Raw genomic sequence first — 72,089 nt, 5'->3', positions numbered from 1 at the left:
CTGAGTAATAGAATGGATGAAAAACCAGGTTTCCCAAGGCAAAGGTCTTTCTGCAAAACCATGGTTACCCTGTAAACTGGGCCACTAACATGATGACAAAATAGATTTATAATTCTACCCTACACATAAACACTATCAAGTATCTAGTTTGGTAAAAAGGTGGGTTTTTAGTGGGTCAGCAGGCAAGAACAGCCAAAAAGTCAGTTCTCTAAGTTTATAAACAAAGCTTATAACTGCCCCAGGAAAAATATGACCTGTGTTAATGGCAATAGACACAATAGAACTGACACAATAGAACATATAGTTGGCTCCTATCCAAAACACCCTTGGGTAGGATAATGCTAATAAGATATGACCCTAAGGTGAGATGATGAACTAGTGAAATTGGTGGAGCCAAGAGTATAATTAAAGATAGTTACTTTGGGATGTAGTTGAGGTCACTATAACAACAATGAACATATTTAAAACAATAAGCCAAATAGCCTGATAACTACATCATCTTTGGCAAGTCGCTTTTCTCTCTGGTTTTCTCACCTCTAAAAGTGAGGAAGTTGGACTAGATGTCCTCTAAGGCCATCTGTTAATCCATTCATTCAACAAATAGGAACTGAGTGATTTTTTTTTTTTTTTTTTTTAGTTCCAAGCACTGATGATACTAGTTGGGTAAAGATGGATGAGGTCGCCTCTCTCAAGGAGTGGTGGGCATTAGACAGCCAATAAGCAAACAAGTAAGAAAAATATTAGAGAGTAATAAGTGTTATCCATAGAATTAAAATAGGCTGATGGTAGAGAAAATGACTGAATAAGTACTCTAGGTGGGTACCCTGGGAAGGATTCTCTGAGGAGGTGACTTTTTAGATAAGATGAGAATATTGAATGTGCCCTGTGAGAATGAGAGAGAAGCTCATTCTAGGCAGAGGAAGAGCTGGTTCAAAGACTCTAGGGAAGGAATGAGCCTGGTGTTGTGAGGAACGAAAGGAAGGGTTGGTAGACAAGAGCCAGAACATGTATGGTTCTGTAAATCATAAAGACTTGGAGGATTTTAAGCAGTGGCGTGATCTGATTTATGCTTCTAAAAGTTTACTATGGTTGCTATGTGCAAGCTTGGAAGCAGGGATTCCAGGTAAGAAGCTACTGCAGTAGCCTAGAAGAAATATTATGATGTCTTTGTCTAAGGTAAGAGTCAAGAAAATGCAGAGAATTGGACAGATTCAAGGTATTTATGGGAGTAGAACCCATAGTGTTTGTTTGAAGATAAATAGCTTTTGTGGGTAAAGTGAAAGAAATGAATCAAGGGTAATTGTCAGATTTGGAGCTTGAGCAAGTAGCTGGATTTTGGTGCCATTTTCCAAAATGGGAAGAAAGAGGTATGTAAGGGGTAGTTAGGATGTTATCCAGACAGCAGTGACTCAAGAGTTCTGTATGGGTCATGCTAAGCACTAGATGTCTATTGAACATTTGTATGAAGATGTCAAGTACGCAACTAGAGTCAGGAGTCCTGGGGATACAACACAGTTAAAGATAAATGTCTGGGAGTCATGGACTAGATGGAATCACCTCAAGAGACCTGGTAGACAGAAGAGAAGAGGTGAGCACAGGATCCTGAAGCACTCTTACATTAGAGGTCAGGTTGAGGAGGTGGACCTAACACAGGAGGAGAGAAAAGAGTGGCCAACGTGATACGAGATAGCAACAATATTGGGAGAATGTGGTATCCAGGGAAACTTTAAGAAGCAGAAACCAATCCAGTGTATTAAATGCTGCTAGGAGTTCAAGTTACAATAATACCAGAAAAATCAAGTATTTGATTCCACATAAAGGAAATCATGTTTAAGGATCCAGCTCTGTCTACAACTAGTTTCTATAACCTTGAGGGCTTGGGGAGGAACTCTCAACAATAGGTTTGACGAGAGGTCTAGAGCATTAAATTGAAAGTCCCGGAGCAGGACATTCTAGTGTGACTGTCCCAATATGGAGAAAATCTCAAGCATCAAGAGGATAAAGAAACATGTGGTTTCAGCAGAGTCACTGAAACAAGGAGAAAAGGAGGTACATCAAGATAAATGTAATTATCTTGATGCATAGAATGGATCTACATGCATGCAGTAATTACAGAAATAAGGATTATGTGTAAATTGGCACCAGTCCAGAAGTCAAGCTTATTGATAGCTATCATGTAACTACTAGAGTTTTCACCTCTAACAGTTGGGTATGTGACACAAACTTAAGAATGATTCTTCTTTGGGCTAGAACTGTCTTCATGTAGGAAAAGAATTCATAAAGCTGATTAGGGATAGAAAGAGAATTCTGAGGACATAGGTCAGCATGAACCTAATAGCTCTACCTTAAAATGAGTAAGAATTTAATAGTGCGGAGAGGAGACCATGATAAGCAATATGGTGGGGAGATAGAGTCCAAGTTGCAGAAATAGCAGGAAGAACTTTAGGAACCCACATATCTCACAGTGAATTTTTTGTTGTTTGTGCTGCTGTAATAGAAATTATCTCAATCTTCTCAAGACTTCAATACAAATTTACACAAATAAATACCGCATGTGCTTAGAGAACACTCTGTAGGTCCTGACATGTAGGAATCTCCCAATTAAAAAGCCAACTCATGACCCAATTACTCTACAGTGCACTTTACAGTTGACAAGCCAAGTCTAAGCACACAGAGCTTCCAGCATTCTAACTTTTAAAATATGAACAGAAAACCAGTGATTGCTTGACAGTTGAAGAAAGCCTCTAACATAAAAGATAGAGACATCAAAACAGAAGCAAGGAGGAAAGAAAACTCAAAAAAAAAGAGAGAGAGAACGCACTAAAAAGAAGAAAATTTTAAAAAAATTATATTTAATGACCTCAGAAAGAGAAGATAAGCTATCGTTAAAACAAGGTCAGGATGCTATTAAGAAAAAGGAAAAGGAATAAGCAGACATTATTATTAGGATAAGAAAGCGTTCTTAGAAATTTAAATATGATAGCTAAAATTATATGGATAAATATATATTTATATGCATATTGTATATATATGGAAAACAGGAAAATAGCTCAAAACCTTTAAAAAATGGGACAGAAAAAAAAGATGAAACTAGAAGGCCAATCCAAGAGGCCCAACAGCCTACCCCTAAGGATCTATAAGAGAAAAATGTCAAGAGAAATCGTACAGGAACATTTTCTGGACCTGCAGAAAAGTCCTCCTGAGCACCCAGCACCATAAATAAAAAAAATACCAACCACTGCTGTAAAATTTCAGAATACCAGGAAGATAGTAAAAGTTTTGAGAAAGGGAAAAAGACAGGTCACATATAAACAATCAAGGATAAGAGGGCAGTGAACACTATACCCAGGGCTATCAAACTAGAATACAAACACTTTCTAACATTTAAGATCTAAAAGTTATTTGTCTCCCATTCACCTTTTCTCAAGAAGTCTTCTAAAGGATTGGCTTCCCCCTAAAGCAATAAGGTACACCAAAAAGAAGACGTGATATCCAGAAAATGAGGAATCAGTACAGAAAGGCGATATAGGAAATTCCCTTGACAATACTGAAAATAAATCCTACTATGACAGCAGGTACAGGTATAGTCAACAAGCAATCCAGATGAAAATGAGAGCGCAGGGACATGCAGGAGAAGAGAGTTCTAGTATAAAAAAAAAAAAATTAACCAATTGCTTATCGGGTAGATTTGCTTGTGTAGAAAGTTTTCTTAAAGGCTGTGCTGCTTGACTTTGGGAATGTGGATACAAAAGCCAGACGGGCCGGGTTCAAATGCTGCCTCTGCCACAATGATGTTACATGTCCATGAAGCACAGGCAGCCTCGCGGTGCTTCATGTTTCCCATCTATAAAATGTGGATCGTCATGTACCTACCGCACAGAGTTTCTTAAAAAATTAAATCCATTACTCTACTTAATGTGTTAAAATAGTGTTTTGAATATTACGGGCTCTCAGAGGGGCTGAGAAAACATTAACAACGTGTACAGAGAAAAGTAAGTACATTTTTAAAACATAAGTAATTTATCAGCTCTAGGGGAAAAAAATAACAACAGTTGAATAAGAAAGGAAACGTAATGATAATAGACTCCTTGGCTCAACAGTGAATATTCCATTGTCAGATAGATAATACAAATAGTAAAAACTGCAGTGTAAAAAATTAGAAGGATGGAGGAAGGGTAAAGGGATATGAGATAACTCTTTACCACAATAGGAAGTGAATTAGAGGTAGGCATTCTATGTAGAATGAGGAATTAAACATTAAAATGAATGAAGAAATATGTTTAACATAGTCCTGAAAGAACAGGACATGGGTAATGATGGCCCTTTGGGTACCATGATAAGTGACTGAGTGAGTGAGACAGACGCAGGGGGACCAGGGGCTGCTGCTGGGCTTCCAGAGCACCAGCTTCCACGAGGGACCTGAGGGTTAGGGGTCCACCATGGGGTTGGCACTGCTGGGAACAATGCTAGGAAGGGAAGAGTTCCCTCCTTAGCGTTCCATCGCACAAACCCCGAACATGGGTCTCGCCTATTCTGGGAAGGTTCTTTTCCGGTCTGGGATAGGGCCTGAAGGGCAACCTAATCCTGAAAATTCATCGGGGAGAGCTTCCCTTTTTGACCTCCACCGCCTAGGACATAGGATAAGCTTGGCTCGACACTACCACCATTCATTTAAAAAAAACAAAAAAATTACATTTTGGTTTGAAATCATAATTTCTAAAACAGCAAGTCATGACAAAATTGATATTTGAAGGCATCTGACCAACACATAAATAAAGCAATCAATATCCCTGTTGTGCTCTGAAATTAAACAGATGAAAAGGATTGTGTCCATGACAAGTAGAAGAATGAGAGAGACGGCGTAGAGGTTGAAGCTTAAGTGAGACCTGAGATTGCCTGGGCGCCAGCTGATGTTTCAAAGCCAAGCCAAGCGGTGAGTACCCTGACGACCGCCCCCAGGTATCAATGCTGGCTGGCACGCTTCCACCCCAGTGACCCATCACTGGGCTTTGCCTTCATCCCTGGTACTCAGGTATCCTTGTGGTACTCAGCTCCCACACTGTCTTTAAGGGCTGAATAAAACCACAAGACTAGCCAGCATGGAGGAAGTCACTTAATAAGCACTTTCCTATCTGGGGGGACAGATGTGTCTGGATTTCCGTGAAGGAACTGAAATTTCAACAGCTGAGTTCAAGAAAGCTGCTCCAGCAACCCAGAGGGAGATGTAGGGGTCTTGTGTTTTGTACCGTATCTTGGCAACCCTCCTGGCGGCTGCTGGCCCATGGCAGAGGCCCGGCTCCTTTTGCAATGGGCCTTGAGGTGCTCATATTTCCAGCTGTGTCAAGAAGAAAGAGTGTGGTAAAGTCACGGGACTCCTTGCTTGGGTCACAGAAACACCAAGACACCACCTGAGAATGAAATCCCACAGAAAATAGAAACCAATAGACATTTCACGGCACCCAGGGGAAGCGAGGATTCTTTAAGAAACAAAATAAGTGCAGATGAATTTTTTTAGAACATCTGAAATCCTGAGTAAATGGCCTTGGATTTACAATGCCCATGGATTTTTGGTGTTTTAACAATAAGCAGGAATTTCGGTTTTAATTCCTTTAAGCATTTTCCTATAAAAGGAATTCACCCCAGCCATTTTTTCTAGACAGTATTTCTCACTTTTTCCCCTCTAGGTTAGAGCTATGATAAAAAGAAGGGAGACTGAGGAAGGGAACAAATATTTATAAAGTGCCCATTCTATGCTGGCATTGGCCTAGAAGCTTTGCCTGTATGCCATGTTCCTTCTCACAAATCCAAACACAGACCTTTGCTTCCTCTTATGCACTGCCACTAACAAAGAGATTCCATTCATTCATGGAATTCATCGAGGACAATTACATTCCATTTATTCATGGAATTCATCTAGGACAATACCATCAATTCAAACTGTAAGTGAATGCGCTCATCTCTTGGTTATCAAGATTCTTGCTGCGACTCATTTCTCTATTTTGCCCAGTATTTAAAACCCTTCATCAGTCGTTGCTTCTTACCTTGCCCAGTGAAAGTGGGCAAGCACTGTTACCCTCACTTAATAACCCACGTTACCCAGGGAATAGCCTGGATTAGAAGCTATGATACTCAAAGCTCCTGGATAAGCGCTCTGAGTCTCCTGTCTAGACTTGATGAATAATTCACAGGTCTAGTTGGTGGATGTCCAGTTAGGAGTCTGGCCGAGCTGATTGCTTCAGAGCCAAGACATCCAGGGCCTTACTCTTGCCTCATTTTCCTCCTTTCTCTCTGATTGCTGCTTCTTAAGGGAAATCCTCTTATTTCCCTATTCTTTTAAGAGTTGGTACAGCACAAGGTTCTGGTGCCAGCCCTCTCCTTGGTTATTCTCTTCACTCATTCAGCCAAAAAGCATTTGAGCTCCTAGCACACGGGCATGTCAATTGCCTGTTGGCTTTCAGGTCTATTGCTGGCTCTTCCCCTGTTCTGCTGTGTATTATAGGCTCCCTTGCCCTCTAGCTTCTGGTGATTACTTACAACTTATGGGAGGTACGGTGTAAAATTGGAGGGAGGGAAAAAGAAAGAAGACCTCTCCCTCTTGCCCACCCTTCCTGTGAGCTTCAGGTCCTGGATCCCACTGGTCACCCCTCCAGGCAGCCCCTACATGGGTCTAGCTCCTGTCAGATGATGGGCTCGCTTCCTCCACTGCCCCTCCAGCCCTAGTGGTGGTAGCAGCTTCCAGCTACTACTGATCTGTGGGTTGCTTCATTTCTCCTTGTTTGGCTTGCCAGCTTTTCCATCACCCTTTTAACCAATTATCTGTATTAAATCCCATCTGCTTGCAAGATTTAGAGGACTGTTTTCCTGGCTCTATCCTGACTGACACAGACACCATTCTTAGTTACAAGCTACAGAAACCAACCTTGACATGTTGGTAGGAAAGGATTTTATCACGAAAGCTATTGGAGAGATCAAAGAATCTGCGAGAGGACCCCAGAACCCGGCTCAGAGACTACAAGGGAAGGAGCAGTGCTCGAAAATCTCCAAGCGACACTGTGTGGGGGAAGCCGTGCTCGATGTCTTGGGTCGTGCCATGTGTGCCACCAACACTGGATGCTGCAAGGGACCATTCAAACTGTTGTCTCTGCTACCATCTGTCAACAGAATCAAATCTGGGCCTCTCCTACTTCTTCATGACATTAGCTTCCAATTTAGAGAGTGTGGAGATGGGTACATCTGATGCTCAATGCCCAGGTCATGTGCCCAACCCTGGCCACAAGTGTATCTGACATTTTCCATTCCTGTCCTGGGAGATGGGCTCTTTATAGGCAGAATTCCCTAAATATACGATAGAGATTTGGATGCCTGAGTAGACCTTGAGACAAGGATTCAAGTGGAAGTGGTTTCTTTGGGAGTTGTGAAAAATCCCAGGAATCACTGGTAAGGAAGGGAGGGTAACTTATCGATCGAGTTATTGCTATGAGGTAACTAGATCTAAATCCTCTAAGGGGGACTTGGAGCCAGTGTAGAAGACATGTCTCAGAGTCACCCCAGCGCCTAGGAGCTGAGCTATTTATACACCAACTATACCCCAAGCTGCTGAGAGCAGCTGGGGTGGGCCTTAATTCTCCTGCACTCCCAGCTTCCCTCCCCTACTAGTGAGCTGAGTGGACCTCATCAGCCAGAGCAAACCTTCAGGCAAATAAAAGCAGTGGGGAGAGCAGTTGAAAGTTGGGCAGGTGTAAGCTGAAAAGGTAAGGGAGAGATGATGAGACAGGGAACCTACCACATCAGCCACGGTGGATAAGAAGAAGAGCAAAGGTCCACTAGGAACTGCTCAGCGTTGAAGATATGACAGTGGATAAGAGAGAAGCATTCCTGGCCTCACTAAGCTCATGGTCTCATACTCAGACATGAGAACAGGCAAGTACAATACACAGTGGGACAAGAGCAGTAATAGAGGCAGCCCTACGCAGCTAGAGGTAGACCTCAGGCCTCTAAGACCCAGGAGCAGAGAGCCAGCAGCCTACTCATTTTCACATCCCCATTGCCTAGGATGGTACCTATTCAATCAATACATGTTTTCTGGCCCAATACTGACCTGCCAGGCACAGTTCTGGTGTGTTATATTCATGGTTTCTATGTAGGTGTGTCCCCATTTTACAGGGAAGGAAGTTAAGGCACTCGTGATTATTCCTCACCACCTGACTACCCCTAGTGATTCTTCACATTTCAGCTTTGATGTAATTTCTCCAAAAGTTTTGCCTGCATTTCCAAGCCTGGGCTATCCCTACCGGAGAATTTACACTCTGGTTTGTCATTGGCAACTCATTCTCAAGTATCCTCCTGAGCTAAGCTCTTAGAGAGCAGGGACTATATGTCTGTTTTGTTTAGCAATGTACACTCAGCATCCAGGCTAGTGCTGGCACTTTCTAGATGTGCAAGCCTCATTTATACTGATGATTTCTTGAATGATGTGAATGAATGAATAAGGCTCAGAGAGGTTGAGTAACTTGACCAGTCACACATCTAAGACATGGCAGAATTGAGGCTTGAACTGCAGTCTGTCTGACCCCCAAATATCTCCTCTGCTTTGCTGAGCATTAAGCAACTTATCTGTCTATGGCAACTAGAAAATTTAACTTGGCTTAAAGGTTGCTACTCTAAGGTCAGAAGTAATGGGGCAGGAAGTGTCTAAGAACTTCCCACATTCATGAGGCTGAGGAATTATCAAGCAGAACTCTGGACCTAAAGCTGGAAGAAGGTTTCTAGAGGATATGGCAGGATGGGACAACCTTTAAAATTCCCTGAAATTAGAACATTCTTTAACACCATACACAAAAATAAACTCAAAATGGATTAAAGACCTAAATGGTAAGACCTGATACTCTAAAACTCTTAGAGGAAAACAGAGGCAGAGCACTGACATAAATCGCAGCAATATCGTTTTGGATCTGGCTCCTAGAGTAATGGAAATAAAAACAAAAATAAACAAATGGAACCTAATTAAACGCAAAAGCTTTTGCACAGCAAAGGAAACCATAAACAAAACGAAAAGACAACCTACAGAATGGGAGAAAATATTCACAAACAATGCAACCGACAAGGAATTAATCTCCAAAATTTACAAACAGCTTCATGCAGCTCGATATCAAAAAAAAACCCAATCAAAAAATGGGCTGAAGACCTAAATAGACATTTCTCCAAAGAAGACATACAGATGGCTAGAGTCTCCATATCACTAATCATTAGAGGAATGCAAATCAAAGTTACAATGAGGTATCACCTCACACTGGTCAGAATGGCCATCATCAAAAAATCTACAATAAATGCTGGAGAGGGTGTGGAGAAAAGGGAAACGTCCAACACTGTTGGTGGGAATGTAAATTGATACAGCCACTATGGAGAACAGTATGGAGGTTCCTTCAAAAACTAAAAATAGAACTACCATATAATCCAGCAACCCCACTCATGGGCATAGACCCTGAGAAAAGCATAATTCAAAAAGAGACATGTACCACAATGTTCATTGCAGCCCTATTTACAAGAGCCAGGACATGGAAACAACCTAAATGTCCATCAAGAGACGAATGGATAAAGAAGATGTGGCACATATATACAATGGAATATTACTCAGCCATAAAAAGAAACGAAATTGCGTTATTTGTAGTGAGGTGGATGGACCTAGAGACTATCATACAGAGTGAAGTAAGTCAGAGAGAGAAAAACCAATACTGTATGCTAACACATATATATGGAATCTAAAAAAAAAAAAAATGGTTCTGAAGAACTTAGGGGCAGGACAGGTATAAAGATGCAGATGTAGAGAATGGACTTGAGGACACGGAGTGGGGGAAGGGTAAGCTGGGACAAAGTGAGAGAGTGGCATGGACATATATACAGTACCAAATGTATAACATATGTATATACATATATACACAATGGAATATTACTCAGCCATAAAAAGGAACGAAATTGGGTCATTTGTAGAGACGTGGATGGACCTAGAGACTGTCATACAGAGTGAAGTAAGTCAGAAAGAGAAAAACAAATGTTGTATATTAACGCATATATGTGGAATCTGGAAAAATGGTACAGATGAACCAGTTTGCAAGGTAGAAATGGAGACACAGATGTGGAGAGAAAAACGTATGGACACCAAGGGGAGAAAGCGGGGGTGGTGGGATGAACTGGAAGATTAGGATTGACATATATATATACACTAAGATGTATAAAATAGATAAGTAATAAGAACCTGCTGTATAAAATAAATAAAATTCAAAAAAAAAGATACATGCATCCCAAATGTTCATTGAAGCACTATTTACAATAGCCAAGACATGGAAGCAACCTCAATGTCCATCAACAGATGAATGGAAGATGTGGTACATATACACAATGGAATACTACTCAGCCATAAAAAAGAATAAAATAATGCCATTTGTAGCAACATGGATGGACCTGGAGATTATCATACTACGTGAAGTAAGTCAGAGAAAGACAAATATCATATGATATCACTTATATGTGGAATCTAAAAAAATGGTACAAATGAACTTACTTATGAAACAGAAGCAGATTCACAGACTTAGAAAACAAATTTATGGTTACCAAAGAGGAAAAGTGGGGGGGAGGGATAAATTGGAGTTTGGGATTAAAATATACACACTACTATATATAAAATAGATAACAAACAAGGACCTACTGCATAGCACAGGGAACTATACTCAATATCTTGTAATAACCTATAATGGAAAAGAATCTAAAAATATATATATATAGCTATATCCCTATATACAACTGAATCACTTTTCTGTACACCTGAAACTAACACATCAGTATAAATCAACTATATTTAAATAAAAATTTAAAAAACATTTTTTTAAAGATCATACCTGTTTTTCTGAAAATTGGTGATCTCACCTGAATGGAGAACATTGGAGGAAGAACATTCTCTGCAGGATAGTGAATGAACACAGGCGTTACCTGAAGTGTCCTGGAGAAGGATGCAGGAAGTCTGGACAGTGGCAGTGGGTATGCAGGAGACGACAGAGGGGCAGAGCGTGTACACACTGCTATATATAATGTAGAAAACTAACAAGGACCTGCTGTACAGCACAGGGGACTCTGCTCAATCTTCTGTAATAACCTAAATGGGGAAAGAATTCGAAAAAGAGTGGATACATGTATATGTATAACTGAATCACTGTGCTGTACGCCTGAAACTAACACAACATTGTTAATCAACTGTACTCCAATATAAAAATTTTTAGAAAAGACTTAACTTTCTAAGGTTTTTAATCTCTAGGTAAAAATGTTCCCTCTAGCACCAGCAATGCCTGATGTCATTAGCTTACTAAACCAATTTTAAAATATTGGAAATAAAGTGATTGTAAGCAGTTGATCCATCATTTTTTGCTCCTTTAAGACACTGCAGAAAAAGTCGTGACCAACCTCCAGCTTTCAGATGTACACGGAGCCACATTCAAAATGCAGGGGAAGAGGGAGATACGGTTTCGAAATCTCCAGTCAAAGCAATTCTTCTTCTGCCTTATTTATCATGTTCTCATCTCTCCTTTCGGCAAAATCAAAGAAAGTCATCCATCCTCCACGCATGCACTTTCCACACTTCCTCGATTCTAAAATAGCCAAGAAGCAGCATAGATTTATTAACAGCTTTTTGGTATGGGGAGGTGGGAGAAGGAAAAGACAGGGAAAATGTGACATGAAATGTTCACAGAGATTACAATGCACATAGCCCGATTTTAGAGTGTTAAAATGTGGCCCCAAGAAAGTCTTAGAAGTGAAAACACATGCTAATTAAATATAAAGTCTTCAAGTAGTATTAATGAAGAGCCTATATATTTTGTCCAAATGAGACTGCTAGATATAACCAAAAGAAGTTGGAACAACAAAAAGAGCTTTCACAGAAATTAGTTTTGAAGAAGTAAATATGCATCTTAAAATTTCCTTGCAGCATGTAAGGTATTCAGATTTGTTTCTGAAAACTAGTAAATTGATTAGATCAATCAATATTTACATGTATAATACAGGTGCTTTGACAATCAGTGTAAACTTTCTTGGTAAAACTGAAGTAGGACCTAATTTCTATGTTAGCTCTTTTTCTTCTGGAGAAAAATATGTCTGTGCCCCATCGGCTTTTAAATAGAAATCCATAAATGCAGCCAATTAGCTTAACAGTCACCCTTTAACTCCATCACTGATTCAGAAATTCAGAAGCGAACACTGGGTTGTAGTCATCTAGTTCTCACCACTTCAATATGTTCCAGCAAAGTCCACTCACAGTGCCCACCCACAGGATTAGAAGGGCAGCCAAAGGCAAAACACCTTTCTCAAAGGATCAGTATTTCATGAACCCCTCAAAGATCAATACATAATCTAAGATACCACAGGGAGAATTAAAAGCAGGACAAAGACATTGAATGTATATACCAAATTAAGAGAAAGTGTGGAAGAAAACACTAAGATCAAGAGTACATGTCCAAAATTTACAGCACGTAGACTAGGAATAGAAAATACACTGATTTTCTGTTGCCTGGTCTTCTGGCCACAGCTGAGCCCTAATCAACCTCAGAGCCAGATGCATCCTCAGAATCCATCTTAACATACTTTTTCAAAAAGCCACTCGAGACAATTGGAAATAGAACTGAGATAGAATTCTTTGCCCCCACTGCTGAAGATTGAATATTTTAAGCCATGGATATCTCCCATTATCTTGTACCCTGGCTACACTTAGCTACATCCTTGAATGTGCCAGGCAACTTCAAGCATCTGTGCCTTTGTTTGTTCTGTTTCCTCCATCTGTAGAAATCTTAGGTATCCTTTGTGGCTCTATACAAAAATTTCCACTTTTATGAGGCATGTCCCATTCATATCCTCTAACCATAATTAATTGTTTGTAGTTCTTCATTTATTTCCTGAGCTCCAGCTAGAGGAGCCTAAAGGATGTAAAAGAAAAATTTTACCAGATAATGATAGTAATTACTATTATATGTAACATTATTTACATATAAAATATATTTCAGCCCAAATACAAAGCTAAAGAGGGAAATAATGATGAGAGTTATGAACTAAATCTCCCCCCCCCCTTTTTTTTTAATAAAGCTGTAGCTTCTACTATAAAGTCAATATATAAAAGTTTAGATAAAGCCTGGATTCCTATTGTAAAATGTAACAAGGATAGAAATTCAAACATAATATCACTTTGTTTTGAGCTGTAAAAACTCTATCAAGGCAAAACATCTTACTTCACAAAAGTTACTTTAAAAGTTAGCAAATTCTCATTCAGTCATTCCCACCATGGGCTGACACCCAGAATCATAAGAGGAACTTTTGTAGAGTATGGATTCCTTGGCCTCATACTTGGCCTGTGAGCCAGCATGTTTGGGGAGTGGAACAAAGAACCAGTATTTTATAAAGGCTCCCCTAGGTGAGCTGAAGAACAATCATGTTTATTGTCTTAACTGATGGTTCTCATAATTGTCTGAGCTGGACATATCAGTAAATGTTCTTTACAAGGATACATCAATGAACATAAGAATTTGGGCTCACAGTATTTGAATTCCATTTATGCTGTCAGTTTCAGGCAAGATACAGGCACTGACCTTGCTCCTTTTGTTACTTTGGCGTTGTAGTGATGGGAGAGAATGGACTGGAAAAAGTTTCAAGTCTTTAACAAATTTCTGAAGAACAAAATGTTGACTGAGCTAAAACGAAATGTCTCATGGTTGTCTTCAGTCTAAACAAGAAAATATTAGGAGGCAAAACTTTGTTAAAATTCAATTTGACTGATTTATCCAACCATGAATACAAGCTGGTTTTCACACTTTAAAAGGCAATGTGAAAGTCTGGTTTTTTTCTTTTTTCTTTTTTGTTTGTTTCACATGTCAATCGTCAAAAGAGCTTAGTTTTTAAGACTTTGGTTACATGATGACCACATCTTCTTAAATGAGGAAAGAACTTGGTTATGTTCAAAGAAATAAAAATTAACAGTAATAGAGTTTTTAAAAATTAGAATCCCTGCAGATCTAATTTACAGCTGATTTGGGGATAATTCATACCATAAAGTAAAAGGAGATTTGAACTTAGTGGACTCCATTAATTGGATGTTTTCTGACAATTCTCTAGGTGCCACTCTATGTAAATATGTTTTCTATGCACGCATGCCCCAGTGGGAACCAAGGACACTAGGGATACAAATGAGTAAGTTGACTCAAACCTTAACAAAAAATGAGAAATGCATCTGACTCTCAACATATTAAACTTAACATATTAAACTTAACATAGCCTTGGGACTTCCCTGGTGGTGCAGTGGTTAAGAATCTGCCTGCCAGACACGAGTTAGAGACCTGGTCCAGGAAGACCCCACATGCTGCAGAGCAACTAAGCCCGTGTGCCATGAGTACTGAAGCCCGCGCGCCTAGAGCCCGTGCTCCGCAACAAGAGAAGCCACCGCAATGAGAAGCCCGCGCACCTCAACAAAGAGTAGCCCCCGCTCGCCTCAACTAGAGAAAGCCTGTGCGCAGCAACGAAGACCCAACGCAGCCAAAAATAAATAAAATAAATTTTTAAAAATAAACTTAACAGTCTTGAATAGTGTGGCTGGTAGGTAATAACACCAATGTGCATTTAAGAAGAATATGTGAAATTCCACTGCAAACCATTCATTTTCATGAATCTCTCTTCTGTGTGCTATCTTTTGTTGTATTTGACAAGCTCAGAGACAAAAATAATACAAACCCACCAGCTTCCTGGGTCCAACCAATATAGGTAGACTTTCACCATCCCTGTAATGTGTCAATCTCCCTTTTAGGTTAAGACAAATTTGACAGTACACAGGGAAATTGTTTTAAAAACCATGGTTGTGCTAAGCGTGGGAAATATACTCTTATAATACTAAAATTCTTTTTGTTTCTCACATAAGAATTTACAGCTTTCACAATGCATGAATATGGTTTATTGGAGTAAAGGTGAAATTGTAATACTCACATTCAGCTGGGCAGCCAAGAGGATCTGGGCAATTTTCCGTATTTGCTCTGTAGATACGTAGTACAGACCACATCAGAAAGGAGAGGACTTACTGGGGCAGGTTGTATTTTCCAAAAATGGCCACATTAGTACTTCCAGTCCCAAGTGTTCTTGTAGAACTTGGTACTTACCCATCAAGAGATAGAGTCCATTTTTCCTCTCTTGTCACCTGGGCAATGCTTTGCGGCTACCTTGAGTAAGAGAATGTGAAGAAAGTGATGCTGTGTGACTTTCAAGGTTAGGTCATAAAAGCTGATACAGCTTCCACCCGGCTCTCTCCTGGGACACTCACCTTTGGAACCCAGCCACCATATTGTGGGGAAGATGAGCAGCCGAACGAAGGGCCACATGTAGGTGTTCCAGCCACAGCCCCATGTTGGTCCCAGCCAACAGTCAGCATCAACCACCAGACAAGCGAGTGAGTGCCCTTCAGATGATTCCACCTTCTGCTTTCCAGTCACCCCACCTGATGCCAAGTAGAGAAGAGACAAAATGTCCCCACCCACCCCACCCCACCCAAATTGCAAATCTGTGTGCGAAATAAACACTGTCATTATTTTAAGTTGCTGTTTTGGAATGGTTTGTTCTACAGCAACTGGAATACTTATCAAGTGTCTTGATTCTATTTCATCTTCTGTCAACAGCTGAAGTCACTTTTCACCAGGAAAACAACCTAACAATCATTTAACAATGACTCCATCTACAATGATTCATATATTATGGTATCTGACTCTCCCATAATAACCGCCCTTTATCTACTATGCATTTGGTCACTGTGGGACTGGCATCATGTGAGAGAGCTATGCTTGTTTAACTTGGACAGTGCAAATTTTCTTTCAAAATTATAAAATTAATTCATACTCATGAAAATTCAAACTGTACAGATTTTTAGTAAAAGAAAAGAAAAAAAGTCCCACTTTGTTAGTTAACTTCCACTCAATCCCACATCTTTTTGAGGTAACCATACCAAATCCAGTGTGTATCCTTTCAGACCCTTCTCTGCTTTTCTTTACCTTTATACACACACACTTACACACTCCTAAACACATGTCTTGGACATTTTCCTCCGGAGATCATGAGTTTCTTTTTAGTATGTTGTTAAAGCACAATCATAATACATAATATTGATGAGAATTACGATCGAGACAGAAAGATGACGATGATGGTTGCCATGTTTGAGTTCTGACTATGTGCCAGGTAATGCAGAACATGGAGACCTTGAAACTGGCAAATACTAAAAAACAGGGCTTTTGTTTCTGGAAAACCAGTTGCTAAATTTACCAGCAAGGACCATGTTTGTCTTTGCTTATTAATACACCTCCAGCACCTAGGACAGTGTCTAGCACATGGAAGGCTCTCAATAAATATTTGTTGAATGAACAAATGAATGAATGTTTTAATCACAGCCTCATACAGTATTCTAATTGATGTACTTCTGAAATGAATGTGACCTACCAGTTTTATGAATGAGCTTAATTCCAAAATATAAGTGCTATTTATTCTTTGTTTTCAGACATTCCTTTACATGGATAATTGGATTACCCTCTCTGTGGGTCACCAGAGCCAATGGCATGGCTGGAGCATGCAATTCACAGGAAGGCACAGTTCCCCAACGGTCAAGTGTTCATGCAAAAATAAGTTCATACCTCATAACCAAAAAGTACCATCCTTTCTTCCTTCATATCTTTTGACAGCTTTTGTTATATTAATGGTTTCTTAGGAGCGACCTGGTCAAGGACAAAAAACATACTGAAGTACACTTGTACTGTGGGTATATGTGTATTTGCACAAGCAAACCTGGGCATAGGTAGATCTTTCTGGAGGAATCTACATACATACATAATAAATAATATCTTCTTTAAACAGAACTGGTAGGAGGGTTGGTAGGAGATCAGGAAGAAAGCATGAATAATGAAACATAAAAAGGATAAGAATCCAGGCTTTGTTCTCTGTCAGTGGAAGAAAATCATACCTGCAAGGTGGTTATCTCCAAAATTAACCAACTACCCAGATAAATATAAGCAACTTATGTACTTTAGGCCTAAAAGACTCAAGGCAGTGTGGTAACGATCAGGTGGGGGACAAAAGCATTCCCGGAGAGCAAAACTATGGACATTATTTAACCCTCATTACATGCTCCAGGTTTCAGGTCACTGACAATAATTATGATTTGCAGAATGATAGACATCTACGTGGCACTTCCCCAATTCCATCTCTCCTTAAAATACAAATGCTTCCCAAAGCATATTTATCTTTTCAATTCATCTTCTTGTGGGCTCCAAGAAATTCTTTTGGGTCAGGCTGATCTGAAGGAGATGAAGGATAGTGGTATTGGTGTGGGTTTACTCACCAATTATTCTTTAAGGCTGTTCCCTTCCAATGCTGGGCTAACAAACGGGCATTTAGTTGAATTTTTTTTTTCTTTCCCTTTTCTTTGGGAAGTTCCAAGAAACATTAGGAATCTCTGTTCTGTTTCTATGAAAAAAACTCATTAGGGTGTTATAAATGATGGTGTGGCTTTCACTTATGAGAGTCATATATCACCGCTGGAAAGGAGATATCCTGTGATTCCTTGCTTCTGAGACATAGCAATAATTTCCACCACTGAAAATGCAGCCATCATTCTGGTAGTACTTTCAAAGTCAAAGGCACTGGAAAAATGCAAAGAAGTGAGGAGAAAGCCATGTATTCCCCCTGTAGAAATCAAAGAGAATGAAATTAAGGGAATGTCTAAGAAAATTTCTAGCGTGTCAAGGTTTTTTCAGATGAGCAAAATAAATTAACTTATCAAGAAACCTTGACTTACTTCACTTAGTATGATAATCTCTAGGTCAATCCATGTTGCAGAAAGTCAGACACAGAATGATGAATATCATATGATCTCACTCATATGTGGAATCTAATTTTTAAAAAAAGATACAAATGAACTTATTTACAAAACAGAAACAGACTTACAGATATTGAAAACTTACAGTTACCAAAAGCGAAATGTGGGAGGGATAAATCAGGAGTTTAGGATGAACGGACACACACTACTATGTATAAGATAGATAACCGACAAGGACCTACTATATAGCACAGGAAACTCTACTCAATATTCTGTGATAACCTATATAAGAAAAGAATCTAAAAAAGAATGAATATATGTATATGTATAACTGAATCACTTTGCTGTACACCTGAAACTAACACAACATGGCAAATCAACTATATTCCAATAAAATTAAAATGTTAAAAAAAAAACTTATCAAGAAATCTTAAAGAGTAGAAAAATCAAAGCAGGGCACGTTGTAAAAGTCCAAGGATGAGTCAATATTAGAAAAACCTATTAGTATAATTCACTACATTATAAGTCAAAAGAGAAAAACAGCTTTCTCCTCCTCCTCATCTTGTCCCCCTTCCCTTCCTGACCAATTCAATCCAAAAGCCAGTAGCTAGGGCCAAGAAGAAATGGGTGTGTGTTAGAACTTGAGTGTGGTTAGAAGGGCAAACACAGGGGAGAGAATAGTGGTGGTAAATGGAAGACTGGTTTTACACAGGGTTTCATCACATAGGTAACGCTCTTACTGATAACAGAAGTCAGATTTCTTACTCTCAGAGGAGGGAGCTACAAATGTGGAAACGCAGAAAACTCAAACTTATGGAGATGGATTGGGGTAAAAGTATCTCTATAAAGTCATGGTTTTTGACATATGGGTGGATGCATAAACACAGAAAATATAGAAAATCACATACATATAAGTGTGTGTGTAGGTACACAGAAACCTACATATATTCTCTAGCTCAGTCCACTGAGAGGGATTTGGAGCAGTGAAACCCCAAAAGCAGCAAGCATACCTTAGAGATCCACTCTGAGTCTCTAAATAACATTTTCTCCTAAGAGGAACCGGGGCTTCTTGGGAAAATGGCTGGTTCTAGGGCTGGGGAAGGCAAAGCACAAAATGAACTAGAGCATCTTCTTATACCAGAGAGTAAGGGATCATTCACGGAATGAAGGGGATACACTAAAAGGACACAGATACCAGATTGACGGGCTCCCGTGGGTCAAATCTGGGGTAATTTGACATCAAAAAATGAATTTGAGTAATGGATCATAACATGACAAATTAAATATGAAAGCATGGGTTCACACTAATATAATAAATGAATACACCTTTGATAAAGAATGGGATTTTTATACCCTTTCAAGGTATCTTTCCACAAAATAAAATTATTTAAAAGGGAAAGGAATAACTCCACAGGAGAGAAACCTGACAGATAACACCTTAATCAACTGATCAAATTGAACGTCATCAGTAATGGGACAAATCAAAATCATGTGCCACTTGATAAGATACAATGCGAAGAACACAACCTAAAATTGAGGAACAATCTACAAAAGAACTGGCCTATAATTTTCAAAAGTGTCAAGGTCAATAAAGTCCAGAAAAGACTGAACAACTGTTCCATATTGAAGGAGACCAAAGGGACTTGAGAAGTAAATGCAACATACAAGTCTTTTCTTTAATAACAGGTTTATGAAGATAAAATTCACAGCACATAAATTTCACCCTTTCAAAGTATACATTTCAATGTTTTTTACTACATTCACAGAGATGTGCAACCATCACCACCATTTAAGAACATTTTTATCACCCCAAAAGAAACCTTGCACCCATTAGTAGTCACCCTCATTCCCTCTCCCAACACCCCCCAATCCCTAGGTAATACTAATCTACTTTCAGTCTATGGATTTGCCTATTCTGGGCCTTTCATATAAATGGAATCATATCATATGTGATCTTTTCTAACTGGTTTCTTTTGCTTAGCATAATATTTTCAAGGTTCATCCATGAACCTTGTATCATGTATCAGCACTTCAATCCTTCTTTTCTGGCTGAATAATATTCCATTGCATGGAGATACCACATTTCGTTTACCTATTTATCAATTGATAAACATTTGAGTTGCTTCCATTTTTGGACTATCATGAATAATGCTGTTATAAACATTTGTGTATAATTTTTTCTATGGGCAGCATGTGATTCTGAACTGGGTGTCATTGCGAAGTGGCTGGGACATTTGGCAGAACTTGAATGGGATCTACAGATTAGATGATAGTAACGTTTCAGTGTTTAGTTTTGGTGGTTGTATTTTGGTAATGCAAGAGAATATTTCTCGTTTGTAGAAAATATACACAAAAGTATTTAGAGTTGATGGGTATTATGTCAGCAACAAACCCTCAAATGATTCCGGAAAAATAGTCATTTGTACTGTACTCACAAATTTTCTCCAAATTTGCAATTGTTTCAAGAGAGACAGAGAGCTCATGAGAGAGAGACCACATTCATATAAACAGATGCTAAAGAATATTTGATAAAATTCAGGAATTACTGTTAAATTTTAAAATTGTAAAAATATCTGAATAAATGGATATTTACTTAGCAAATACATATTTGTTTTGATACATATCTCAAACCAAAAGCCAGTATCATGTTTAATAATTAACCTTTAAGGTATTCCTAAAGTCAGGAACAAAGCAAGGATGCCCATTACCACCGCTATTATGTAGCATTGTTCTTGAATTTCTAGCTAGTACAATAAGACAAGAAAAAGATGTGAAATTCAAAATTAACTTAAAACACATTTCAAATGAATATGAATGTTTAGCAAGCTTACCAGTTAAATAACACATACACACACACAAAAAATATAACTTTTCTATAAGTCAAGAATAATCTGATAGAAGACATAATCCAGAACACATCCAGTTATAATGAAATACAAAACTAAAAAGCAAATAAAACTGAGAAAATTGTTTGGGATAAATATTCGTTGCACTAAAATAACTACTCCAAGCCATCAAGCCATTAAGAAAAATAAAAATGCCCTAATAGAAAAATGAGCAACAGATATGAATAGTTAATTCTCCAAATGATAAAGTTAAAATGGTAATACACAAGCAAAAAAATGTTTACTCTCACTAGTTATTAAAATGCTAATAAAACAATGGAATATCATTTGTTTTTCTTCTTCAAACCATGAAAGACTGTTTTTATGATTATGAGTGCAAGCGTGTAGAAAAATCGGTGTTCCTATTGTTGCTGGTAACACATCCATACTAGTACAATGTTTCTAGAAGACAATATGACATATACAAACAAACGAAACGACTTCAAATGTCATATCTTTTAGCTCAGTAATTTCACTTCTAGGAATTTACCTTAATAAAAAATGTATATATTTAGGTTCTTGACTCACAGACACAGAAAACAAACTTATGATTACCAAATGAGAAAGGGCGGGGAGGAGGGATATATTAGGCGCTTGAGATTATCAGATACACAGTACTATACATAAAATAGATAAGCAAGAAGGATTTACTGTATAGCATAAGGAACTATATTCAATATCTTGTAATAACCTATAATGGAAAAGACTCTGAAGAAGAACATATATATAAAAATGAATCACTTTGTTGTACACGTGAAACTAACACAATATTGTAAATCAACTGTAATTCAATAAAAAAATAAAAATAAAAAAATTTAGGTTCATGGATGTTTATTAAAGTGTTGATCACAATGACAAAAAAGAAAAAAATCAAAACCTAAATGTCCAACAGTAGGGGACCAGTTGAATAATCTACGAAGTTCTGATATGATTAAATATGTAGCTAATAAAAATGTTGTATGAAACATGTTCACAGAGGATGGTTCAGTGCCATTGCAAAATGCCACGGACAATACATATGCATCCCTGTGCGTAAAAACAATTGGCTTATATACATCAACATGTTAATAATGGTCATTTTGCTTGTTCACATTTTCCACGTTTCCAAATATTTATTTCATAACCAGAAAAGAAGTCATCACAGCTTCTTTTTTAAAAATAAAAATAAACTCCAGAAGTGCTAGGTGAGTCAATAGCAACGAGTGAGAAAAAACAGGGCTTTTTCTTATCAACCAAGTTCATTGTGAATCTAAAGTCTCACGTGGCTGCCAAGCAACCAAGACTGAAGACTCTGGCAGAAGTAGAGAACCAACAGCTAGGTAGCTAATAAGCCCATTTTACATTTTGATGTTTGGACAAAGTTTGGAACATTGTGTTCAGTTAGGAGAGGTACACTTAAAGAACACTGTTTCCTGGGAGAGTCCAGAGGGTTCTATGATTAATAGCTAAAGGAGATGAGGAGATTTAACCCATTGAAGAGTAGAGTTCAGGGGAAGATACAAATGCTCTTCAAATTTCCAAGTGGCTATCATGAGAAAGAGAGATTAGATTCATTATTGTAGTGGTTCCAAAAATAGATCAAGGACCAATGCACAGAAATTTCCCAGATAGCATCTAGGGACAAGGCAAAACTCTTCCAACAATCAGACTCACTCCACAAAGGAGCAGGAGGTGAGGCACACCAGAGGTCTTCCTGCAGAGGCTTCCAATTACTCATCAGGGCTGTTGCAGTGGAGATTCCAGCCCTGGGTAAAGGACTGTACTAAACAGACTCTAAGACCTTGCAGCTCAAAGTGAGGTCTGTGGGCCAGTGGCATTAACATCACCTGGGAGCTTGATAGAAAGTGCGGCTTGTTGCTTCCATCCCTAGACCTAATGAATCAGAACCTGTATTTTCACAAGATCCCATGTAATTCTTATGTGTATTAATGAGTGAGAAGCAGACCTGGAAGATACTCTCTAACTCTCCAGTTTCTCCATCTGCTTCGGTTTTCAGAGTCTTCTTTTGCTACTCCTCTTCCACGGGCTCTTTCATGATCTACTAAATAACCATGTAATAATTAGTAATGGCAGAAGACCTGAGGGTGATTTGTGATAGAATGGTATAATGCACTTCCAAATTAATATAATCTGATGAATGATTATATTTCTTATTGGTGGGCATTTATCGGGGGAGGAGTCCTACTGACATCCATTGACAGGTAAATGAGTGTGAATGCAGCCATGTATAAGCTCCTTGAACCCAATGAATGAGAGCAAATCAAAAGCTCTGCCTTCCTATATTGATTCTCATTCACTAGACCTACACTCTAGGCAGCAATTTTAGGCTGTCTTTCCACCTTTAGGACTATCTGCAGAGGGTACAATGGCATCCTGCCTTCCAAGTATCATATGCGCACTCATTAGTCCCGTCCTCTGGGACAGCCCTATTCTTGTACAGATATAACTTTCCAACTCTCCACGGCTGATAGTCTAAAACTTCAAACAACAGTAGAAACATAACCAGACCTCATGTATAAGACAAGAACCAGAGCATTTCATGACAACTAGATGTTAAATGATGGGAAAATTAGACCTCACTTCTCTGGTAGCTTTTCCTTCCAGGCCCCAACTCACCATACTTCATGCTGTGGGATAACCAACTGCCTCCAGTGCCTCATAAACACCATCCTTTCCACGCCTTCCTGTTACCTCCATCTGGAATGCCCTTTAGATTTGTCGTTGCCTGGATAACCTCTGCTCATCCTTTAAGATTCAGCTCAGGATTCATCTGCTCCTTCAGGCAGCCTTCCTTCAACCCCAGGCTGCATGACGTGCCTCCCTGCTACACCCCGTTTGAACTTCCATTGTATCATCTTAGACTAAGTGCTATCCAACAGAAATCTTTAACGGGAGCCACATAAATTTTCTAGTAGTACAGTTTTTAAAAATTAAAAAGAAACAGCTGAAATTAACTTTAATTATGTGTTTTATTTAGCCCAGCATATCCAGAATGTTATCATTTCAACAGGTAATCAATATCATATTAAAAATTATTAATTAGATATTTTACATTCTTTTACCATTTCAAGTCTCCAAAATCCACTGTGTATTTTACATGTAGAGCACATCTCAATTCGGACCAGCCACATTTCAAAAGCTTAATAGCCACTCGTGGCTAGTAGTGACTGCACTGGACAGCCAAGCCTTAAACTGAAATAATCTGCTTATGGGTTTGTCTTCCCTACTAAAAGGCAAGCTACTCAAGGGCAAGGTCAATTTCTTGCTTGTAGTTTCGTCAGTGTTGCATCAGTGCCTGAGATATATTGAGCACTCAGCAAATGTTTGCTCAACTAAACTGACCTGAAGGTATTTTGAGAGAAGGTGGAATTTTAGCAGCTGCTCAAATGTAGAGCAGCTTATGTGTACTTATAATAATAATGGTGATAGGAATAATGGCTAATATTTTTGTCTTGGACCTCGTTCTATGCTCTTTAAATGTATTATCTTGTTTAGTCCTCACAACAACCCCATATACTATGTAGCATTATAACCTCCGCTTTATGGATAAAGAAACTTGCCTCAAATCATACAGCTACTAAGTGGAAGAGCCAGGACTTACTGAAATAGCTATAGAAAAACAAAGTAAATGACAATTAGACACACACACACATTGTGTAATAAATAAAAAGTCAAAAATAAACTATATTCACAGATATTATAGGCCTACTTCGAAAGGGAGACCTACCCTTGAATTTCCTTTACCAACCTCACCAGCATCTTTTCTGGGGCTTCTTGATCTGTTGGGTTTTGCCTTATCCAGGGTGTACCTCTTTCCAAGTTTCTGAACCGACCCTTTCTGGCTTGAAATTTCATATCTTTCATACTTGCCTCCTAAGCTACTTGCATCCTGCCTGTCTCGTCAAAATGGCAGCGCTTTTCACAAACCACTCCAGTGAAAAGTCACCTTTCTCAGTGCCTAATCTTCTCCCAGGATATGGAGAGAGAGTGGGGCATAAAGTGTTTTCCTCCACACGCTGCCCCCAGAGGACCCCTCAGTCTTGCTCACGTGGCCTGGGGGAGGGGTAAGTGAGCCGTCACTGTTGATGTGCGCTTTGTGTAAGGGAACTGGGCTGAACTGTGCTTAAGAAAAATGATGCAGATTTCAATTTTTGTGTGTGAGTGTGTACAAAAATTCCATTATCTCTAAACCACAGGAACCAGAACCACATCTGGCAAAGGAAATAAAGCCGGAGGCGTGAGGAAAGAATAGATTAGGAGAAGCCTTGAAAACAGGCCGCCGCGTTTAGATTTGATGTGGTGGGAAATAAAAATCCCTGGAGGGTTTCTGAGCAAGGGAGTGATGTGATGAAAACAGTGATTAAGGAAGATGAAATGCAAGTGGGACAAACCAAAGGGAGGAACTAGGATCTGAGGGGAGGCAGTCTTCCGGGCGCTGGAAGGCAGGGAGAGCGAGAGAGAAAGCACGGGGATTAGTCACAGGAACCACGATTCTCTGTGAATTAACATATGCCACCCGGAAGTCACTTTACTACCAAGTCACCACCAGTTTTTTATGCTCTTACCCTATTTGGGAAGGCAAAAATAAACCCACAAGGAGCTGAATATTGTCATTAAAATGATAATAAAATTTCCTCTCTGTGAATATAATGGTTTAACTGTATGTGTGCCCTGCTGAGTAAATGAGCTTTACGGTGAGCCTGTAGAACGGTTTGCAGGGCAGAAATGGAGCTCAGAGAAATTTATATTAAGCCCTTATTCACCGAATAAACAAGCCAGTGAAAACAAAGCAATTTTTTTTTACAGAGAAAGACAAATATCATATGATATCACTTATATGTGGAAAAAAATTAGACAAACATTTACAAACCACAAACAGACTGACAGACATAGAAAAGAAACTTATGGTTACCAAAGGGGGAAGGGGGCGCGCATGAGCAGAAGGGATAAATCAGGAGTTTGGGAATAACAGATACACACTACTATGTATAAAATAGATAAACAACAAAGATATACTGTATAGCACAGGGAACTATATTCAATATCTTGCAATACCTATAATGGAAAAGAATCTGAAAAAGAATATATATATATAATATACAATGTTTATATTTTATATATATATAAAGCTGAATCACTTTGCTATACACCTGAAACTAACACAACACTTTAAATCAACTATACTGAAAAAAAAAAACAAAATTCTTTAAAGCAGCCTCATGTGCATGAAGCCCATAGGACAGAGTAGAAATGGCTGTCCCCAAGGTGGCAGACCCAGCCCAAGAGTGCCCCAAACTCACTGCCCCACAGGACTCTGAAAGCATCCTTTACAAGTCAGATTCTACAGTGGCAGAAATCCGCAAAGAACTTGGGTTAACCAACACTATTTGCCAACGCCTCATGCCCTAAGCCATCATGTTCTCTAATTCTGGCTGCAATTTTAAATGGTTCAGAGACTCAAAAGTTATTTTCATTCCAGTTTAGATCTGGAAAGAGCCCTGGAGAATATCTAAACCTATAGTTGAAGAATATTTTCAAGCTGCACACAATGGAAATACAATGGATAAATATCAAAATGAGCTCCTTGGGTAGGGACTGCTGCGAAAGGCCCAGAATTCCACCTTCTCATTCTCTTCCTTTCGCTACCCTAGCCCCACTCTCCCCCCAGCTTACACACGTTACGGCAGACCCTGAACCCCTCCCCAGGACCTTGGGGCTGAAAAGAAAGCAGTCTGCAAAACACTGAAGAGTCCAGTATTTTTGTTTTGTTTCCGCTTCTTGTGACAGATGAACAAATTGAAGCCCAGAAAGCTAAAATGGGACTTCCATTTCCAGCCACTAAATAACTCAAAAAGCCGCATCCTAGAAACCCCTACAATGCTGGCTAAATGCAAGTATCCATTTAAATGCATCAAATGAACTCACAAAGGCATAAACTCCTCAATTTGAAAACGGCTATAACATATGACCCAGCAATTCCATGCCCAAGTGTGGACCCCAGAACAGTGGAGACGCACCACTGGGTCATGCAATCACTTTAGTAAATTGCAAACAGCATATTTTTTGGTGTGTGAAATAGACCAGACAAAACTGGATTATAGCTGCATAGACAACAAGGGTGAGTAATTATTCTGAGAAATTTTATTACACATACACTGTGTATACACACAGACACACAGAAATGTAGCACAGGCATGTGCTGGGTTTCCATGTAAAGTGTATGTTTAACTGTGGGTGTAGACAAAACATTTTGAAAAAATGCTATTTTTGAGAAGCTTTTGTATGTTAGTACAGGAAATGAACAAGAACACTCATCGAAGCATTGTTTATCACGGTGCAAAATTAGAAACAATCTAATTATTCATCAGCAGGAGAATGGAGATAGATACAGATGGATAGATAGACAGACTGACGTCTCTTCACAAATCATTACAATATATAGTAGTTAAAATGAACGGATCAGAGCTTTGTTGCTGAAACCTAATGCTAAATTTAAAAAAAAACAAGTTGCAGAATGATATGCACATTGTATTTAAAGTTATTTAATGTTTTAAAACAGGCAAAACAAGAGTACCTATTGTTGAAAACATGTATGCAGAAGAAGTATGAAAGCATGCAAATTCAGGACAGTGTTAAGCTCTGGGGTCGGAGGAAGGGAAATGGGGTTAAGGAGGAATCCACAAAAAACTCAGCTAGGTCTGACGCGAACTCATCCAAGTGTCAGGATTGCCTAGAACTCGACGGTGGCACACAACGTTCTGTTATTATATTCTCCCTATTTTTTGTTGTTGATTAAAAAAAAATTTTTTTTTGGAAGTCACAGATACTTACCTGAGACCAGATGGCTGATTGGTGGGGTCATCTGGAAGAAACCCAAGCAGGACCCCGAATCTGATGTCCAATCCAGTCTTCTTTCCACATGGCTCCCAATTCAGGATCTGTCTGCAAATGAAGGATTTACATCATTTTGGTGTTTAATCTTAGTAACTTATTTTTACTTGAGAGATATTGTTCCTTACAAGTCCATCAAGGCCACATCTGCTCTGGCCAGAAATAGCACAAAGCACACTTGCTCTGTGAGGCTGAGCTGCTGCTTCACAGTTTGTCACTTGGCTCTGTTTTCCAGCTTCACTCATGCATTGCAACAAAATGCTGAGCCACGGAAAGGTCGGTAGAGAGATGGTCTAAACATGCAAAAAGTATACGCAAAAAAAGAGAGAGAGAGAAAAACAGAAAGAGGAGAGGGAGAATCATTTGCATGTGAGGAAATAGACAAAGTCATCAGTCACAAGCAAATTAAAGTCAGAATACTGCTCAGGAACCATAAAACACACAGGGGGGTTATTTTAGATGATGGGAAGAACTTGAAATAATGGCATTTCATAGCCTTTAAGTGCAAATACACAATCTAATGGGAAGGAGTTTGTTAGCATTTTTTTCTAGTCTATTTTAAGACAAAAACAAGAAGACAAATGATACCTTGGCAATGACTGGAGAGTCTTTTTTTTTTTTTTTATAAATTTATTTATTTATTTTTGGCTGTGTTGGGTCTTCGTTTCTGTACGAGGGCTTTCTCTAGTTGCGGTGAGCGGGGGCCACTCTTCATCGTGGTGCGCAGGTCTCTCACTATCGCGGCCTCTCTTGTTGCGGAGCACAGGCTCCAGACGCGCGGGCTCAGTAGTTGTGGCTCACGGGCCTAGTTGCTCCGCGGCATGTGGGATTTTCCCAGACAAGGGCTTGAACCCGTGTCCCCTGCATTGGCAGGCAGATTCTCAACCACTGCGCCACCAGGGAAGCCCGACTGGAGAGTCTTATGCAGAGAGATTTATTACACCTTGGAAAGTTCAGGGCAGTGTTTTTTGTTTTTTTCAGTGGCTTAAAACAATAAAAGTTTATTTTTCATAATGAGTCCGCCCCAGGCTCTTCTCAGTATCATCATCATCTTAGCTCCAAACCCATGCTGATTGAAGCATCCACTCTGGAGAATTTTCGGATGTGATGGCAGAGGGGAAAAAGAGAGATCTCGAGGGTGTCATGTCAGCAATTTAATCCTCAGCCCAGAAGTAGCACATGTCACTTCAGGGCAGTGGTTTTTATCATTGGATCCTTTATGCTCTTCAAGTTACCTAAGAGGCTCTTCCCTCTTTTTCTTCTCTAAGCATAACTTCCGGGTCAGCTTTAGCTTTTCAGGTGCGTGAACCAAAGCTTTCTGCTGTTGGAAAAGAAGAAAACTCTTGTAGTAGAGTGCCTGGAACAGATCTTCTCTGGAGTCAAGGAGTAAACTGTATATGATTATGTTCTTAGATACTTCTCACCCTGGAATGCCTACCTGTTATCATGAGCTAGAAAGTATTCTTTTCATACTGCTGGAGAAAACTCAGATCTGTGACAGAATTCCTCCTGCTGTCTCGAGAGCAAATAGAGCAACAACTAACATTTACTGAACACTTACTCTTCTCAGGAAGGCACTATTGCTAGCCCATTTTATAGATAAGAAAAGTGAGATACCAGAAGGTTAAGTAATATCCCTCGGGTCACCCAGAGGAAGTGGTAGAGCCAGGATTTGAACCTATGCAGTTGGTTCTAACAGCCTGGGCTTGTAATACATGCTACACTCTATCCAGGAGGTGGTATTTAAAATAAGTGAAGGCAGTTATTGAAATGACAGCACCAGGTTATGTTAGAAGCCATGGGGCCTCTACTTCAGATACAGGGGGTCTAAGAGGGAAGTATTCACACACCAGTGAAGGTGACAATGGTTTGATAAAAATCAGAATCCTTTCCTTAGGGCTCGTAGCAACCTAGAACATTAGCTTCAGGGCTCCTGTGTATTCTACCCTACCTAAGTTATGGCTAATTTCTGTTATGCCCCTCAGCCCCCAGAGAATGAAAATGGAGATGGACTTGGAAATGATATCAGATAAAAGTCACAAGTCTTAAGCTTGAGTTCAGTATTGCCACTTACTAACTACATGGATTCATTTTCCTCACCTTCCTCATCAGTGAAATGAGAAAAAGAATGCCTGCTACATAGGTCGTGAGAGTCGAATCAAACAGAGGCACAGAGAACTGTGATTGTACACATTCACATTGTTGACCCAGGAACTTGTTTTCCCTTTATTCCGTAAGTCAAAGCAAAACAACAAAATGCTGTAAACATATATGAAAGACTCATGTGAATGCCCAAAAGCCTTCTATTGTAGAATTAATATTAACCTTGGTTAAGTCATTTTCCCTTTTTTTCCCCCATCTATAAGAGGAGGGATATTAATCACTGAAGTCTCTTCCAACTCTGATACTGTGTGATTTGTTTCATCCCAGATCTAGGAGAAGTGAACCAGAGTTTTTAAATGGTAGTTTGGCTACTTGCAGACCACCTTACCCTCTTAAGGTGAACACATGCCTAGGGTCCCACCAATCACACAGGATCCATGGGAAAATCTAACAGCTCCAAGATATAATTAATTGCCCCCAAGTTTACGTGTTAAAGAGAACTGGATTCTGCACCGGAACCAGGTGGATATCTGGTTTAGCAGGCAACCTGCTAGAAACGGGGGTGGTGGCATTCCAGCACTTTTGTTCTGGGTAATGCCAGACACATGAGGAATGCAGGACAGGACAACCTTTGAGGGAGCTTCTAGCCCTGTGATCTCATGTGACTGCTTCACTGATAAGTATCACTTGAAAATGATGTTGGGTATGACCAGGCATAGCAGGCTGGGAGCCAGAGACAGGTCTTTCCACAGGGAGACACGTCACATGTGGCAAATGTAACTTGAGGGAGCGACTGGAGTGCGGTCCTGAAGCAGCTGTGTGCCAGCTGAATGCTCTGCCGGCCCCTCCAGAATAGGGTTGACCCATTCCAGGGGGAGCCAGCCCCCTGGGGAGCCTACGTGCTGTGGCCGAGAACGATGGGTCCATTCTCAAAGGGAAAGGGCATGACCAGTCACTCTATCAGATCACAGTCTATAACATGGACCCTCCCCCAGCCATCCCATCCCAGCCTGAAGCAGATGATAGGAACAGTCATCTATGCAGCATGGGGCCCTGTCAGCAGCCTGGAGAGCCATCACAACGCCCGCAAGCTGAGTGGCCAGTACGGTCACAATGAGATGAGCATGGGTGGCCTGCCGAATCACCACGCACTGGACACCCATTAATAATTCAGTCTGTGCCTCTAGCAGGCCGTGCTCATCCCTGCCTAAGGGCCTCTGCACTGGCCATTCCCTTCTGAAAAGCCTGGCCCCCGGGTCTCACACAGCTGGCTCCTTTCTGCAATTCAAGTTTTATTTCCAGTATCGCTTTCTTAAGCCTTCTATGCACACACCCTCCCAAACTCTCTATCGCAACACTCCATTTTATATTTCATATAGCACTTCTCATTATCTGGAATGATTCTGTTCATTTATTTTTCTGGTTTATTGTCTATTTCCCCTGTGAAATGTTCATGAGAACCAACATCTCCTCTGTCTTCTCCAATCTGCTGCTCTCAACACCTAGAAGAATATCTAGCAGATAATAAGGGATCAATAAAAAATTAGCAAAATTAATGCATTAGTTAATGAGTTAATTCTATCTAGCACAGGTGTGGACCGGCACAAAGAGGGCTCCCCTCTCTGTGCTGTGTAGCAGTGGTAAGATTTCACGGCTCCAGGGGAGCTTTCATAGACACCTCTCCCCATGTCATGAGCCATCCTCTGTCCTCTCCCCCATTAAAGATCTGAGAATCACTCTCTGATCCATAGGGATTGGCTCCCGACATCTATATTTTAGGAATGATTTTGGTTGCAAAGTAACAACAGTAACAACAACCTATTGTAGTGCACTGTAATTTCAACGAAGGGGTTATCATTTTTCTCAAGAACAAATCAGGAGGTGTTGGGTCCGGTGTCAGTGTGGCAGCCCCACTATAAAGACATCTTGGCTCTCCCTCCTTTAAAATCCCTGCTCCTAGCACACAACTTTCATCTGGTGCTTGTCACATCACAGTCACAAGACGACTGCGGCACCACCAGGCATCATGTCTGAACTCCAAAGAAGGGGAAAAGCAAAGGGAGAAAGAGCCGTGCCATGTGAATTTGTTGTTCCTTCTTATTGGGAAAACAAAAGCTTTTCCAGAATCCATATCCAACCCCCTTCTATTTACATCTCCTACCTTAGTACTGGGTCACAAGGCCACCCCCTAGACCAGTTCCTGACACAGGGCAATGAGATCACTGTGACTGGTTTATACTGTCACACTGCATCCCCTGGGGCTGGAGAAAAAGACCCATTTTCCATGAGATCAAGGTGTTGCCACACTCTGCCAAACAAACCGATATATCATAACTAAAAGGCCTAGAGTGGACATTTCACTCATTTCACTCAAATTAGAGCTGAGGCTCACATAAACTGAGAGTGAAAAGCAGATGCCTTGAGCCATCATGCTTCTGAAGTTTCTGAAGCTTTGGCTGTTCCAAGTGTTTAAATTCCATCAGATGCTGAAATATCTACCCAATATATTTTCTTTTTTTTTCTTAAGCTGGCTCAAAGACAGTGTCTGTTATTCAAAACCAGAGGGTCTTCGTTACAGGAGCATCTAACTACCAGCATCCTGCGTGGCCCGTCAGGCTGCGCTGCGCGGCTGCTGTAGGGTGTTAGACAACCCATTCCTATCTCCCTCGGGAACAACAGCCCTTTGGACCAAACACTCTGCCCCCCTGTGGTGACCCAAACGCTTAGACGTTACGTCATCAGCCTGACAACCTCCCCCTCTTCACCTTCAGACAGTATTTGCTGAGATCCCCAGTGTACAGGGAGGCCCGCTGGGTACTAAAGGCCTGCCTTGTGACAGAGGGATGGGGTTTGCGCAATAACACCCATACTAACTAGTGGAGGAGATGTCACATCTCACATCCATGACAAAGGCCGAAACGTATCAGGCCTTCTGACTGTGAGCCCAGTACTTTCTTTTCTTTTTAAAGCCATCTGATTCTCCGGGACACACACACACACTCTCTCTCTCTCTCCCCCTTTCGCTCACATACATATACACAAAAAACAGTCATCCACACCCTCGCAATTAAGAAAGATCCTAAGGAGTGAAAAGCCTGGACAGTCCAGCTTAGGATTCCACCCCTGCTAATCAGCCACAAGGAATATATGGTGGAGATTATAAGAATTGTCACACAAGTTATCTAGAGAGAGATCTCTGCAGGTCTCTTGCTCTATTTCCTATAAATTTATTCTAAATTCTTTCCCAATGTATATATCTCTTCAACTTATGCAAGTTTTAGACAGGATTTCTCAAAATGTGTTGCTTGCAACTTACAGGTTTACATGGACAAATGGTTCCCTAATCAGATGACTTTGGAAACACCTGATTAAAGGAAGTTCTTTAATTCTTGAAAGGCATTGCAAAGCCTTCTTCTTGAAAGACATTGCAAAGCCTTCAGTATTCCAGAATGCATGATGAGTAGCTACAAGAGGGATGCCGTGTGTGGCATCTTTCGAATTTCTTTAACCACTGAAATTTCTCCCTTGGTGTATGTTGAAAGGCTGGTGATGCAAGAGATAAGCTTTGGGAAACTGCTACGGGGAGGGGTACAGAGGGGAAATCCTAGAAACTACTACCTCTTTTAAGTACCAAGACACACAGTGTATGAGTTGGTTAAGAAGGCCCCGTGCCATTTTATGGGTACCCCTAGTGGATGTCAGCAGATAGTTGGAAATGCCACTTAGTCCACTGTTCCCAAGTTCTACATCGCAGCTGCTGTCCTGGGTGAAAAGCACATTAGTCTAGGGGAGCGTGCACTTGTGCTCTTGGGATGATCATGATATTTCTCTGATCATCAGGTTTCCCTCCTTCAAAATGAGCAACTAGACCACAGAAATGATACCTGCTCTAACACTGTTCACACCATCTAGAAAATGAAACCAGAGGGGTAGGAACCAAAACCCATTATTTTAGAATACTGATTAATAAATCAAAGATGGTGAATATGTAATCTGCTGTGATTTTTAAAGACTATTGTCTTTTTTTGGCTGCACTGTGCAGCTGGTGGGATCTTAGTTCCCCAATCCCCTCGGCAGTGAAATATGAGGTTCTAATCACATCCCTGTATCCTACCTCTGTGAAAAAGAAAATGGTCTTCTATGTGTCCAAGGCAACAAGAATATTAAAAGGCACATGGTGTAGTAGGGGAAAAAACCTAACAAGGGCATCAGAAGACCAAAATTCTAGTCAGTCTTCAGACAGCTATTGTTATGAGTTGAATTGTGTCCCTCCACCAAATTCATATGTTGGAGTCCTAACCCCCAGCACCTTAAAATGCGACTTTCTTTTGGAGATAGGGTCCTTATGGAGGTAATCAAGTTAAAAGGAGGTCATGAGGGTAGGCCCTAATCCAATATGACTAGTGGACTTCTAAGAAGAGGAAACTTGGACACAGACACACCTAAGTGGGAATATGATGAGAATAGACCATTGAAGATGGTCCATTGATAGACCAAGGAGAGAGGTGGCCTGGAACAGGTCCTTCCCTCACAGGCCTCAGATGGAACCAACCCTGCCAACACCTTGGTTTTGGACGTCTAGCCTCCAGAACTGGGAGACAATAAATTTCTGTTGTTTTAGCCACTCAGTCTGTGGTACTTTGTTACAGAGCCCTGGCAAACTAATACAGCTGTGTTCTGGGCTAAGTCTTCTAATATCTCTGGGTCTCAGTTTCCTCACCTATAGCATTAGGGGGTAGATGACCTTTGAAATTGCTTTTATCTCTAGTGGTTAATGGTTAAGGATGAATATAGCCTCTCACTAGTTCTTCTGAGATATAAACATGTACCATCTTCTGAGAAAAGCTTTCCCTCTTGTCTACAGAACAATGGATTACAGACAAACTGACACCATCTTTGATAATCCTGTCTGGCCATCCTAATTTATATTTCAGTAATGATTTTGGGAAGCAAAATAAGGAAGAAAGGAGGGTCAAAGTAACTCTGATGAAAGGCTACAAACGGATAAGTTCATCCCTTTCTACAAGAAATTCATCATTTGAAAAAAACTGGCTTATAACAGATTCAAAGGAGGTGCTGGGGTGGTTCAGATGGAAAGAGCAATAACAAATGTAAGTTTCATGACGTGGTTCCCCATGGCAGAACCTCTGTAAACAATAAAAGCACACATTTTGTGCTCTCTTCACAACTCATTTCTGGGTGTTCTCTCCCCCTCTTCCTCTCTCTCTCTTTCTTTCTAGTGTTTATCATGAAAGAAAATATGTTTCAGGCACAACTATTGAACTTCTGGGTGCTACTATCCTGTACCATCTCACCAAAAAACCAGTTAATAACAATGACTTTGTGCAACCTTTATTGACCTCACATCAGTATTATCATCTTGGTATAAATCCCAGGCTATTAATGCACCTTCAAAGCCTGGAATATAGTATTAATGCCAGAATCATAATTGGTAAGAAGAGCATTTTGGCAACTGAAATTGCAATTCTAAATGCTATAAAACAGAGCTGATGTGCTAGTTCCCCTTCTCTTTAACTCACTGAATGTATACTCTCCTGCCAAAGGAAATATGAAGATAAGCATTCTAGTCTATGATATGATTTTACCATCATTAAGAAGCAATGATAGGGTGACCTTCTTAAGAAGCAGCTGGCTGTATTACATTAATATCGTAGCATCAACTATATCAAAACAAAAATCAACATACTTGGCAAGCATCAATCCCACATTTAAATGGACAGAGCTTGTATTAGTCAGGGTCCGCATAAGATGGAATACTCTAATTAGATAATTCAAAGGCTTATTTACCAAGGAACTTCTTACAAAGGTGTACTCAGGTTGAAATAAAACCACAAGGAATTATGGGCAATAATCTGGGGCTGGGAGCTGAACCACTGTTACCAACCCTAGGTACAAGGAGGCAAGGAGGAGGGGTTGGCAGAACCTGGAGAAAGAAAGCCATATAGAGAAGACTGCCTTGAAAAGAGTAGTGGTGTTCCATCTAGGGACCTTGCCCAAGGTGTCCCCACAAGGACGGAGTAAGGAGAATAAGTACCCTGACCTCACTCACCCCCTCCCTTCAGTGTTCTGCCAGGGCTCTCCACTGATCAGATTCAACCAGAGACAGAACAGGGTGCCCTCTGCCGTGGTCCATAAGAGTCAGCCTCTAAAGACCAGGGTGAGTAGATCTGGAGGGGCAATTGGATGACATACAGCAGAGTGCTACATAACCCAACAAATGCATAGAAATATTCGTAAATTTTGTAAGAGCAGAAAATGTCTGCTCTTGTTCACCATTTTATCCCCAGCTATGTCATTCCAACACCAATTTTCCAATTCTCTGACACCGACTGGGTGCCCAATAATTTAATTCAATGTGGCATTAACTACCCAGAGTTAGCACAGACCCCAGAAGGTAAGGGCTCAGTCCCACTTCAGACACCAGATGCAAATGAGGTCCCCAGATGACCTTCACTTCTGCCCAGCCGACTATAAATCTGGAGGTACCCACAACCCCTACTCAGGTTCAGTAATTTGCTAGAACAACTCACAGCTCAGGGAAGCTCTCTACTTTCTATTACAGTTTTATTATCAAGAGTACAACTCAGGAACAGCCAAATGGAAGAGATGCACAGGACAAGGTACAGGAGTAAGGAGGGCACAGAGCTTCCACACTCTTTTCAAGTGCACCACCCTCCCAGCACATCAACGTGTTCACCAACCTGGAAGCTGCTAAATTTACTAAATCTTTGGCCATTAGTGCTTGAACTCAATCTCCAGTCCGTCTCTCCTTCCCAGAGGTTAGAGGTGGGACTGAAGTTCTACTCCTCTAGTCACATGGTTGGTTCCTCTGGGGACCAGCCCCCATCCTGAAGCTTTCTAAGTACCCCATCTATAGTCACCTCATTAGAATACAAAAGACACTCCTATCACTGGAAATTCCAAGGATTTTAGGCGCCAGGAACCAGGACAAAGACCAAATATATCTTTTGGTCATGTCACACCAGCACGTTGTACCACAGTGTCTGTCACGTAACAGACACTCTGTATTTGTTAATGAATGATACAGTCTCCAATGGGTCACTCTAAAGTTCTTTTCTCCTTTCCTTCTTTCCTTTTGAAAGATTGCTAAATTTTTTAAGCCAAAACTATACATGGCTTTAAGCTTCTCCTTCCCCTCTACTCAGATAATCTAGAGAAGACAAACCCTGACTGGCTTCCAGAATCCTAGGGCATTTCACACCTCTGATATCCAAAGCACAGGGAGACTCAAAGGAGAAACATTCACACAGATTTTTTAGAGATGGAACCTAAACTACTGACATACAACCTGCCCCAGTCTCCTCAGAGTCGCATCCCTTCTTGTCACCTTCACTACAAACAGATTCTGTCGTCCTAAACGGAAGTAGGAAGCTAGGGCTGGGCATTTGCTAGAGGTGGTAGGCTATTTTTGCTTATATAATATATTGTACAACATGCTACCAAAAGGACTTTATTATGTTTTGGATAGTTTCCCAATGATACGAATCCCACCTTATACTTTTAAAATTCCAAAGTAACCAGCATTTTACATGTCAGGGAAAACTGGATCTCTACCAGGAGAAAATCTGAAACCAGGGATGAAGAAAATGCAGAACAGGGCTTCCCTGGTGGCGCAGTGGTTGAGAATCTGCCTGCTAATGCAGGGGACACGGGTTCGAGCCCTGGGCTGGGAGGATCCCACATGCCGCGGAGCAACTGAGCCCGTGAGCCACAATTACTGAGCCTGTGCGTCTGGAGCCTGTGCTCCGCAACAAGAGAGGCCGTGACAGTGAGAGTCCCACGCACCGCGATGAAGAGTGGCCCCCACTCGCCGCAACTAGAGAAAGCCCTCGCACAGAAACGACGACCCAACACATCCAAGAATAAATAAATAAATAAATAATTAAAAAAAAAAAAAAAAGAAAATGCAGAACATAGTAGAGATATTCTAAATCCATTAACAGGGAAAAAAAACCCCAAAACCCACAAAACTGAAAAACAAACAAATCCATTCAAGGCTGATATGCCTTGAAAATAGAGTATGAAATTCTAGTTTATGTAGCCCATCAAGTTCTCAGGGCAGCACCCTCTCGCCCGCCTGCCTGTAAGCCTCACAAGCGTGCTATTCTAATAAATCACTTCTTATCTATCAAAAAAAAAAAATGAGGGTTAGGGGAAGAGCACTGAAGTTTTCCATCCCTCAGCAGACCTAGCTGTCAATGTGAAGGACTGTCGTGAGGCTTCTCTACAGCAATAGCCTCCTAATATTAACAAAATGAGCCAAGCTCTATGACCAAAATCTGAAGCCTCAACCTAAACAGTTATCCAAAGGCTTGATCAGGTCCCTTTGGAGAATATTTTTAGGCTGTTCATACACCCATGACCCATCTTTCTGGGGAAAGGGGCTCCTGAATTTCCTCAGCTGAGTGTCCTCTCTGGCCAGTGCATCCTCTGTGCACGGGACACCTCCTTTGATCAACAGCGTCATTTCAGGCACTGATCAGAAAAGGCGTCCAAGAACAGATTGTGATCACTTGCAAAAGCTTGCTAGACACACCTGATAGTGGAAAGAAATGCCTAAGGTAGTTGTCCTAAACCGAGTTGATCATTCTAAATGACCTAGGGGGAAGGGAAGACGGGCATGGCCAGAGGTCGGTGGAAAGAAAGACAGTGAGAGAGAACTGAGTGGATATCTAGGCCCACCCAAGTGTACGGAATCATATCTGGAGGTGGGGACCAGGTGTCTTTTTTAAGTCACACCGACCTACCCCCACTACCACCCCATCATACAATGGAAGAGACACAAAATTTTCCTTTTCATATCTCTAAACAATACACTGGATTGGTTAGACTGGCATTACATGGGGAACTTTTTCAAAATATACATGTGCAAGACCCTCCTTACCCACTACCCAGCTCATCATTCTGAGAAACCTTATGTGGTGGCATCCTATGAATTTTGCAAGAAAGAGCTCCCTAGGTCATTTTGACCCTCCCCCTCCTCCCTTCATCCTGCCCCATCGCCAGTTGAGATCCACTAAACACTAGTTCCCTATTACACTCAATTACTAGAAAGAAATATATTTGGGTCACATATCTTAATTCCCTGCTGACATACCTTAATGGAATTAATATTTAACAGTACACACTTGACTTAGATCAGAAATGCCTGATAAAGTTTATCTACTTGAATTTTACATTGTTATACCTTCTGGAAAATCATTTTCAATCATCTGATACATTACTCAACATCCATTACATAAACCTTCACAAAACGCCATGTCTAACAAGAGATGGTCCCCCCCAGCAGAACATGTCTGTGTCTTTCTAACAGACAGTGATAATGAGATATTGCAAAGCATTTGCCCTGATGCCTCAGCTGCTAGAAAACAAGACTTTAAAAAAGAAAAAAAAACGCAATAACTAATACTGGTGAGGATCCTTGGAAATGGCTTGTAAGACAGTGCTATCGATAGAACTTTCTGTGATGCTAGAAATGTACTATATCTACACTGTCCAATTCAACGGCCAATAGGCACATGTGGCTCGTGAGCACTGTAAATGTGAATAGTGTGACGGAGGAGCGAATTTTAAATATTATTTAATTTCAACTAATGTAAATTTAAATAGCCACATGTGGCTAGTGGCTATATGGAACGGCACGGTTCTAAGGCCACTTTTTATATTTAAACTTAGAGTTAATACATACGCATAAGTAATACATACGCATAAGTAAGGTGACACAAACATTTTATAGTAGTTTCAACTTAGGTACAAATGTTATGTGTAAATTGTAAGAGTGTCCTCGGCTTTTAGTAATATTATTCAAAAGGATTTGTGCATTTCCAGGGTTGACTATAGAAACTTGGCTGCTCTCAATAAAAAGCAAGCTCAGGTCATCTCTCTGATGCAGTCTGATTTAACCTGACGTGCCTTTTGGCCTGGGCTGTTGCTGCTGGAACTGCTGGGACCTGATGGCAGAATAGCTGACCTTCCTCTGAGCAGGGCCACCATAACCCCTCTGAATGGCAGGGCAGTGACATTTACTCTCCCCTCAGCTAGGGACCCTCCCCTGTTCCAACCTCACCTGGTAAAGGGAGGGCAGGAGGTGGCTTTAAGGCTTTGTTAATTCACACCTGGAGAGTGCGTTCTCTTTCCAGTGAAGGGTCCAGTGGGTTTGCGGGGTTTCTCAACCTCGGCACAGTGACACTTTGGGCCCTGTAATTCTGTTATGGGGACTGTCCTGTGCATTGGAAGATGTTTAGCAACATCCCTGGCCTCTACCCATTAGATGCCAGTAGCATGCCCCCAACTCTCCCAGTAGTGCCAACAAAATATTTCTGCAGACATTGTCAGATATTCACTGGGGGACACAAAATCACACCTGGTTGAGAGCCACTGATCTAGACAGTAAGTTCCTGGACTATGGGTTTCTTAATAAAGCAGACCAATCTTAGTTTTTTGTTTACTTTTTAAAATCTCTAGTACCTAGCAGATGCCTGGTATGTGATACACACTCAATTAAGCATTGCTTGGATGCATGAATAAAAAGCCAACATTATTTTTTAACTTTTTAAATATCTCCCCCAGTGCCTAGAATAGTGTAAGACTCAATCAACAAATGTTTTCTGGTTTGTTAATATTATTATAGGTTTAAAAAAAGTAGGAATTCCTATTAATGACTATTTCTGAGGAAGAAAAATGATGGGAAAAATACATCTTTTTTTCATCCCTTAATGTACATGAAGCAATTTCCTGGCCTGTTAGGGTTTTTAGGAAACAGAGTAAGTCCAAAAACATAGTCTCACCAGTTCCAAATTAAGTACCATAATTGTCTGTGCATGAGGAACCAGGCCTCCATCACCTCTTAGTCTCTGTCTCTTCACTGAAGTTGGTCCGGGGGCTGGGGTCAGTAGGATCCCTTCCTCACTGATTGGTGGAGCCAATCATCACCAGTGCCAGATATGATCCCCAGGAACCCCTGCTGCCAGGTTCCCTGCATGAGAAACATTGATGGCTCAGGTCAGTTGTAAGTTCCTGAACATTTAAGCTGTGTTTGCCAGCACGTGATGCTTTTACCTCATTTGTCACAATCAAACACCAGAAAATAAGCCTCCTGTCTAATTAAAGCCAAACCTTTGCACCTAAAACTTCGCAGATCTTTTACCTCCATGTACATATGGCATATGGCATAGCATTGCAGAGAGAAATTAAAGGCATTGCCACTATGTACAGATTTAAACCAATGATACATTCAGCATAGTCTAGCCTACCCTGTTTACCTAAACAGTTGATGGTATTTTGAGCTTCTTGGACAAGATTCTTTTATTTAATGGGAAATATCACTCTCTAAGTTCCATCTTGCTGGCTGTACATTTAAAGAACTGCTTTATTCAAACAACCGAAATCATTAAGTCACACTGCTATTTTACTAGGGACAAGGTCAGAGCATTTATTATAAGTAGAAAGGAAAAAAGAAGTGCAGCTGGTTGTAAAAACCCTCACTTCCCTCAGAGCAGTGACTTGCTGGAGACATATTAGAATCACCTGGGCAGCTTTTTAAAATCCCAAGGGTCAGGCTACAAACCAGACAAGTTAAATCAGAATCTCAGGGTAGTACTCGGCATTGCAAATTCTTTTATGTAAATGTTTTATTTTAGAACAGCTTTAGATTTATGGAAAATTGCTAACATAGTAGAGCGATTTCCCATATTCCACGCACCAGTTTCCCCAGTTATTAACATCTTGCATTAGTATGGTATATTTGTTACTATGAAGGAGCCAATATTGACACATTATTATTATTATTAACTAAAGTCCACACTTTTTTCATATTTCCTCAGTTTTTTCCTAATTTCCTTTTTGTATTCCAGGATCCCATCTAGGATTTACATTTAGTTGTCATGTCTCCTTAGGCTTTTCTTGGTTGTCACTGTTTCACAGACTTTCCTTGTTTTTGATGCCCTTGACGGTTTTGAGGAGTACTGGTCAGATATTTTGTAGAATGTCCCTCAATTGGGATTTGTCAGCTGTTTTTCTCATGATTGGACTGGGGTTACATGCTTGGGGAAGAAGACCACAGAGGTAGAGCCATTCTCATGACATGACATCAAACGTACATACATCAATATGACATCACTATGGACGCTGATCCTCATCATTTGGCTGAGAGAGTGTCGTCAGGTTTCTCTGGTATAAAGTAGCTCTTTGCTCCCCTTTCTCATACTGTACTCTTTTGAAATAAGTCACTATGTTCAACTCCAACTTAACACATGGGGAATTCTATTCCACCTCCCTGAGGGTATAAGATCTACATAAAATTTTTAGAATTCTTTGGTACAGAAAATGTGTCTATTTTCCTTCATTTATTTATTCAATAATTGATTCATATGAGTATGGACTCTTAAATTTACTTTCTACTTTGGGTTTCAACCCTACACTACTTCATTTATTTTGTTGCTTACCATTTCCAGCCTTGGCCGTTGGGAGCTCTTTCAGGTGGCTGTGTCCCTCTGACACATCCCCATCACTGCGTTGTTGTTGTTTTTCTGAGCACTTTCTTTTTGGCGCTATAAGACGCTCCAGGCTCATCTTGTTTATTTTCTACCCTAGTCCTAAAATCAGCCATTTATCCAAGTTCCAGTTCCTTTTGTTGGAGAATAATATTAGAAACCAAGATCTGGGTGCTAGGTATGCTCATTGCTACTGGGGTGTCATTGCCTCTAGGTCCTCTCAGGTGACAGAACAAGGAAGTACAAATGTATGTACACTAACCCATGTATATACACATATCTATAAGTATTTCTATATATAACCATATGTGTCTATATTAAGCTAACATGAGTCCGTATTGATGTCTCCAACTCTAATCTGTTATCACATGGATGATTCCAGCCTCCTCCTTTTACTTATCTGTAACCTCCAACCAAACTTGGCTCCCACCATTGTGCATGCATTTACTTAATTGTTGAGTTTCAGTATGCATATATAGTGGCATTAAAATCATTGATTTCTACTCCCCTGGGACATAGCATTATCAACTAGGGTAGAGTGCTTACATACAGTTCATTTTGCCTTTAGTCTTACAGACTCCACTCATTTCTGAGATTACTTAGGTCAGCCCCTTTTTTTCTCCACACCCTTCAGTGAGGTTGTTTAACACATTTAAACAAATTTTAAAATGTGTTGTAGCACAGTTATATTGTTTTATCACAATTATGCATTTCATCCTGGCATACCCAACATACTAAATGATTTTTTAAATTTGCATACATTAAGGTTCACTCTTTATTCTATAAAGTTCTATGGGTTTCTGACAAATGCATAATATCATGTGCCCACCATCACAGTTATCATATTTCACTCTCTTAAATAATCACCTGTGCTTCACTTATTTCAACCCTTTCCCATTTTCCCTAAGCTGCCATAGAACTAGAACAAATAATCTTAAAATTTGCATGGAAACATAAAAGACCCCTAATATCCGAAACAATCTTGAGAAAGAAGAACAGAGCTGGAGAAATCATCCCCTCCCCGACTTCAGACTATACTACAAAGTTATAGTAATCAAAACAGTATGGTACTGGCATAAAAACAGACACATATATCAAAGGAACAGAGAGCCCAGAAACAAACAAACAAACAAACCCACGCACTTATGGTCAATTAATCACGACAAAAGATGCAAGAATATACAATGGAGAAAAGACGGTCTCTTCAATAAATGGTGCTGGGAAAACTGGACAGCTACATGTAAAGGAAATTAGAACATTTTCTCACACCATGAATAAAAATAAACTCAAAATGGATTAAAGCCCTAAATATAAGACCTGAAACCATAAAACTCCTAGAAGAAAACATAGGCAGAACACTCTTTGACATAAATAGTAGCAGTATTTTTTTAAATCTGTCTCCTAAGGCAAAGGAAACAAAAGCAAAAATAAACAAATGGGACCTAATTGAAAAGCTTTTGCACAGCAAAGGAAACCATCAACAAAACAAAAAGACAGCTTACTGAATGGGAGAAAATATTTGCAAATGATATGACCAATGAGGGGTTAGTATCCAAAATATATAAACAGCTCATACAACTCCATATCAAAAAATAACCTTATTACAAAATGGGCAGAAGACCTGAATAGACATTTTTCCAAAGAAGACATACAGAAAACCACAAATAACAAATACTGCTGAGGATGTGGAGAAAAGGGAACCCTAGTAAACTGTTGGTGGGAATGTAAATTGTTGCAGCCACTGTGGAAAACAACATGAAGATTCCACAAACAACTAAAAACAGAGTTGCCATATGATCCAGCAATTCCACTCCTGGATATATATCTGAAGAAAATGAAAACACTAATTTGAAAAGATACACGCACCCCAATGTTCATAGCACCATTATTTACAATAGCCAAGATATGGAAGCTATCTAAGTATCCATCAACGGATGAATGGATAAAGAAGATGTAATATATATAAAAACAATGGAATACTACTCAGCCATAAAAAAGAATAAATTTTGTCATTTGCAACAACAGGGATGGACCTAGATGGTATTATGCTTAGTGAAAAAAGTCAGAGAAAGACAAATATTGTGTGTTATCACTTACATGTGGAATCTAAAAAATAAAACGAACTAGTGAATGTAACAACAAAGAAACAGACTCACAGATATAGAGAACTAGTGGTTACCAGTGCAGAGAGTGGGGCAGGGGCAATACAGGGGTATGGGATTAAGAGGTACAAACTGTGTATAAATTAAATAAGCTACAAGGATATGTAGCACAGGGAATATAGTCAACATCTTATAATAACTATAAATAGAGTATAACCTATAAAAATTTTGAATCACTATGTTGTATACCTGAAACTAATATAATACTGTAAATCAACTATACCTCGATAAAAAATAAAATAAAGTAAAATTAAAAACTCACTGGCAGGGTTTTGGTAAAAGCAACAGTTTGGAATACCCCAGCATAAGGATGAGCATGTAGCAATTGACCAATCAAAATGAGTTCCCTTTTCTCCATTTTAAATGCTTTCTTGACTGTTTTCATGGTATACTCTGACCATTTTATTCCAAACATTATGAAGGACTGGCATAGTTATTATTATGAAATATCTCCCAATAGATGCATAAACATGCAAGATGGGTTACAATCTAGAGTTTTGCTTCACTTGGAAACTGGCTACCTAGAATAAAGAAGTAAGCCTATTTGAGAATCTTTTTTAGAAGGGAGTGATTCATGTTGAATCCACAGGAAGTTAATACTGGTCTATTTTTTAACTATTAGGGGAAGGGATGAGAATTTACTAACTTCATGGAAACAATAAGTAGCAAATAGCACATATGATAAAAAAAAAAAGGGGGGGTGAAAAAAGTGATGTGTTCTTTTTTTTTTTTTTTTTTAACAAGGCAAACAGGAAAATGACCAGGAAGAACTTTTTTTTGAAGCAACAATGGATCTTTTTATGACGACACCTTTGTACTTTTAAATTTCTGGACCCTTGTTTCACTACACTTTTACATAAGTGAGATTATTAGGTAAAAATATAAGCAGTTTAAAGATTTTGGTATAAATCTTGTTTTCCAAAAACCCATCCTTCATTCTTCACAGTAAAAAATACATACACGGGCAAGCAAGCAAGCGACAACAGAACCAAAAGCCAGAAAAGGTGAAAAGAGGGAAAAATGAAAGAACTGCATTTATCAGGTCTTTATGCTCCAGGCATGCTAGGAATTACACACGTTTAAATTATTTAATCCTCGTGACATATTTATACCATTCTCACTTTATAGATGAGAACTGAGGACTCAGAAAACCTAAGTAACTTGCCACATATGGTTCACATGGCAGAGACAGGAAGCCAAGTGTGCCTCAAATCCAAGCCGTCTAGTCCCATCTCAAAATCATTGTACCATAATGCTCTAGCTCTTTAATTTCTGAAAAGGGGAAAGAGCGTGGAAAATTTTTTAATTTCCCAAAAATACTGCCAACGTTCCTAGATATTTTATAAACTCAATCCTAAATTCTGCTTATTTTCTTGTATGGATAGCCTAAGAATTCCTTTAGCAGTTCTGAAAGGAAAGAAATCACATTTCATTTCTTGTAAGATACAGACAGGTGCATTTTCACAATGACCTCCCTAAGACAGCAACCCTCCTCTTGCATCTCCCCAGTAGTCATTAGTGAATCCCAGAGCCCTCCATTCCTGCTTTCAAAAGATCTGCCAGCCCAGCAGTAGTGGCACTAATGAGACCTGGCCATGGCGTAACAGATGCCAGTGACTCACGGGAGACAGGGGCCAGGTCTAGCGATGTCTCTCCCTCTTGTTGCAAACATTAAGCCCAACCAAATTCTTCACAGTAAAACTGATGATGAAACTCACAGAAGGGAAAAGGTCAGGGGGTCAGAAGTGGTCACAGAAACCACTGTAGAACCCAATTAAAAGTGGGGATTTTCCAGCTTCCCTGTGACAGGTATTTGTGTGTACTTTCCCCTCTCGTTTCCCCAAGGAGAGGTGGTGAAATATAAACCAAGAGTAGGAAACACTGCTCTAAGAAAGGAACTTACAGAATTTACAGTAGTGGGTGCAAAGCAAATTAATTAGGAGTAATTAAAGATACTCTAAGAGAAAACAACCCTCTGTCATGTCAACTAGGCTGAGATGGGGAAATGGTAACTGTTAAATTTTAGAGATTTTATTCCCAAGAGAGAAATAGGGCTGTCTCCCCACACTCATGCTGAGAATCTCAGGTGGGAGTGTTTTGAAAGCCACTTGTCTAGGGTCTGATCTTCCATTTTGCAAGTCCAGAAATTCAATTTTGTCCACATATTCAAAGCTACTCAGGTTCTCAGGGACTTTCATGCTCACTGACTTATAAGATCCTGAAACACAAAACAGAATGCCAAAGGTGTGAGGGTTTTTTTCACTTATAATATTTTTGTTTGTATTTTTTAAATTAAAAATAGTGGACAAAATTTATATTAGTTATAATACTAATATCAGGGAACCCTCTTGTACCAGCTAGCTACCGCTGTATAACAACCATGTCAAAACTTAGAGACGTAAAACAACAAGCATTTGTTTTTTCTCACACATCTAAATTCAGCAGTGCAGTTCTGGGCCAGGCTCAGCTGATCTCTCCTGGTCTCACACAGGCACTTGTGGTCAGCTGGTGGTTGGGCCATAGGCGGCTGATCTAAGATGGCCTCACACACATGTCTAGCGTTACGTGGCAATCAGCCACTGCAATATGAGTGAATGGGCCTTGTTTCTCATCACTGAGCAAGTTGGCCTGGGCGTGTTCCCGTGATGGCTGTGCAAGGTTCAGAGATGTGGAGGAGTATTCAAGACCTCATGAGACCTAGGCTTAGAACTGGCACACCATCACTTCCACCAAATTGTACTGGCCGAAACAAGTCATAAAGCCAGCCTAGATTCAAGGGGTGAAGAAATAGTCTCTACCTATTAATGGGGTGAGTCACAAAGTCACATACATGATATAGGAAAGGAAATCATTACAGCTATTTTAGCACCAATCTTCCATACCTCCCTTTCTCAGGTTCTTAGAATCTGAATTAATAAGCAGAGGTCACTTGATAAATACAAAATCAAATCTAGCTGGATAGTGCTCCGGGGTTATTTCAACCAAGCTTCAAAACAACTTGATCAACTATACTTGCTTCAAACCCAAAATGTACCGAAACGCCAGATTGTCCCTTTCCCTCTCCTGCCACACCCACACACCCCAAATGTCTACTTGGAGATTATCTCTCAGACTGGACTCTTTCTGCAGATGCCTGCCACTAAACCCTTCCATTCTGCATTGTTCTTTGTTGGTTTCACTCTTCTGGTGACACCTGTTTTCACATAATAGATTTACTTTCTGTAGTCTCTACAATAATTACTATTTTAGGCTTTCAGTCAATAAAAATTTAATTGCTGCTAAAGTTGATGCAGGAAAAGATAGAGGAAAACATTCTTCATCTCCCACCCCCTCCTCAGGGGTATCAAGGCAACAGCACTCCGGAATCTGGAAGGAGAATCCTTTTCTTTTTGCTTTCATTAGCTATTGCTGTAACGACTGGGAATTTCTGGCCCTATGGTTCATAATTCAGTGGAAGAGCCCAAACATCTGTGGACCACAGGTTTCCTGCATACACAGGGACATTTTCTCAGCTCTACCGGAACTGAAACCAAGTTATTTTGCAGAAATTCAAGGAGCTCAAACCTTGTGAGAGTAAATTAGCATTTAGGTATTCGACATGGCTTTGGGATGAGTCTTTCAGTCGAAATTAGTTTTCTAGGCCGCTATTCCATTACACGGTGCCCTCCTTAGGAGAGCCCAAGGGAGAAATTTCTCTCTGATCTCAGAATGGGAAATAGTTGGGCTGCTTCTTAGTACTTGGAGTGGTTTTGTGGTGGTTGTTACTACAGATAATGTAGATCATGCATATGAGGGCATCTCCTTGGTGTAGCGCCTAATCTGAGACCCATTTCTAGTAAATCTATAGGACTTTGGGTGTGAATTTTAGATATTAACCTCACACCTGACCTTGCCTTATCTTTTCTAGTTCTTTATACTCTCTATTCTGCTTCCCTCATTCAATTACTTTTATTTTTTATTTTTTTGGTCCTACTTAAGATACTTACATAAACAGACTTAAATGCCCTTCAGAGCTTCAGAGAATAAACAAGCAAACAAACAAACAAGTGCCAATTTCTCAAGAAATGTATAATATTTTAAACACTTTAAAAAATTCTTCAATTTAATCTATTTTGACAGAACTCTCCTTTTTCAATTTCAGATACTACGGCTAAGTTAATCATCTTCTCAATGGTTCATTATCATCTTTGGCTTAAGAAGACCCTTCACATTTTTTTTCTTTTTTTCCCCTATATCCCACTGCTATTCCTCACCTAGCCCAAGGCAATCATTTCAAGGTGCTCAACGCAAGCCCTTTTGTTAATATGTGTTCTTATAAAACGTATAGTTTTATATGCATGGATCTTAACAGTGTGTAAACCTGAATCTCTCTTCTTTCTTCATCCAGCACTATGTTTTAAAGATCCATATATTTTAGTATGGGTATATCTAGTCTGTTACTTCTTTCTGCTGAATAGCATGAAACTAACACATTCTGCCTCCCCACTCCCCAAAGGGCCTCCAATCCCCTACCACCACAGAAACACTGTGAAGACAACCCTTACACACAGGGTGAGCACTTTTGAGAAACAAAAGGGTGCTATTCATAATTCCACCGAGACAGCATATGTACACTATAACTGTCCCAGACAAGCTAAAATGCCTTGTCACCTTACTCATACAGGACCTTAATAAACTCTGTGAGAATTCCTTCCGGATATGTACCCAGGGGTGGATTTGCTGGGTCAAGTAGACCTAGACCTAATTGGCTATTACCACCAGAATCCTCTGCAGAACTTCTACACCAGTTGGCCTTCCCATGAGCAGTGCATAAGGGTTCCCGTGGTCGCACATCCCTGCCAACACTTGGCATTATCCTAATCTTGCCAGTCTAGTACATGCAAAGTGATATCTCAATTTATCTTGTATTTTTCTGTCAACTAATGAGTTTGAGCATTTCTTCATATTCTTAACTTTTTGTATTTTTTCTTTCTGTGCATTTTGACTCTATATCTTTGCCCATTTTCCATTGATGTATCTGTTTTGTTGATTTGCAACAGACAGAAATTTTTCTGAAGTGAGCACACACTTCTTTGTCTCCGTAGTGTGTAACTAGCATGACTATTTTTTCTGGCAGAACTAGAGTCACATGATGATGAGTATAAGTAACAATGCTGGGGTTATAAGATGCTGTAGAATCTAGAGTTATTTGGGTATACACCAATTGTTATGGATTGAATCATGCCCCCCCCCAAATGCATATGCTGAAGCCCTAACCTCCCATATGACTATATTTGGAGCTGTGGCCTTTAAGAAGGTAATTAAAGTTAAATGAGGTCACAAGGGTATGGGGGTCCTACTCCAATGTGGCTTGTGACCCTGTAAGTCGAGAGAGAGACACCAAGCAGGTGGGGCACACACAGAAAAAGGCCATGTGAGGACACAGCAAGAAGGCAGCCATTTGCACACTGAGGAGAGAGGCCTCGGGAGAAACCAAACCTGAAAACACCTTGATCTCAGACTTCTAGCTTCCAGAACTGAAAGAAAATAAAGTTCTGTTATCTAAGCCACCCAGTCTGTGGTGTTTTGTTATGGCAGCCCTAGCAGACAAATACACCAATCAACATATAGGAAACATCTTTACATTTAGTCATTTGCATCTTCCTCTTAAGATAAGATGAAAGATGCCCAGCTGCGTGCTATACCTGGCTGTCTTTCCGGAAAATTATTTACCAAGTCAAGGGCAAAAGTAGCCATATTCCAAATGATTTCCTCAGACCCCAGCAAATCTTTTTTTTTAATTGCAGGTATCAGTGTCATCTGTCCTAGCAGCATCTTCCAACACAGCACAAACAATAGATCGTGGGTACTGCCAGCTCTCTTTTATATAACTCACTCTGCTTACTCAAGGGTTTGAAGGAGGATTATCTCTCATCATTTAAGAATTTGAATGGAATTTCAGTGGAAGGAGTTTGCTTGAAAACTTATCAATTCTTCGTCCTCTGGGGAAAATAACAGTTCTGAAGACATAATACCAGAACAAGGATGGAAAACAAGTTTGACTTCACATAACACCAATCAAATTGACAATGGTTGTGCAGAGTGTCCCGCTGAGAAAAATGCAAAGGTGAATACGAACTCAGTAGGTAAAAGTGCCGTAACGGATTAGTAATGTCTGTCATGGCCCTGGGTGTCAGGTGGGGTAGGCCATATGTTTGCCATCTCTGTCTGTGTAGACCTTCACTTTGTTTTTAATGTTTGGCTACGAAAAAATTCCTGATGTAGGCATCCTTCAAAATTTCATCTTGAATATTATGAGGCGGGAAGTTCAGTATGTTACTTACAAGTTGAAGAAAACCATTTGGGGGTATCACCTATCAACTCCATTTTCTTTTCTGGAAAATGCTTGGTTAATAGCAGCCTTGAGCACTTTTATGTACTTGGCACTGATGTGAGCACTTTGTATCTATTAACTCAAACTACACAGGCTCCCCTTTTTACAACTAAGGCCATGGAGGCCCAAAGAGGTTAAGCAACTTTTCAAAGTCTTGGAGCCAAGAAGTGGAGATTCAAACCCAGAAGTGTGATCACTTTTAAATATTACATCATTTTGAGGCCTGCAAAAAAGATGGTGAACACCTTAATAGGAATTAACGCTATTTTTCACAATGAGCTGACAATAAAAATGGTCTCTTATCTTTAGGTAAACTCATGGTACTGATGTAAAAATTAAAAGGAAAAAATCATGGAACTAATCAGAAAAAAAATGTTGTTTATCCATCCATGTGTTTCTGGAGTGTCCGGGATGTGCCGTGCCCTGTGTTGAGCTTCACGTAGATTATTTCATTTAATCCTCTAAACCATCCTATGAAGTGGTTATCCCCACTTTATGGATGAGGAAGTGAAGGCAGAGAAGTGAAGCAACTTGCTCCCAAATCACACAACTGACAAATGATGAAGTTGGGATCCCAAACTGCGTGGTCTGACTCCAGAGCTCAGTCTTTAAAACCACTCTTTACCCTGAACCCAAAATTTGCAGTTTCACTAGGTGGGCCTCCAAGTTAGATACAGGTAAAAATCTTAAACTCCTTTAAACTGCTTACCTCTTTGGGCACTTGGAAGCATCCAAACTTCCTGTGTGACACTTGGAGTGCTTTATAAAAATTAATCAGTTCCGTCATTTCTAGAAAACTGTTCAGGATATAGACTGTGTTCAGAAATCAGGTATTTCTTCCCCTGGAAAAGTCAGTGAATTCTTTTTCAGCTACATGATTTCCTTTTTTTTTTTAAAACTTGTTTTCCAACATGATATCCTCCTCTGATTCATCAAGATCCCCTAGAGAAAATACACATGGCTCCAACACCTGTGTTGTTCTTAAAAACCTTTTGCTTCTGCAATTTACAGTGGTCCAAAGATGCTGGAAGGATCTATACTTTTTCCAGCTGGAGAAAGTTTGTCATAGGTCCTGTACGATGGTTTAGGGGACACTGCTAATTATTTTGCTGCTATTATTATGCTATTGGCAACGTGTATAATCTCAAAGATTACGATCAGGGAACTGACTGCAAGCTGCCATCATAAACTGCACCAGAAATTATTTACAAAACCTTATTTAACACCATGTTTCAGCATTCTCCAGAGCTGACCTTATCTTGCTGGACTGTTCCCTATCAGACTTCAAATCTCCAAGTCACCAGACCCTTCTGGAGAGCACCCTTGAACTTCTAATGAATGTCCTGTGACTCCACAGAAGTTAACAGCACTTGGTCCAACTTTTCACTAACTGGCACCCTCCATCACCGCCTTTGCCACCCGCAGACCCCGCTGGAGAGCGACTTCCGACCCTTTAGAGTAGCATCTTCCCTTAAACCTAAAAGACTTTCTCTTTTCCCCACTGTGGTATTGCTTTATCCTTTTCCCCCCCTCTCTTCACCACTGTATTTTTTTTTTTTACTGTTAGTATCATATCTGCTACTTACAACCTTCATGGCCCCTCTGTTCTCTCTTCCTTCCCCTCCCACTCACATATTTTCACTTTCTCTTTTGACTTCTGTCTTCTCCCCCTATTGCTTCTCTCGTGCTCCCTGGCTTTGGGCTGAGCTGAGAATCCATTTGAGCGGCTCTCTCTTAGTTTGGCCCTATAGAGGGGCTCCCCTCCCACCCCCACTTAGAGAAACCCCCTGGAACTGCCTGGCGAAGTTGGATGTGCGTGTACATGTGTGTGCATTTTTCTGGGAAGAGGACTGTGGCAGACCCTATGGACCGTTTACCCCCGCACAATTCACCATTTCCTATGCCCTTGACTTCCTTTGTCAAAGAGGCCAAAAAGCCAAAAATTTCAATTTCTCAACTCTTCTCATTTGGCCAATGAGAAGAAAAACATGCCTTTCTGAATAAAAAGCAAAGCTTCACTAGGAGAAAAGCCCTTCCCCTTTACTTTTTCCCGTTAGTCCTGTCTGGAATGTGGATGTAAAGGTTAGATGTGCAGCAGCCATCTTGCAAACACGAGGCTGCCAGCCTGACGGTGAAGGCCTGTATGTAGGTAGAAGGGCAGAAAGTTGCAAAGAGCTTCAGTCCCTGGTGGCATCCTCGAGCCACCATCCCAGCTCTGGATTACCTACCTCCAGACACATTTTTACATGTTATGAAATACACACAAGCACACACACACACCCACACAATTTTTAAAAGGAGAGGTGAAAGTATAAACAGGAGTTCTAAAATTTTCTTCCTGCTTCCTGATAGATTATCTTGCATGTGCCCAAGGGGCAAGCATCCCATTTTGGAGACCTCTGCTAAACAACCAAGGCACTATTATATTAACAGAAATCAGCAAAACTTAAAACAGCAGTGATGAGGAAGGGGGAAATATACCCAGAAAAGCATACTATAAGACAGGGTGGGCTTCCCTGGTGGCAGCAGTGGTTGGGAATCTGCCTGCCAACGCAGGGGACATGGGTTCGAGCCCTGGTCCGGGAAGATCCCACATGTCGCGGAGCAGCTGGGCCCGTGCGCCACAACTATTGAGCCTGTGCTCTAGAGCCCACGAGCCACAACTGCTGAGCCCATGCACCACAACTACTGAGGCCTGTGCGCCTGGAGCCTGTGCTCTACAACAAAGAGAAGCCACTGCAATGAGAAGCCCGTGCACCGCAATGAAGAGTAGCCCACGCGCAGCAACGAAGACCCAACGCAGCCAAAAATAAATAAATAAATAAATAGATAGATAGATTTATAAAAAAAGAAAAAAAACACAGGGTGATACTGTGAGGTCATTTGTGTCTTGTATATAAATGACTAGAAGGACATACATAGAATGCTAATGGTAGTTGTTTTAAACTACTGTATATTCATAGTTTTCAGCATCAACCATGTACTGGTTTTCTTATTTGCAATAAGAAAAAAAAAAGGAAAAAGAAATGTTATTTTAAATACCCCCGTAGTTCAAGACAGGCCTTCCCCACTTTATAAAATCACTTCTTCCTTCGAGGTGCCCTTGTCGTGGCTGAGTGTCTCTTGTCCTGCACAGACATGCACTACCGTGAGTTCCAGCCAGGCAGGTGTGGTGCTAAGGACCCGAGATGAGATGACAGCTCATTTCAAGTGGCCTCCAGCCTGCTCTGGGGGGAAGGAGGTGATCGGAGTTGGGAACATGAAGGCCCCGTGGGACGTCACCCTTGGTGACCAGACCACCCTCCCATGTATCAGTGCACTTTCCCCATGGCTCACTCTACTTGTCGCAAAATTGCCCTAATTTCCATCCCTGTCACAGAATGATGGGCTTTTATCCTTGGAACACTGTCTAGTCCACTTCTACCTCTTCAGAGCTGGAGGAGAGCAAGCTCTAAGAAGCTGAGGGTATGTCCAAGGTCAAAGTGGAGACCTCAGCAGCAGAGCGGGGACCAGAAATCATTTAGTCGTTAACAAGCACCATATAGAATCCTCCCTGCAAGCTGGGCACTGCCATCTTTCTTACCCATACAAAAGTCCTACAGGATAGGTGTTGTCAGCTCCATTTTAAAAGCTGAAGAAACTAAGGCTGAGATAGATCATGTGATTTCTCCAAGGCTAAAAAAAGAAGCAGAACCAGGAGTTGAACCCAGCCCTATCTGGCTTCCAAATCTGGGCTGTTTCCACCATTTCAGCTGACTCAACACAGTGCTTGTGTGATCTTGTGTTACAGATGTACCCACAAAGCAGTTTACCAGCATCCCTCTACAGGTGTCCTTAGCTATTGGAGCCTCAGAAAATCCATTTCAGTGCCACCTCCCTCTCCCCCTTGGTATAGGAAATGCTTCCTGAAAGCCTGTTCTCTCAGCAGCTGGTGATATTTGATTTGATTAACACCCTGGGACCTATCACCAGACTTAAAGCTGATGCTTAATTAATTGCTTACATTAAAGAGCTGGCACTTTCTGCATTCGGGTCACACTTCCAGCCTCAATCATGTTTCATTTCAGCAATAATATTTACATGATTAGCAAATAGTCAATTCATACTCTGGTGTGGACTTAAGCTGTGTGTGGGACTTCCCAAAGCAGATGTCCTTGACAGGTGTAAAGAAATAGGCTTTTTTTTCACAGCAAGAGCCATGAACAGGATCTTCTGCTTATTTCTCAATGAAAAATTGTGCCTGGATCAACAAATATTCATGGAGCACTGACCTCGTCTATGTGTCAGTCAACATTTCCAAGGTCCCATGGGAGCTAAAAAGAAGTGCACTCACTGAGAAGTCACATTAGATTTAACTCTGTTTTTGTTTTCCCATTTTCTGGTCCAAGACCTAGATGCATAGATTAGAAAAGACATTTTTATATTAGACATGCATAGTTAGAAAAGACATTTTATATTAGACATCTGAAGTCTAATATAAAATAGATATTCGCATTCGCTAAGGTTTCCCAAAATATTATCATGCAAATGGAAGAAATACATGGCCTGCATGACACTACAATTAAGTGAGTTTGTGATGTTAAATGACCCTAGGATGTGAATAAAGGTCAAACTGGAAAGAGGTGATGTGCCACAAGATTATCCTATGCGATATTTTTAATCAAGAACCTAGATAATGACACAGAAAAGCATGATTACATCTTTCAATAGCTACACGTTGGAAGGAATAAGACAGCATTTTGGACAACAAAGTTCTTGACAGACTGGACAACGGGCTGAACTCAAACACCATGAAATTTTGTAGAAACAAATGCCATAGAACCACCAGAACCAGTACTGTACAGGGAGGGCATGGCTCTGAGGGGTGCCATCAGCCACAAGCTTCACATGAGGCAATGGCAGGATGTATGACTCAAGTCACTAATGCCTCTGCTTGACTGCACATGTCAACTACCGAGACGGAGGACAGTGAAAGCCCTGCTCTCATTTTTACTTCTCAGCCCACCCTTAGATAGTGCAGTCGGTTGTAGGTAGGTTGACCACATATGATAATATTCTAATCAGGACAGTTTTTAGAATAAAAGGGTTTGCAGGTGATAATTTAGCCTGGAAAATACGCATAAACTAAGACTCCTGGACAAACTGGGACCAATGTTACCTAGTTATAAGGGATATAGGCAGACTGGAGGGGATTCAGAGGAGAAACTGGAGGATGGAGAGGCCTCAAAAAAAGAGATGATGGGGACTTCCCTGGTGGTCTGGTGGCTAAGACTCCATGCTCCCAATGCAGGGGGCCTGGGTTCAATCCCTGGTCAGGGAACTAGTTTGTGCATGCCGCAACTAAAGATCCCACATGTGGCAACAAAGATCCCGCGAGCTGCAACTAAGACCCGGTGCAGCCAAACAAATAAAAATTAATTAATTAATTAAAAAAAGAGATTATGGTACATCTTTGAAGAGAACTGTTTCGCCTGAGGAAGAGCCAAGAGAGATTTATATGAAAGCTATTTTGGGATATTCAAAGGGCAGCATGTGGAAGAGGTGTGGGACTTATGATTATGGGTCTTGAGGGATTCTGCTATGAGGTACCCACTATAGAGAAAATGACTGCTTCTCAGGGGTACTCCCGCCCAAGAAGGGGTAATGAACAACTGACCTCCAGCTATAAAAAAAAAAAAACATTTTGGAAGCCTACCTGGGTACATCCATCAGTTCCTGTTCATGTGCTTACTTAGTTCTCCAAACAAATTCCAATAAAATAGGAATAATTCCCTCTTAATGAAATCCAGCTTCTTTTCTTTTAAAATATTATTATTGTTTAAATATATGGTGGTTCTTCTCTCTTTTTTTCAAAGAGAACATCCTTTATGGAAATTAGACACACACAGGTCTGTGATTCCCTGGCCCTCCTCTATAGTTTTATATATGCTTCCTCAGGAGATAATTTAGAGGAGAATTTTCTTCAATATTCTTAGTGTAAAGACCAACACAAACACCATATTACACTGAATCTAAGACACCACTGATTATAAGATGCATAACTACTGTGGAGTATTTAAGAGAGAAAAAAATGCTGCCAATGAACTATACCCCGAACTTCTTCACATTTAGATTCGAACTTTCCTGGGCCAACTCAAAATTGTCATATTTGTTTCGGTTTTTCACGTGACGTTAGTATCTGTGTCATCGAGACCATTAAAAATGCAGTATTTCTTTTAAAAGCATTCCACTATTATCTCCAGAATTTTCTCCCAAGCAACTAACACTTGATCTAAAGGTTTTGATGTTGTTGCTTTTTTGATCTAACAAGTAAAGGACAAGAGTAAGTTTTCAGACAACAACCAGGATTTTATTCTTTCTTCAAACAGTCCTTAAATTGTTTGCTGACTGAAACATTGAGGAAGTTGTCCAGTTATGCCACCAAGAATAACAATAGAATTAGCTCTACATGGACAATGACAGCTCCATCCCAACTGGCACCCAGCAAACACATGCCTGGGATGTTAAAATGTGAAACATGGATGTTTGAGAATTGATAACAGACAGTAACTCCATCTCCCTATCTGCTCTGTGGTCCTAGGTTATGCCCTTTGCCTGCTAATCCCCTGCCTGCTTTCCTTATTGGCTGGGATAACCTCTAATAGCTCCTCTTTCTTTAGCTGAGAGTCTCCTCAAGTGCTCTCCTGGGTTGTCATTTCTATTTTATGCCTAACTTTGTCTACTTTGGAAGTATTTCCAATCTTCCCATTTTAGCTAGTTTTCCATTATATGCCCATCAACTGGCAGAACACAAAGCAAAAATGAAAAGGTCAAGCAAGATTCTGTATCTCAAAAGAAGACACGCTTCATCTCTCACTGTTTTTAATAAGAAGCACTATACAGCTTTACGGTAAAGGAGTAATTCTTAGCTCTGGCTGTGAAGTAAAATAATTTGTAGAGATTTTTAAAATGTAGATTCCAGTGGGCTATCCCAAGACCTACTGATTCAGACTCTCAGGGTTGGGAGTAGAATCGGGGGGAAGCAGGCACTTGTATTTTTTAACAGAGTAACGTGGTACGTCACCCTGTTGTAAACAATTACGAGGACATTAGGCATTTTCCCGTTCATGCAGGGATAATTCTACTGGCAAACACCAACACAAATTTGAAACCAAGAGCCCCAACTCTACGTGTGCAGCAAAAAAACAATTCATATGGACAGGCCACAATTTTATTCATTCAAACCATAATATTCATACCATCCTGTTTTCAACGTGTTTAAATTAAGGGGTACGAAGGCAATTGTAATGATTGGGCATGGGAGTGGGCATGGTGAGAGCACATGCTGGAAACAAAGAATGAGATTTCCTTTTTCCAGTCTTGCAACAATCCCCAATGTTGACTGGTCTGAGGCCATGGGGAAGGAAATCTCATCCTCCACACTCTTGCTACAGCTTTCCAGGGCCATTTCAGGAACAAAATGATCTGGGCATAATTCTGATTCCCTGATCTGAGGATCTTCTATCACCTGAGAGTGGAAGGCTGTACTAGTGAGGGCCTACGCTCAGGAAATATACAAATCCCTGCACCAAAGGGCTCAGGAAGTGGTGTTTAGGGCTGCAGGAGAGTCCCGATATTCTCTACTAATCATCTCCATTTTTAGAAAAGGTTCTTCTGAATTTCAGGCAAGCATGAAGATCCCCCACCTTGTGTGGGTGAAAGTAGATAATTGGTGATTCTACTGTTGGCCTTTTAATTGTGCCGGGGAATTCAGAATGCAGTTTCCACACCAAAGCCCAGATTCCTCTTGCTTACCTCTTGGATCCAGGGACCTCCTGCTCATAACCAAGGAAGAGTCTGAGATTCACTGTCTCCTGCGAATTTCTTTTCCTTTTGGGACTAAAGCAGAGCCTGCAAGCAAGAACACAAGAAGCACAAATCATTGCAAATCCAGTGCGGATGGCTGAAATAAATATTTACATTGTACTTTGTCTCTTGCTACTATGTAGTGAACACACAGTCTGTGCCTGGCCCTTTATCTACATTATCTCCTTTACTCCTCACCACAACCTGTGAAATAGGTTTCAGTGGCCTCCTGTTCTACAGAGCGGGAAGTAGATGCAGGTTAAGCAACACCCCCAAAGCCATGCATTGAGTAAGGGCCGAATCCAGGAATGAATCCTGGATCCGATTCCAGAGTCGAAGGTCTGTCAAACATCGGTTGTATGTGAAAAGCAGTGAGGAAAACCTAATTTGGATTGATGGAGGGATGGCTAGATGGACAGATAAACAAGTAATACTACATAAATATATAGATACATACATATAATAGAACATACATTATCGAAGCTAGGTGGTAGTTATATAGGTGTTCTCTGAAAGATTCTTTGAAGTGAAAGAGTAGCATTGACATATATACACTACCAAATGTAAAATAGCTAGCTAGTGGGAAGCAGCTGCATAGCACAGGGAGATCAGCTCGGCGCTTTGTGACCACCTAGAGGGGTGGGATAGGGAGGGTAGGAGGGAGACGCAAGAGGGAGGGGGTATGGGGATATATGCATGCGTATAGCTGATTCACTTTGTTATACAGCAGAAACTAACACAACATTGTAAAGCAATTATACTCCAATAAAGATGTTAAAAAAAAAGTTTTGTATGTTGGAAAAAATTTGAAATCAAGTGTTGGGGAAAAGAAAGAAAGGGAGTGAGGGAATCAAAGATACAGCCAATGAAACATTCTTTCAAGGATCTGTCTCATGTTTCACTAAGTATTTTAGAATTTTAAATTCAACTTAGTTTGACAACTATGTATTGAGGCTTTATTGTGTACCAGGCACCAAAACACCTGCCAGCCTAGGATGCTAAATTCATGGCAGGTGCTGTAAGGACACACGACAGAACGCTTCTGGGGTTCAAACCCAGCAGCTCACCCTAACTTAACCTGCAGTACGAGGCTGACTTTGATAAAGGGCTGTAATGAATGGGTGAAGAGCTACAGAAACACGAGGACAGATAAAATAATAACTGACAGGTCTGGGAAGATGCCTGGGAACAGGTGAAATGTGAATTGTGCCTTGGAAAATAGGGAAGACGTCAAAAGGTCTGAACTGTTTTTACTCAAAACTCTTCTAACCCAGACACGTGGGGTTTTTCCCCACACCAACCAATCCTCCGATACCACCTGAGTGTCCTACGATGCAATTCAATTTTGACACTACCTGCTGGAGGCAGAGTCAGATCTCACAAGTTAAGGAAGGGCTCAGTCCCCCCAAGACTGTCCCCAGTTTACTTATTTATTTATTTTTGGCTGCGTTGGGTCTTCGTTGCTGTGCACAGGCTTTCTCTAGTTATGGTGAGCAGGGGCTACTCTTCGTTGTGGCACGCGGGCTTCTCATTGCGGTGGCTTCTCTTGTTGTGGAGCACGGGCTCTAGGTGTGTGGGCTTCAGTAGTTGTGGCACGCGGGCTCAGTAGTTGTGGCGCACAGGCTTAGTTGCTCCACAGCATGTGGGATCTTCCCGGACCAGGGCTTGAACCCGTGTGCCCTGCATTGGCAGGCAGATTCTTAACCACTGTGCCACCGGGGAAGTCCCTGTCCCCAGTTTAGATGCCAATCGAAGGTTGTGGGTCCTTTGTCATAACTCTGGTGGCACTTCTGAACACAGAGGACTCAGAGCCGTGTGCTATGTGCACTCAACTCCATGGAGCTGGCTCAGACTCTCTGTACCTTAGACACCACTCAGCCATTTCTGTCCTGAGGTTTTGCAGTCTCCTTGGGCTCTACTTGGGAAGTCATGACACCCCAAGCCATGTGGGGTTTCTGCATTTACCACCTTTCCCCCTGAGAAGGAGGAGGGCCAAAGCCTCTTTCTCAGAAGGGCGAGGGGCCACCAGCTTCTGGGAGCTCTCTCTGCTCCCCTCTCCCCACCTTCCACCTACGCTTCCCTCCTCCTCCCCTCTTCACCAGCACACCTGGAAAACTGCATGTTTTCTCAGAGGTAAGAAGCCTTGGTCCAACTCATAATTTCTATGCCAAGTGCCTTTAGAGTCTTGACTTTTGAAAATCAAGAGCTTTTGTTTTTTTCCTGTGCTTTGGTGAAAACTCCTTTTTTCCCTGATACAATAAATGCGGCCTGAATGAGGTTAGGGGGAGAGGTCAAGGCAACAGGAGCTGCCAGAGGGGGAAATCTGTTCATATATTAAAAATATCACTCTGCCAGTGTCCTCACCACCCTTAAAATTTGGTTCATCCCTTGAGCAGAGGGCAAAGTGCACCGTGCATCCTCCCTGACAATAATTACTCTCCCCTGTTCCTGTGTCTCAGAAGCATTTCAGTTCCAGGTGACCTGCTCTAGACTGGCTGCAGACTGAATCCCAAGGGAAGCCTAAAACCTAAAAATGACGCATCTCACACCTCGAAAGCGGCCTCAGGTTTAGAGTAATTTCTGACTCTCTGGAGGTTTTCTCAAGAAATTCAGCAGACAGGTCCCCAAGCTGCTCATCACCAAGGTGTGTCATCGACTCGAAATATAACTACCTTAGCTGTATGGCTGGTGTGCCTGCTATACAGTCTCTGAAAAATTATTATAACACAAGATCCTTAAGTTGGGGCGATGTGCTTCCCGAGCTTTCTGTGCCAGCACAGCAAATTAAATATTTCTCATCCTCCTACCTGGCCACGCACAGCTGGTCTCGTGCCCTGTTCGCTGAGACGTCGGCTCCTTCTCACCCCTTGTGGCATGTCTTTGGCAAGACACTAGGGTCCTTTCTTCGGTTTCAGTTACCCTTTCAGGTTCATATGACAGTCTTTTGCATCAACTATGGGGCCTGAAAGAGAAGTAACTTGTCAGTTTAAAAAAAATCAAGGTCAAAAATGCAGATGTTTGAGAAAAAGATTAACTTGATGCTTTTCTTCACCAGTTGCACACCCCAAATGAGGACCTAGGGAGTTTTAGTTCTGAAACATAACTATATATTAGAAAGACCCCTCAGTTCAAGTTAATAAATACCCATAGGGTCTGTCTCCCACCATAAACCCACACAGAAAAAAGTCAGAGATGCCCCTCCCCATTCAGCAGAAAGAAATTTTCCTTGTCACAAATTAAATCCTCCCTTGTGGCCGTGGATTTATCAGCAGACTTGCTCATAATGGTCACCTTATGAAAGACAGCTGGGAACAATAAATCATTCCCTGTTCCAAAGGCTGCTCGATCTGGTTCAAAATGGCAGACTTCCTGCTGGAATGAACCTTCTCTGGGCCAATAATATTTCTAGGGAAAAAGTGGAGAGGATGGTGGCCGCAGTAGAGTGAGACACACACGTGCTGGATCTGAAAGGAAACATTCAGCAGCTTGTGGCTTCACCACCTTACATCTGTTCTTAAACAACACCCTGAGGAGATATCGACCTCAGATATGCTGAGTTTTTTCACCCACTCAGAGTTGAACATTAACTATTCAACTGAACTTTTATTATCTAGTGAAAAATAATACAAATGCACAAGATCATTCAGGGAGTATGTTGTACGGCTGATACCATACGCCCTCTGTTCCTCCTTTCTACCAGGGATGAAAGAAGCTTTTCACTTCAAGAACAGAAATTTAAGACATGTGACCAATAATGCTAGAAGATATGAATAAAACATCGATTGGGCTTTGCAATTCTGAAAACGGTAAATCACCAACAGCTCAAGCAGTGATCATTTAACCAAGACCCTGAAATATATTTGTTTAATTTGGTGTTTCATCAATCACTTCCATTGTCTTCCTGGCACTGGGAGAAATGCACAGGCAATTTCTCTCCCAACATACCCGCACCCCCAACCCCCCCCCACCTCAAAAATAAAGCACATGCTTACAAAAAATCTCTCTCACCTAACCAGACATTTTCTGAGAAGCACATATGATGGTGTTTTAAACCCAAGGCAGCACTCAGACGTGTGAAACATTTTTCAAAGCCCCTGAACACTTCACTAAAGAAGCAGAATCCACATACTTCACCCAGTCTGCCTGACTTAAAATAGCGTGAGGCTAGAATCATCCACATGTAGAGTTAAACAATAACATTCTCCCAGGAGATACATGCTGTGAGAATCAATAACCTCTTCTCAAACCAGCAAATTGGTTTCAAGTGTTTCGGTTCACTGGTTACATCCAACAGCCCGGGATAAAAGGCCACCTCCCGAGTGAAAGGGAAGGGGGTGATGAATTCCTGAAAAACATGTTCTCATCAGAATTCCTGTGTGTCATACTACATGGATGGTGTTTGTAAAAATCTTTGGAAAGTACACTGGGGTTTACTTTCAGGCAATCCTCTTTGTTGGAATTTTAACAAAAATGCTTTTCTCAGAGCACTGTGTACTGTCTAATTTCGTGAAAACAACTCACTGCCAAGTAATTGTTGAAATAATTTGATATCTTCAGGATTTCAGGTTTTTCTTAACTTTGCAACTGTATTATTCTTTCTAAAACAAAACATTTTCTAGAAAAGTTACAGGCCCTTCTACTGAGCTATGGGCTCTGGGAATATTTGTCAGAAAATCTGGTCATTGAACTCGCACAAAGTTCATGTCCCTCGTTCCCAGGCAAGTAGCCTGTGTTTTTTCTCTCTTTCTTTTCATTCTGTGAGTGCCTTTCACTCTTCTCTCCAGCAATGTCTGTCATCACCTCCATAAGTTGACTTCGCTCCCCTGTTCAGAGGGCATCTATACCAATCTAACTTTGGAAACGCCTTTCCTCTTCTTCCTCTTAGAGTGGAATATTTATACAGAAATTCTAGCTCAAAGTACAGTTATTTCTATAGTCTAGATGCAAGAAAGGTCTTCCTCTAGAGGAGCAGCTGTATCTTCTACTTAAATTCACACACTTTCAAAAGGGACATACACAGAATAAAGGAAAAGGGACTTATGCTAGCCAGTCCTATCAGCTGGCTTACAAGGTTATTGTTCCCTTGAATGGTCCCCAAGGCTCCTCTCCAATGCCATCTGCCCAGTCCCATGCTCACTACTAGAATGGCAGACCTCAGGACACACCTGTCAGAGCAGCCTTCCCCTATGGAGTTCTGGGAGTTTCTAGTAATTGGAGTCCTCTTTCCCTCCACATCCCCTAAGTCCCTCTCAAGGCCCACAGGGTCTTAGTAGATTTCAAGGCTTGAAACTATGGTTTTAGTTCTATTCTTAATATTTTGAGGAATCTCCATACTGTTTTCCACAGTGGCTGCACCAATTTACATTCCCACCAATGTTGTATGAGGGGTCCCCTTTCTCCACATTCTCTCCAACACTTGTTATTTCTTGGCTTTTTGATAATATCCATTCTAACAGGCATGAGGTGATATCTCATTGTGGTTCTCATTTGCATTTCTCTAATAATTAGTGATGTTGAACATTTTTTCATGTGCCTGTTGGCTATCTGTATGTCTTCTTTGGAAAAATGTCTATTCAGTTCCTCTGCCCATTTTTTTAATCAGGTTGTTTGTTTTTTGTTGTTGGGTTGCATGAGTTCTTTATATATTTTGGATATTAACCCCTTATCAGATATATGATTTGCAATTATCTTCTCCCATTCAGTAGGTTGTCTTTTCATTTTGTTGATGGCTTCCTTTGCTGTGCAGAAGCTTTTTAGTTTGATGTAGTCCCATTTGTTTATTTTTACTTTTTTTCCCCTTGCTTGAGGAGACAGATCCAGAAAGGTATTGCTAAGACCAATGTCAAGGTGCGTACTGCCTAGGTTTTCTTCCAGGAATTTTATGGTTTCAGGTCTTACATTCAAGTCCTTAATTCATTTCAAGTAGATTTTTATGGGTGAAGTAGTGGTCTAGTTTCATTCTTGTGCATGTGGTGTCTAGTTTTCCCAACACCATTTATTAAAGAGACTGTCTTTTCTCCATTGTCCGTTCATTGCTCCTCTGTAATAAATTAATTGTCCATTTATGTGTGGTTTTATTTCTGGGCTCTCAGTTCTGTTCCATTGACTTATGTGTCTGTTTTTTCTGCCCATACCACGCTATTTTGATTACCATAGCTTTGTAATATAATTTGAAATCAGGGAGTTTGATACCTTCAAGATTTGTTCTTTTTTCTCAGGACTGCTTTGGCTATTCAGGATCTACCATATAATCTAGCTATTTCACTTCTGGGTATTTATCCAAAGAATATGAAAACACTAATCAAAAAGATATATGCACCCCCATGTTCACGGCAGAATTATTACAATAGCAATGATATGGAAACAACCTAAATGCCTATCAACAAATTAAAGGATAAAGAAGATGCAATATAGGGGCTTCCCTGGTGGCGCAGTGGTTAAGAACCTGCCTGCCAATGCAGGGGACATGGGTTCGAGCCCTGGTCCGGGAAGATCTCACATGCTGCAGAGCAACTAAGCCCGTGTGCCACAATTACTGAGCCTGTGCTCTAGAGCCCGGGAGCCACAACCACTGAGCTGGTGTGCCACAACTACTGAAGCCCATGCGCCTAGAGCCCATGCTCCACAACAAGAGAAGCCACTGCAATGAGAAGCCCACGCACTGCAACGAAGAGTAGCCCCCGCTCGCCGCAACTAGAGAAAGCCTGCGCGCAGCAACGAAGAACCAACGCAGCCAAAAATAAATAAATAAATAAATAAATTTTAAAAAAAGATGTGATACACACACACACACACAATGGAAAACAAGGCAGTCATAAAAAAGATGAAATCTTGCCATTTGCAACAACATGAACGGACCTTGAGGGTTTTATGCTAAGTGAAACAAGTCAGACGGAGAAAGGCAAATACTGTACTGTATGATTTCACTCATATGTGAAATATAAAATAAACAAACAAAACAAAACAAAAACAAACACATAGATACAGAGAACAGAGTAGTGGCTACCAGAGGGGAAGGGAATTAGGGGGAGGGCAAAATGGGTAAAGGGGGTCTATAGCATGGTGACAAATGGAAACTAAACTGTTGGTGGTGAGCATGCTGTAGTGTATACATAAGTCAAAATTGGAAACATGAAAGTTATATAATGTTATAAACCAATAAAAAATCATTAAAAAAATTTCAATTACTGCTTTAGAGACACTATGGGTTCAACAGGCCTTTATGAGCTATCCTAGGCATCCGAGTAACATTAATTATATTTTAGCTATTGATAACCTCATATACCTACTCCATTTAGAGATGGGTTGGATATGATGGCCGATGTTCAGAAAGCATCGAGGAATGACTCGTAGGTTTCTTAGGTATCCCATTTTAACTATTTGGTCCTTTGCTTAATCATTGACTACCCTCTATGCTTTTTAGACTTATTATTTTTCTTTCTTCACACTCTTACTTCATATTGAAGGAAAAAATTCCTATTACTTCAAAATTAACAGTGTATAGGGCCCTTCAGCATTATTCTACCAATCCCCCAAATCAATTTTAATACATATAATTCCCAATTGATTTCTGTTATAATTTTTAAACTAAGTTTAGTCTTCCCCCCTTACATTTTTTTTCTGTTTAGTATAATTTCCTTCATTGAAGTGAGAAAACTGAATTTTGATATAGTGGTAGAGATTTTTAGTTACAAATAATGGGAACCAAACTTGAACCAACTCAAATACAAAAGAGAATTTATTCAAAGAACATGAGGGTGTCTCACGGATCAAACGCAGAAGTGCAACCAAGACTGCCCATTCCAGAATGGGCTAGAATCCCTTGGGAATTTCACTCAGTATCCTATCTGCTCCTCTCTGTATGCTGGTTTCAGCCTCTTACCTTAGAAGTCTAGCTTTCTCCAACATTCAATCTATAATATGGCTCTGTTACAGCTCCTGTATTTTTATGCTCTGGGTTTATCCACAGAGGCTGACCCTCAGCCCCTCAGCGTCTCTATTCCAAATTTCAAGGAGGGGAATTTGGCCCTGATGTAGTCAGGTGATCAACCCTGGTCAGTTGACTATGACTGGATGTGAGTGGGTGCAGGAGTTCAGGGAAGAAATAGCCAACACCAATTCTGAGTTCCCAGAGAAGGGAGAATTGTTATGAACTTGGCGGACACCCCATACAGAGAAGGAGGGAAACAATAGCTCCTTTACTTCAGTAAACATGTGTTAAGCACCAATCATGTACCAGGGCCAGGCTAGGCTCATGGACACAAAAATAAGTGCAGCAAATTCCACCTTCAAGGAGGGTAACACCCCACACTTCCTGTGAACACCCTGGCCTCCACATATGGTCACAAACCTATAGCAAATACCTAAAACCTCAGTGTACTATATATAGACCCAACATGCAAGATAGTCATTCTGTGGAGTCAATGTTTAGCTCTCATCTTGGACAAGAACAAAACATTTGCAGACAGAAAACAAACAGTTAAAGTTTTATTTCCAGTTGCTGTCAGATGCTAACAAATGAGCAGAATAAAATATAAAATTTATAATGCAGATAACTGGTATTTCTATTTACCATCATTCATACATCTTCAAGGGAAAAAGGTATATGTCTATATGTTCACCAGTAGAAAAAAAAATGCTATTTGAAGATCTACAACATGTCAGTCAAGTTGCTAGATCGGTCCAGACACAAGAGTAGAGAGCACATAAGATTCTGAGCCAGAAGACCTGAAGTCTCATTATACTAGCTGTGTGACCCCAGAGGGTCATACACCCTGTACAGTTTTACCTGTAAAGTGAGGCTCTTACCTCCCTAACAACGTCAGCATGCAGATGTAAAAACTAAAAGGAAGAGTAAGAAAGTAGCAAATGAAGCACTGAGAAGGCAATCCAAATAGAAGTATCAGCTACAAACAGAAGTAAGGAAGTGGGAACCCACAAGAACTACTGGGAGGTTGGGAGGCTGACCTGAGGAGAAAAGAGGGTCTGTAGAGATGCTGTGGTACGACGTAGGCTGAAACCTCAGACAGGACCCTTCTGCTGAGGAGTGAGGAACTAAGGGAATAGATAAAAATGGGCCAGGCCACATAAAGATGCCTTCCAGACCCATGGCCTGATGACCAGAGAGCTAACCTATAGGCCCTAAGCTTCCAATTTTCCCCGACGTGTGACATGCCCCTCTCTTTGGAGATTTAGTTGTGCTTAGTCTTTCCTTTTCAAACAAAGCAGGGGAAAAAAAAGTTACCTAGTTAATTAGCAACTTTCACCTACAAAAAGAAATGTTAATATTATTTCCTTCAGCTTCCTTATCCAGCCCAATTTCCCTTCCATCCTATTGCCTCTCAAACCTTTCTTTTATGTTTCCTTTTCATGAGAAGCTTAAATTCAAATTAGCTGCCTCTCTAGAAAGCTTTCATCTTCTCTTCAATTTCTCGTATTTTTGCCCTCTATCAGATTTTAGTTTTGCTTTTTCAGACTTCACTAAATCTCCATTCATTTGCATGAGCTTTGCCGTCCATTTAAAGTGCTATAGACATTTGATCCTTATACAGCCTATAGGCACTTTAAATCAGCAGAATTGTTTTTGAGTTTTCTATTGCTATCTCATACGATCCCAAATGCAGAACAAGTGATATTAAACTACTTTTAGTTTAATAAGTAATTAAAACATCATAAAAAATATTTTTTTAGAATTCATTCCTCTTTTATTGAGAACATGCCTTCTCAGTGATGGTGATATTGCTCCAAGGGGATGAAAATTGGTTCATGTGGGGCAAAAACTCGTCTTAGATATCACAGTGGTTTGTGGCCCTCCAAACCTTGAACCTATCTAACTAGATCAATTGACATACAGCACACCTGTCATATTAAAATTTCATGGTGGGAGAAAGCAATTAGGGGACAAAAGTGTCTACAGAGGCACCGTAGTAGGGAAATAATGAAAAAAATTTTAAAGGTTGAGGAAAACAATTTAGAACTAACCTATACTTGCATAGTACATCAGTTTATAAAAGCATTAAAGTCTTCCGTTTAATCTCCACAAAAACCAGGTGAATTGGGTACTATTAACCTCTTTTCCAGACATGTAAATTGATGATCAGAGAGCTTACTTCCTAATTGTAAAAGTGTGATGGCCAATTCCCCCCTCCATCTATGACAGTACAGCATGTACATTTCTTTAAAGCAGGGATCCTCAACCTCAGCACTATTGATGTTTTGGGGCAGGATAATCCTTTATTGCAGGGGGCTTTCCTCTGTAACGTAGGATGTTGAACAGCATCCCTGGCCTCTATTCAGTAGCACCCCTTCCACCACCACCTCCACCAGTGAGGACAAACAAAACATCTCTAGATACTGCCAAATGTCCCCTGGGGAACAGGGTGGGGAAATCACTCCTGGTTGAGAATCACTGATTTAAAGCCTACTTATAAAGAGAGACTACCATCTACTATTTTTAAATTTGTATATAATGTCATGAGAGCTAAGAGTTAGGGAGCATTTACCAACATACCAGGCATTTTATATGTATTGACTCATTTAATCCTCCCATCAACCCTATGGGGTAGATAGTAGCATCCATCGTGCCCATTTTACAAACAAGGGTACCAGTTGGAAGGACTGCAGTCAGTAAACTGTGAAGCTAGGATATGTAGATACTGGTGTTGCACTATATCACAAAGAAGTGCTTAAACTATTGACCCAAATATAACTATTTAGTCCATGCAAAATAATCTACATCATGATTATGATTATAATGTTAATTTTGAATTTAAACCCAGAGGTTGCTGTAAATGGCATTATTTCATTCTTTTTTATGGCTGAGTGATATTCCATTTATACATTTATGTGTGCGTATATATGTGTTTATACACACACACACACACATACACACACATATACCACATCTTCTTTATCCATTCATCTGTTGATGGACACTTGGGTTGTTTTCATATCTTGGCTACCATAGATAGTGCTGCTATAAACATTGGGATGCATGTATCTTTTTGAATTAGTGTTTTCTTTTTTTTTTTCCAGATATACACCCAGGAGTGGAATTGCTGGGTCATATGGTAGTTCTATTTTTAGTTTTTTGAGCAAGCTCCGTATTGTTTTCCACAGTGGCTTTGCCAGTTTACATTCCCACCAACAGTGTTGTTACACAAGGTCCCTAAATTCAAACTGCTTACAGGCTAGCAGAAGAGGAATACCATGTCCACCGATAACTGGAGATTAGACCAGTGGTTCTCAAAACTGTAATTCTCTAATAAGACTGAATAATCACCTTTTCCAAATTTTCAAGTATATTAAATTTAAAAAGAGAATTTAAAGTTTTTTACTTTTACATTTTCCTTAAGTCTTAAGATATCTGCCTCTTCTTGTTCCTGAAAAAACTACAAAAAGGCAAAACATGAACAAGTATGAAAATATGAATAAGTAGCAAATAAATGTCTGGGGCAAAATTTGGACACTTGAGTAGCTTAAAGTACTTATTTTGTGGACTAGGTAGTCATGCAATTATATTATTTCCTACTTTGATGATAAAATTAAATATGAGTATTTCATGACTTCCAAATACTCTAACATCTAAATAAGGTTGAACTAGATTGATTTCCAGGGTGGGCTCTGCCCCTGATTTTCCTTTACAACCCCCATCAACTGGCATGTTGTACAAACCCTTTATGGTATTAATGGGCTTAATTATTAATGAATGAATACAATGAAGAAAGAATCTTAAAAAGAATAAGGAAAGCAAATGGCATAAGAATTCAGAGGAGAGACTCCAGGCTGAGTTGGTGAGATAGTCTGGCTAGTTGTTCACCAAATAATTTCTCTCTCTTTTTTTTTTTTCAGGACACACAAAGTTAGACATTTACCAGCATACCTTGCATTTAGAGGTAGAAATACAATTGATTTACATCCAAGGGAATGTGGGAAGAAGGCAGGAAACCATTTCTAGACCTGGCCCATAAAACCCATCAGCTGAGGAGAGAGGATTTTGAGGACCTGGAAATAGGTAGAGCCACTTGCTGCAAGCAGCCTGAATCCCTGAAACACTGCCTGGAGGAAAACTACCCAACCAGGAACAATGCTTGCACAGTTCATGAGGAAGAAAAAATGTCTTATATTAGGTCACTGGGATTTGAGGGCTCTTTGTTACATTAGCTACCCTGACTAATACATTTGACTAAACCTGAAACCAACCATCCCAATGCTCAAAACCGACCATGACATTGGAGTCTTTTTCAGATAAGCTGCTTCATAAAATCCCTAACTAACACTTGCCTCTATTTTGCCTCTAGAGATAATAGTACCACTATTTTTAGGATAAAGATAGGTATGTGAATAAAACACCTAAGGTCACACCTGAAATAAGCCTTGTGGAATAAGAAAACTCCCTTGAACTAAATGTGCTTTAAAAAGCCTGTCTTCATTTTCATGTACCTTTAAATACTACAAAGAGCATGCTTGTTTTCCCCATGGGCAGGAGATAAACATTAACATCCAGAAATATGGCAAGAACAAGAACTTGCCTGTGAGAAAATACAGATAATGGTTGCCCAGCAGACCCAGAGTATTTAACTTGGATCCTACCCTGTCCCATCCCACGCCATCCCATTTCTGATTAAGGCTTATTGAGCACCTACTGTGTGTGAGTCACTGTGCTTGTCACTAGGGACATGAAGATGAAGGAGGCAGCCACTGTCTGCAGGAAATACCCTGTTCAGGAGACAATTGTGTACACAATCAGTTCTACAGTGTGAAATAGATATTTCTAGTCTATTCAAACAGGGCATAGTGACAACACAGAAAAACTGTACTTACCACTACCTGGGATGATTTCCCACAGGAAGTGCTCCATAAGTGTCCCAAGTCCCCCCCTTGAAGTGGCAGCTTCTTTGACTTTCCTCCAATTATATATAAACTGACAGCTTTGACTGAACACTAGCTAATTATCCAGATATGAAAATACAGTAAAAAAAAATTTGGAGACCCCCCCCCCATCATCAAGAATTTGAACACTTGCCACCTATTTATATGTATTGGTAGTTAACATCTGCTAATGCTATATAAATATTAGAAACATAATGATTCAATGTTAACTTTAAAATAAATATTAAAAACCATTTTTACTGAAGTATAGTTAATTTATAATATATTAGTTTCAGGTGTACAACATGGTGATGCAATATTTTTATAGATTATACTCCATTTAAAGTTATTACAAAATAATGGCTATATTTCCCCATGCTGTACAATATATCCTTGTTGCTTATTTATTTTATACATAGCAGTTTGTATCTCTTTATCCCATTCTCCTATCTTGCCCATCCTCCCCCTTCCTTCTCCCCACTGGTAACCACTAGTTTGTTCTCTGTATCTGTGAGTCAGTTTTTGTTTTGTTATATTCATTAATTCTGTTTTTTA

The 72,089-nt window shown here is 40.4% G+C and overlaps 2 long non-coding RNA genes across 2 annotated transcripts; both read right to left on the bottom strand.

The window, feature by feature from the left end:
• Positions 1 to 15,367: 15,367 nt before the first annotated feature.
• On the bottom strand, positions 15,368 to 17,712 carry LOC118897263. The gene is made up of 3 exons (XR_005020387.1): positions 17,396 to 17,712; positions 16,692 to 16,772; positions 15,368 to 15,511 (listed from the first exon to the last, which is right to left on the bottom strand). It is a non-coding gene; the product is annotated as an uncharacterized LOC118897263 (long non-coding RNA).
• Positions 17,713 to 40,645: 22,933 nt separating this feature from the next.
• Positions 40,646 to 61,626, bottom strand: LOC118897026. The gene is made up of 3 exons (XR_005020326.1): positions 61,472 to 61,626; positions 58,614 to 58,709; positions 40,646 to 40,768 (listed from the first exon to the last, which is right to left on the bottom strand). It is a non-coding gene; the product is annotated as an uncharacterized LOC118897026 (long non-coding RNA).
• Between the last annotated feature and the right edge of the window lie 10,463 nt (positions 61,627 to 72,089).

The sequence above is a fragment of the Balaenoptera musculus genome, chromosome 6 (assembly GCF_009873245.2).
Source record: "Balaenoptera musculus isolate JJ_BM4_2016_0621 chromosome 6, mBalMus1.pri.v3, whole genome shotgun sequence".
Classification (NCBI taxonomy): Eukaryota; Metazoa; Chordata; class Mammalia; order Artiodactyla; family Balaenopteridae; genus Balaenoptera; species Balaenoptera musculus.
Note: the sequence above shows the minus strand (reverse complement) of the source record. Positions and strands in the feature narration are given on the sequence as shown.